This window comes from Phytophthora ramorum (assembly GCF_020800215.1).
Source record: "Phytophthora ramorum isolate Pr-102 chromosome Unknown Phyram_PR-102_s0002, whole genome shotgun sequence".
Classification (NCBI taxonomy): domain Eukaryota; phylum Oomycota; class Peronosporomycetes; order Peronosporales; family Peronosporaceae; genus Phytophthora; species Phytophthora ramorum.
In genome coordinates this window covers 696,763-758,059 of record NW_027150648.1, presented here as the reverse complement: position 1 = coordinate 758,059, position 61,297 = coordinate 696,763, and the positions used below count along the sequence as shown (strand labels likewise).

Here is a 61,297-nt window from a genome sequence, read left to right as displayed (position 1 = left end):
TGTCGACATTAGCTGTCGACACGACCGCGTCCCCGGACGCTTCGAGACCCTCTCGAATCGGATTGAACCAGGTCCTGCTGATTCGTTTCACATCTTCCTCCAACGACTCTCGCAGTCGTTGGCGTTCGCTTCGGGTGACCGGAGACAGCCGCATTCCGCGCTGTCTCTATGGAGGGCCGCATGCACCATGCGGTGCATGTGCTGCGCCGACAGGGCCATCGCTCTCTGTCGCGCTGCTGCTGCTCCCGAAGCGCACGATCGTGCGCTTCGTCCAGTCGATCACCGGATCATGCCGTGCAAGCCACGGCATGCCCACACCATATCGAACTTATCGTCCAGTTCGAGGACGATATCATTTCGATACGCAATCTGATCCAGATCGACATGCGACAAACATTTCGATACGAGATCTGTACTCACGATTATTGTGGGTACAATGGACCAATCTTTTCGACACGGTACCGCGATCTTGGTACATCAGACCAAGTTCAAGCTACGGTGTGCAATCAAGGGATGCGCAAGCGGGATAGGGAGAGAGCAGGATAGGGAGAGATCTTTAGGACCTTTACTTTTGGTTAAGAGATTCTGATTTGCCTTGCAAGACACAAGTGGCGTCCACACATCCCGGGGAAGGAACTACATTGGCCTACCCGAAGAAGGGCTCACCTAGTCAACCAAGGACACGTCGCACACCTGGATAGCTTGGCCAGGGGGCGATCGTACAATCTCATCTCAACTCAAGACCCCGCCAGAGGAGGCGGCAAGCAACGGAAAGGGCTATAACAGCACCCCCAAAGGACACCCCCCACGTGATCGACTTACCCCAAGACCCGATCACCAACAACCGACGACCGCGTGAAGAATACCCGCGTGGCCGTCATCCCCCCATTCCCCGGAAGGAGCAGTCCAGCTCCAACAAGTTCCGCCTTGGTCACACCCTTGACGTCCTTCAAGAGAACACCGGAAGAGCGTAACCCGCCCCGCCGTCGGGTACACAAGGTGACTACAAGGTTTTCTGATCACGCCTGATCAACGGAGTACCCCCTCCGATAGTCGGCAGTCCGGGCGTACCGCTGGTGAGTTTGGATCGCATCATCCATTTTTGCGATCCCACTCCACCACATCGTTGACTTCGAAGTTCTGGACAAGTCTCTTGTCGTAATAATACTTCATACGCTCCTGCGCCTCACTCATACGGGCTTGTGCGACCTTGAGTAGAGTCTCTTGCTGAAGTAAAAACTCTTGCGCTGTTTTCTCCAATTTCTTAAACTCCGGATCTGATGCCACATCGTCTAGCATGTAGGGGACATATCCTAGATCCGCTTCGAACGGCGACATTCGAATCGTGGAGTGTACACGTCGGTTGTAGGCAATTTCTGCCAAATGGAGATATTCATCCCAGTCATTTTGAGCTGGGTTGACGACACCTCGAAGATAATCTCCGATAAATCGATTTGTCCGTTCCGTTTGTCCATCTGTTTGGGGTCGGAAAGCCGATGACAAGTTGTGCTGCGTACCAAGCGCACTCACAATACTCTGCCAAAGTTTGGACGTAAACTTGGTGTCTCGATCGGATATAATGGTTTTGGGTAAACCGTGATCCTTTACATAATTCTTCATGAACACGTTAGCGATATCTGTGGTGTTGTCCGTTGTCTTCGTCGCAACGAACTTCGCTCGCTTTGTCAGCCGGTCAACGATTACCATAATCGCATCGTAACCTTTGGTGCTGACAGGCAGTGACACTACAAATCCATTGAGATGTCTGTCCACTACCCGAAGGTATGTCTAGTGGTTGAAGTAGTCCCGGCGGCTTGGTTTGTCTCGCCTTGTTGCGCTGCGCTGACACATTTCACATGTGTTGACATAGCGCTGGATGTACTTCATCATCTTCGACCAGTAGTATTTCTCGCGTACTGCCAAATAGGTCTTATAAAACCCTGGGTGTCCTGCTGCTACTGCATCGTGATTCTCGCAAATGACTCGATTCTTCAGATCTTCGTCATCAGGGATGTACAATCGTGGAGTCTGGTCTTCCGCAGTTTGATAGAAAATAATCCCATCCTGTAAAGAGTATTTAGGCAATTCATCCCCTTGCTTCAGCTTCTTGATGATCCACTGTAAATCCTTGTTCCACGAATACATCGACTTCGCCGTTTGGGCCACTGTCACATTGTTTGGTACAATCGTTGCCACAATTTCACGATTCTTGGCTGCTTCCAGTAGCTCTTGTAAGCTTACTTGAGCAGCTTTCTGTTCAAACTCTGGATTTCGTGATAATGCATCAGCCACGGTATTCGTTTCTCCGGGAATCCACTTGAACAAAGGCTGGAATTCAGCAAGCTCATTGAACCATCGTGCAACGCGTCGGTTTGTAGTCTTCTGAGTCATAATCATCTCAATACTTTTGTGATCCGTTTCGACCGTAAACGGTCGGTCAAGAAGATACTCGAAGAGCATGCATGATCGCGAGCAACTCCTGTTCTCGAACAGGGTAGTTTAGTTCTGCTGGCTTCATCTTCCGGCCAGTATACGCGATTGGATGCTCTAGCTCTCCCTCCTTTTGAAACAAGACTCCCCCGATGGCAAAATTCGAGGCGTCCATGCGAATACCAAAAGGTTTTGTGAAGTCAGGAAGGCCGATAACTGGTGGTGAGGCTAACCGGCGTTTAAGCTCTTTGAAGCACTTGAGTTGATCGTCCGAGAGTTCAATAGTCTCTCGTGGACGCTTTCCCTTGATGCTGTCATGAAGTGGTCCTGCAAATTGTGCAAAGTCCTTACAGAATCTGGACACATAGACCGTAGTTCCTAAGAAGCTCTCCATTTGCTTCTTGGTCTTGGGAACAGGCCATTCTGCGATGATGCGAACCTTGTCTGGATCCATTCGGACTCCTTTTCGTCCGACGAAATCTCCTAGGCATGGAATCTCGTCCACACAGAACTGACACTTGGATAATTTGATGTAAAGTTGTTGTTCTTCACATCGCTTGAGCACACGATCTAAAGCTTCAAGGTGCTCTGCGACATCTTCACTCGGGGTGAATACGTAGATGTCGTCAAAATAGACCCTCATCACGTCTCTTAAGTCCCTAAAGACTTTCTGTAAAAGACGGTTAAATGTTCCGGGACTACCACTGAGTCCCATTGGAGTAACGAGGTATTCAAATAGACCATCAGGGGTCGAAAAAGCTGTAAACGGTATGTCCGATTCACGTCGCTTAACTTGGTAGTAACCCCACAGTAGGTCCATGCACGAAAACCAATGACTGCCCGCCATGGCATCAAAGGTATCCTCCTTGCGCGGCATTGGTATAGCCGGCAAAATTGTCGCTAGATTTAGCTGACGATAGTCGTGCACAATGCGCCATCCAACAGGCTTCTTGACACAGAACGTCGGCGCGGAAAATGCAGACGTGCTTGGTCGAATAATGCCCGCTTGAACCATCTCTTTGGTCCAATCTTGAATTGTGATGCGCTGATCAGGGCTCTGGCACCATTGTTTCACCGAAATAGGCGTGGTACCAGGCTGGAGAAGGATTTCGTGTTCGATTCCTTCTCGTACAGGAGGCGTCTCGTTTGGAAGTTCCGTGCGAAAAACAGTATCCGCATACTTGCGTAGTATATCATACGCTGGATTATCCTTAAGTGCCTCCCATCCTTGACTCTTAAAGCGTTCTGCCTTCTCCGAGTCATGCGGATTGATGGCAAAGACTGCTTCAATGTCCTTGTCATGACGCAACATTCTTAGAAATTGTTGAGCTGAAATAAGTCGCGTCTTGCCATATTGGCATTTGTGGCCATGCTGCCGATAGTGGTTGAAAATCTCGCGACTTTGGTCGATACGAGATCTGCGTTGTCCAGCGACTCTTCTAGCTGGGCGTTGCTTAGGCAGTCTTAGTTGAGCATCTTGCTCATCCTCCATCTTGATGCGTGGTGTGACCTGCCCTGTACTCCAGTCGATATCCGGATTTTGCTCTCGCAGCCACATCATGCCCAGAATAACATCCTTGTTTTCTGGAACGGGCATGACTTGGAAGGTTCCCGACGTCAATGGGAAACCTGGTAGCTGCAGATTCATCTCCACGGTTCGACGCGGACGGTGTACCACTTGGTCATAACCAAGGTCGACCTGCATCAACTCGCCTTCGGTTACCTCCAGCCCAAGCGTTTTCACCAATTCCTCAGATACGCCATTTAAGCTGCATCCATTATCAATGAAAATGGTGACGGATCTCTCTTGACCCGTTTCTTTGTACGCATGAGCCTCGGCTTCCAAGATAGCATACAGTGCGCCGCTGATGTACCTATTTGCTTCCTTACGTTTTGGAGCGGTACATTGCGGGGAAATGTGGCCAACTTTGCCACAGTTATTGCATGTAGCTGTTTTCGTCCAGTCATCATTCTTGTTCTTCTTCTTCTCGAATCGCTTTGGTTTCTGCGATGTCGGCTTGATTGAACGTTTACCGGATTCGGCCGGTGACTGCGATGACTTGGACGGAATGCGAGGTGGTTTACCCGAGTAATGTGCAAACTCGAAGTTAGAGGCAATCTCCATAGCGTCTTGAAGCGTACTCGGACTTTCTTCTTTGATTTTCTTCGCGGTTTCTTCCCGTAGTCCATTCTGGAAAAAGAAACGCTTCTCTAGTTCATTATCTCTAATTCAGTTTGAGACAACAAGTCTTGGAACTTAGAGACATATTCGTGGATTGTTTCCTTTTGTTTTAAGTGAAACATCCGCTCACGAAGATCATACTCGAAGTCCTTGGGTCGGAAACGTGAACGCAGTTGACACTTGAACAGAGACCATGTTTGGTGAACGCTCATGCGCTCACAATCCGTGATAAAGGCACGGTACCAATTCAACACGGACTTGCCCAAGTTACTGGAGATTAGCGTCACAAAGTCTGACGAATCAGCTTCCATTATGTGGCGCTTGTTGGCATAGTACTGTTCAGTAGCGAAGATCCATAGCTCAATGTCTTCGCCGTACTTCCCTTCATACACAGAAGGGTCCTTCTTCTTGTGTTCGCCTCTTGATGCAACGAGGAATTCAAAACGCTCGTTAGCCTGCTGCATTTGGGCTTGCACCTGGGCTTGATATTGTTGTTGCTGCTGTGTAAGATACACTAGTAACTGCTGCATGGACATCGTATCGGGTCCATGACTTGATTGCGCAGCTGCTGCAGCGGGGGCGGCCGAATTTGCCTCATTATCGGCACTAGCCCCATTCGGTTGTGTTTGCGTGCGTGTTCTGGAACGTGTTGTCGGGCGTGTGGCTTCATTGTCACTCGGAGAGCTCATTCTGCTCTGTTGACGAGGTCTAGGGTTCGGGGACGGACGCTCAGTTGCACGACCTCTTCTTTGGGTCATATCAACCGGACTTCTCAGCGCCGTCACTATATATACTACCGAAACCCTAAACTAAAGCCTTTGAAAATAAAACGGAACTGTCTAAATTCTTATTTACAGTCTACGTTTCTTGTAAAGTTGGACGAAGTGGTCGAATGTTCCTTCCAAAACCGTTTGGGTACGCTCGATAAGCTGTTTCAGCTGTTCCGAAAATTCGTGAACGACGTTCCTCGCACTTGAATTTTTACAATCCGGGATGTCGTTTCGGATGAGTTTGACAACCTTAAGTTGATTTACCGTCGTTAACCACAGGTCCTTTCGAAGCTTATCGAGCTTCTTATGGCGATCGGTTAAGACCTTAGTGGTGTTGACGAACGGTTCTTCGGGCTCGCGAGTTTTTCGTTTACCCATGCAACAATGCACACTGAAACAGTTGCAGCAGCAATGGATGTAGATCAAGTGAAACCAAGTAGGTATACCGAAAGGAAGTTATTCTCCGTGTTTTCTGAGGCGGGACAGGGATTCACAAAGTGAAAGCACTAAACCGCGGACCCACAGAAGGAGTACCAATCGAGTAACCACACTGGTTCACAACCACACCGACTAGCCACTGAACGTAACGTTCGTGCTAAAAGACAACCCTTTCGCAACCTAGTGCTCCCCACGATGTGGCTCGCACTAATAATCACAGGATACTCGCTTCCCACTATGTGGCCACAAGTACCCTAGCCTTGAACTCTTGAACTTTAACCGAAGCTTGACACGGCAAGTGCTACTATGTAACAGTCTTGCGCCGAGGAAGGTCTTGCTTGGCGTGTCCGGCGTGCGGTCCTTGGGTAGGCAGGTGACGAGGTTGGTGGAGGGGTTGTTGCTATTGAAAGCAAATTGAGAAGTGATTGAGATTGAGCTGTTTGCTTTTACGGATGTCCTTGAGACCACTAGTGTCCTACCCTAAAGCCTATCCTTCTCTAATCTCAGCTGCTATCTGTTCTACCAATGATCTTGTCTAAAATATCCACGTAGTTGTAGTTTCATCAAAAATCCAGTTCCCATACTGGATATTATCAAATCTTGATGATTTAGACCAATCAAATTAATGATTATCGGACGTATCAGATTCTTGTTCTTATCCTTGAATATCTTGCGCCATTCAGATATTGGTAGACATGCATACGAAAATTTATTGTTCAACCAGATTGGTTGTAGTTGCGGCAATACCTGCCGCTGACGGCAACTGCGTCACACAGCAGATCTGGTGTGGTTCAACCAAATACTGGACCATGGGTGCCTTGCGGAGCTACCATTAACAATGTTCGGGGAGATGCCTACGCCGCACGTCGAACTGTACATGGACGCCTCCAATGTTGGCCTCGTCATCCTTGATCCGTCGTCGAACATGTTCATCCAGATCAAATTTGATAAACATGAACTGATGTGGATCGATCAAACTGCTGATAGCAATACGGATTTTTCGATCAATGTAAGATAGCATTTGTGCATTGCTCTCGCACTATGGTCATGGGGAGCGAAGTGGAATACGCAAGCCGCCGGCGGGCTGGTGCACGTAAAATGCTGGAGCGATAACATGTCAGCCGTGACGTGGAGCAACAAATTACAAGCTTCGAATGTCCTGAGCCAAGAAATCAACAGGGCCATCGGTCTTGCCGAGGCTTACTTTAATTTACGCGTGTCAGCCGATCACCTACCAGGATCGACAAATATCATGGCTGATGCAGCCTCACGTGCTTGGACCGAGCCGTATCTAACTCGATGGACTAACTTCTCATTAATCTGGACACAGACTTCAGTTCCGCCGGAATGCAGAAAACTCTACACAGGGTTCTCCAGCTTCAGTCCCGTTCATTGGCCACGACATCGGCAGCAAAGTATAGCGGCACCTGGAAGCAATGGTGCGAGTGGTGCGCGTGGGTTGGGTTCTCGCAGTGGCTTCCAGAAAACCCCGACAGCACTCGTACCAACTAGCCTTATTCGCAACATACTGCTGGTACTACGGATGGAATCAGTCCGCTTCCGGAAACGCTGCCGGCACCGTGCTCTCCAAGATCAGCCAGGTTTCGTGGCATCATCGGAGGTCACTCGGTTATAGTGTCGGCCTTCTCCCGGGACACCAGCTCGCCATCACAGGGATGCGACGCTCCGACCCACCCAGCATACCCAAATCACCAGTTACCATCCCAATTCTCCGGTGCATGCACAAAGTTCTCAATTTCGCCAACGCCCAGGACCGACTCGTTTGGGGGGCTTCTGTCCTGGGCTTTTTCTTTCTTCTCCGACGGTCAGAATATCTAGCTTGCGGTACCAAGGTGCAGCCGTACGCCATCCAGCGGTCAGATGTGAATTTCATCGGCCCCGACGGAAATAATGTCAAGAAGCTGCAAGAGGTGGTGGCGGTGATCATCCGTTTTAGGGGAAGCAAAGCTGACCAATTTGGAGAAGGTGCAACTCGCAGGCTCCAGCGATCCGGTTCCCGGTGGTGCTGTCCAGTTCTAGCTGCGTGGTATCTCGTGCAACATCACAAGTCACTCGGAGTTGCGGCAGCCACACTGTTGTGCAGAATCGACGCTACCAGAAATGCTCAAGTGCGCCACGTGATAAACGCGATAAAATACGCGGATGAGCGAACAGGTCAGGATCCAGAGCGGTACGGCTCACATTCGCTGCGAAGTGGAGGCGCAACGGCACTCTTCAACGCTGGGTTTGACAGTTTGGCGGTAAAAATGTTCGGGAGGTGGAAATCGGATGCGGTTGAGCGCTACACTCGAATCGGCGGACGCCTCACGGCTACAATGGCGCAAGAAATGCTTTCGAAGCCTGCAATGCTGCAAAATGTTAGGGTATCCGCCACGCCACTTCCTGGCAGCGGACTTGCTTCAATGCAAGCTTCATAACTTGTGCCCTCAGAAGGCACGCCCCCGACATCGACCAGCAACGACGGCAGAAAAATATGACTGCTTCTCTTGCTATCCTACTATCACGCCCACAAGTAAGCACACAATCAATTGTGAGGTGAAGCGACTTGCCAGTTGGAGAGATTGAGCGATTCGGAAGGGACTGATGGCATGAGATCGCGTTTGGAGGAATCGCGATGGAAAGATTGCGGATGTGTCCAGTTATGGCCAGTTGTGTACAGTGGTGTCCAGTTATGTCCAGTTATGTCCGGTTGTGTTCAGAAGACATCCACCTCCGGATTGAAGTGGATACAGTCGACCTGATGAGTATGGCGTAATCATTTATGCCGACCTGATCAAGATCGATATTGAGCAATCATTTCGATACGCAATCTGATCCAGATCGACATGCGACAAACATTTCGATACGAGATCTGTACTCACGATTATTGTGGGTACAATGGACCAATCTTTTCGACACGGTACCGCGATCTTGGTACATCAGACCAAGTTCAAGCTACGGTGTGCAATCAAGGGATGCGCAAGCGGGATAGGGAAGAGCAGGATAGGGAGAGATCTTTAGGACCTTTACTTTTGGTTAAGAGATTCTGATTTGCCTTGCAAGACACAAGTGGCGTCCACACATCCCGGGGAAGGAACTACATTGGCCTACCCGAAGAAGGGCTCACCTAGTCAACCAAGGACACGTCGCACACCTGGATAGCTTGGCCAGGGGGCGATCGTACAATCTCATCTCAACTCAAGACCCCGCCAGAGGAGGCGGCAAGCAACGGAAAGGGCTATAACAGCACCCCCAAAGGACACCCCCCCGTGATCGACTTACCCCAAGACCCGATCACCAACAACCGACGACCGCGTGAAGAATACCCGCGTGGCCGTCATCCCCCCATTCCCCGGAAGGAGCAGTCCAGCTCCAACAAGTTCCGCCTTGGTCACACCCTTGACGTCCTTCAAGAGAACACCGGAAGAGCGTAACCCGCCCCGCCGTCGGGTACACAAGGTGACTACAAGGTTTTCTGATCACGCCTGATCAACGGAGTACCCCCCCGATAGTCGGCAGTCCGGGCGTACCGCTGGTGAGTTTGGATCGCATCATCCATTTTTGCGATCCCACTCCACCACAATTGCTTCAAGGAGGCTTGGCTATTAAATACAGGCTCTGGTGTCTCTTTAGACTCTTCCTTCAATAAAGTTACTATCCATATTAAATAAAAACATCTCCACTACCGTAACAAAACCCTCAAATAGCTACTTGCACCAGCAATGCATCAAACACTAGCAACTGCCAGTAACGTTACCAGCTCAAACCATTCACCCAGGGTGCATTGATCCCGGGTCTATGAACAAATAGCATTAGGGGCGAGGCTAACTTCCATGGTTTCGATCTCTCCGTCCGTCCCCTCTTCTACCAGACGACCCTGTCGAGTACTGTACCTTGTTCAGGAGCTGCATACCTCTTTCCTTTTCGCTTTTAGTCTAAGTCTGAGGGCTGTAATTCCTCTTGCGCTAGAGGTGGAGCTTTGTTTTGGTACAGGTACGTAGGATAGTATATCGCGCACACACCCTGTGCCGCACGGCTTGCATTTATAGAAGTACTGAGGTCTTTGCAACTTCAAAAGTGGAATAGCCTGTTGTTCAAGTCTCGTCCGTGGCAATCTACTTAGGAGCTAAGAAATGTTGATGCCAAGTTTCAGAAATAGTATCATAATGATATTTTAAACACTAATCTAAGTGCGCTTACTAATTTCTCAAATCTTAGTGCTTAAGGTTGATTTATGGAAATTCCTCTGCTCGATACAGTACTATCCATCCCTGATTACGGGTAGACAACGATTATACGTCAACGCAGCATAATGCAGGCTGCGTTGGCGCACTGATGGTGCATATTCAGCCGACTACATATCCAGCACACTGTCATGGACATCAGTTCGCAATCGTCTACGTCAAGAGTACACCTGAAAACAATGAAGCTTCAAGCCCTCCTCGCTGCTGCGGTCTTGACGCTCGCTTCAGCCCAAGCCGAGGTCACCTACATCGACCACGACCAAGTCCAACCATTTGCTGAGCCAGAACCGACGACCGACTCCGAGAAGGCCGCCGTGAAGTTCAAGCCCCAGCTCTTGGTCTCCTACGGATGCTACCCGTATCCGGCCGTCCAAGCTGATGGGTCAGTCAGCGCCGGTCTCAAGGATCTGGCCCAGCAGATGGAGAGTGCACGGGCTCAAGTCTCGGCTCGCAAGTGTATTCTCGTTCGGACTGGTACGAGGACAAGTGGGCTATCATGTACGCTTGGTATCTCCCTAAAGGCAACTATAAGTACCAGCGTCGCCATTACTGGGAGACCGCGGTTGTCTGGATCGACGACCCTGCTCTCTCCAACTCGACAATTCTTGGTGTGTCAATGAACTATGGTAGGCGGTCCGAGTTCGAAACCCCCGTTCAAGCTAGATTCCTTGACGGTTCAAGTGTGAAGTTGGACTCGTACCGCGGATACGGTTATCCCAAGCCGAGACTGCAATTTACACAGGAAGAGGGTGAGTTCCAAGACCTCATCACGTGGGAGCAGCTCACTGAGGAAGCACGTGACGCTCTAAGCACGGCGGACTTTGACGGGCCGCTTTTTAAAAAGAGAAGAGAAAAATGCCTTTGAAGGACGGCATCTTCGAGTTTCGACTCAAGGACGCCTGGCCGTTTTAAGTGGTTTGCATCACCGTGTGGTGATTCACCAACGGTGCTGCCCATTGTAGGGTGCGTAAGCTTGAAGGCTAAAGACAGAATGAACTTGATACGAATCCCCGTATCTCGTCCGCTGTCCCACGTAATGATGTTCAGTTATCAATTTTTGGGACATCGCGCTACAAAATCTCAAAAGCGGAAATGTCGACAGGAAATCTACATCCAAGCCTCACCCCTAAAATCCACGAGAGCGGTGACCACTTCCAGCTTCTAATAACGCTGTCGAGGACCCGACGCTGAACGCGGCCGTCAAGTGCCTGGTCCTGGGGTCATGTTTTCGAATACAAAACAAATCATCAAAATGAGTTTATTATTATACTAATACTGGGGCTTTTTCGCCCGTCGAGGGAAACTGAAACAACATTTCATACCCATAGCATCCCTGATGGGTGACTCGGTGTTAAGCTGAAGGGCTGTCGAACCCCTGCTAACTGCGCAGCCTCATTTGAAATCTCCAGTTTATTTTGTCTACCGATAGTCGTAGTAAGTATTCAAGGAAGTCCAACACGCCGAGATGCCCGGCACCAACAGTAAAACAGAGCAGAATAGAAGAAAAAATGCTGCATTAGCACTTTACGAAATAAAGAACAGACCACGAGTTTAAACATGTATGATTCCATGATTATCCTCCTGATTTGTTCCCAACTGATTCTGTTCGAGCTAGCTTGGCCTTACCAATATGGAAAATCTGTCACGAGCGTCATGGATGCTAAACCAAAGGGACAGGGGGGAGAAGGTTCTTTGCTTTGGCACGCTCTTTCAACCAGAAATTCGTGAACTGGGTATACAGTACGTAATCCGTGTTTTCCATCAACTTGGCGGATGGTACCTTCTTCACAATGTCGTCGAGGCCAATCAATTTACTCAATCTCGCCGGATCCATTCCATCATGGTACACTTGACGGAAGAGAACACTCTGCTGACTTTTTGCAAACCAGAGTTTCACTTGTTCCCGACTCAACTTCGACAACCCAGTCTCCACACCAAGGTGCGCCTTGCCAAAATTTTGCATTCTCTCCAGCATTTTCTCGGCATCCTGCAGTGTTAATCTTCCTCGTTCTTCATCAAAATCGCCGTTGTCGTTGCTTCCAGCATCATCGACACTCCTTGGAGCTCGCAGGAAACGATTGTTTGTGCTGGTTTCCGTGAGAGAGACGGCAGCGCCGCGGAGCTTGATACGATCGGTGTTTTGGATGGCGAAGGCGGGATCAAAGCTTGCCAGAACTGTGGCAGCAGCAAGCACGACCCAGCTCAGTCGCATGTTTTCTTGTATGCGATCGGGGTTGCTCTGGTGGTGTCGGTGGCAAATTTCGGAATGACCTCTTTCTGAGACCAAGTTGTTCCAGACCTGTGGGTGGGTGGGTAGGAAGCAATTGAGAAAAGACAGTATCATTGCTGATCAGATCGTGTATCTTCAGCATAGAACGAGAAGTATAGCTCTTGGGCTTAGACCAAAATCCCAGAGCGCAAGTGCTGATTGCCTTGGACGCAGGATTACGTTGTCATCGAGGATTATGTGGCACTGGTGACGACGCCACACAAGGGAGAGGTGATATCGACAGCGGGGCTGTTGATATTATTCTCTGCTACAGAACTTTAGCTGTTGGACTAACAACGAAAATCCGTAAATATATTTTTCAGATAAATTATCATTCGATTTCCAAAAGCTCCAGTACACTCCGTCCGTTGTTCTAGAGAATATAATTTTGGATCATTTCGTTTCTTGTTCCAGAAGGCGACTTAGTCCAGGAACTAAAGTTTTCTATTGGCTACCGATATCTCCATTAGTGCTAGAGATCGGCATAGGGACGATGTCTAGGACGGTCAGAGGAAGTCGTTAACACAGCTAAGTGACATCAATGTATTATACCTCACTGAAAATATCTCCATTAGTCAAAAAGACTTACTAAAAGTTGTAAAAGTAGTAGCAAAGCCAGCAAAGCGTCAAATGTCTATTATTCATAAAGAAAAGTGAAAGGTTTGTGACACTGTGGACTAATCGCCGTTCCGGAACAAAAAAAGATGATCCAAATTAAAATTCTTGCTGTTGCAAGAGTTGGCGACCACTAATTATCCTGGACCCAAGTTATTCCTATTTGAATATTGGCGGCCATGTCTCCTTAATTTATGAGCCAGTTCGTTAGTCCAACAACCAAAGTGCGCTGAATCGCTCATCGGTCGAGTTGAATACCGTGAATACTTATTGCTTACACTTTAAAGCCACTACACACGGCGGAAGTCGATTGGTTCATGCTGTGGACGTCACCACGTCCAAAGTGATCGACTTTCCCGTCAAAGACTTCACGAAGCTGTCCTTTACAAGCAATAGCTACCTTCAGATGTAGAGGACGGATGTCAAATACTATGATGAGTTTTTGCTCCGCTGTGGTTCACAAAACAGTCGCTGCGCTCCCAAGGGGAAAGGATTCTCTCATCGGTGAGTGTGAGGCTCGACTCGCTGCATCACTGGTCCGCTTCCGCAAATACCGCTTGGACCTACTTCGGCGGGCTCTCGGCGCGACATTGTCCTTGACGAGCGCAGTCGACGGGCATTTCGCAAAACGCGGAGCCATTCTGCAAAACGAAATTGAAATGGCGCAGAATTTCCTGGGGGCTCTGCTTTTTGCGCTTCGATTACGCGTGTCCATCGATTACGCTCGTCAATCGCGTGAATATTTTCGAAATGATTGATTGACAGATGTGTATGTACATGAAAAGGTATTGGCGTGTTATGCCGCTACTAAATGCAAGAAGCACGTACATGTATGCAGCACACGGCAGCCTCTGCGGCGTTAATCGTATGGTGTGCTTAGTTTATTGTGTAAACGCGGTGGTAGCTCGATTGTGCATGGGTTTGTATATATATCGGTATCGTTGGCATCAACTTGGCAGTGAAGAGAATAGATTCACTCCATTCTTCGTAATTGCAGAACAGTAACTCCTCCTTCTATATGAGCTAGCGGCATTGGCTTTGCCACTCTACTCCGGGTACTCTTCGAACTGTGGCAACTGCCAATCGTCACGTGGATGCCTCCACCCCGACGGCATCAAGATTTTTCTTCACGACTCGAGAATCACGAGCACGGAATAGGTGTTGACCTGCGCATACCAGCGCACTTCTCACTGCTGTCAGTCACAGTCTATCAACCGTGCTTTCGAACATGCACACAACGTTCACGCGATAAGGCAAAGGATCCAGCGTGAATACAGACTCTGATGTTCCAAGCGTACACTTGCTAGGCTAGCAAGTTGTCAGCGACCACCACTCGCGACCCGGTTACGGATGGCAGCCATCATTAATCCCGATCTGGGACTTAAGCTTGAGAGCGACCAATAAAGGGCGGGGCGCGGTGGGCTCCCATGCGGGCGAGCCGAACTGACAAAGTTCATCTTGCTCGCGTCCCACCCGGTCATACGAACGTAATCGCTCAGGTATAGCACCAGGAGCTGACGGAGAATACCCCCCTCCCCAGCCGGTCACGTGCACCCTGCTCAACGTATTTGAGGATAGCATCTAGTGGTTCCCTGATCAAGCCCTGCGTATATTTAATAGTTGTTAATAGTTAATAGCGCGGTGCACGCAGACGACACGGGACTTGCCAAGGCGCACAGTGTTGATTTCCCCAGAACTCCTGCTGTCCATATAGTACTTCCCGAAAGAGTAACCGTTTCAGCGGGCTCCACAATGCCCCTGATGAAAAACCCCAGGAATTCTGACCATGACACCTTCAGAGATTCAATACCTTCGATTTCTCTCCCTGCATAATTATCTATCGTAGCCAGAGGAACCTGAACAAAAACGCAGGCACTTCATGGTGCTCGGTGCTTTGTTGTAGTAAAACCATCCGTGGTTCGGATAGAAATCCCTTTCAAGACATCCTTGGTATACTATTCATCTATACCCTCCTCGCAAGCCTGTCGCCGTAGCCAGTCGCAATTCACGCTCTATGGGTTACCTCACCCGAAGGCTTTGGCCAAAGCTGCAGTACGGTGCTGCACTAGCAAATTCATTTCCAGGTGCCACAGTGACAATAATTACAGCGGTATTTCGTCATACCTGTCGCCCCAATCGAAATCGTGAAAGTATACTCCGCGGAGAACAGGAGAAACGGCAAATTGTAATATCTTGGACACCACATGTTGGTCAAACTCATAGCCGTAGAGTGTAGATCTCGATGGGCCTACTTGGTTTGGTGTCCGTGAGGGCGATAATGCACTGAGGAATGCAGCTTTGGCTGATGTGGGCAGCGGGATGCAACTGTCAATCGCATATGATGATATGCTCTGAGTTGAGAAAGCAACTCGTGATACTGGAGAGGTGCAATGACGTCTAGGTACTCTAGACTCTGGTTCACTTCCAGCATGTGCAATAGCTGTGCTAGAGCCGTTCTGATGAGTGTTTCGTCCTGTACCCCGCTGGAATTACGAACACTATCCAGTCGAACTCGCAACCTTCGCAAGCACGTCGTCAGTGGGCTGCTAGGATCGGATAACTCCGCAGTTAAAGCACCGAAATCTCTCCAGTTGTCGCTTAACTCAGGAAGTGGCTGGCCCAATGCACGATACCCACCAAAGCGAAGTCGGACATCAACCTCTGGTGATCTCAGAGATAACTCATCCAGGTTGGGACAACATTGCACAATGAAATTGAGCCCAAGATCCGCACAGGTTAAATCCAGGACTAGCACTTTCAATCTGGTTCCGATTGTTGCAATGCAACTTGGCAGGCCGTCAAATGTCGGGGTATTGGAATTGCTGAAGCCGATCGTAAGCGTCATTAATCCGTGTTGGAGCTCTTCGGATGCATATTCCTCTTCAAATACCAGATCATCGCGTTGAACAAGACATTTCCCATGACCAGGCACGATTGTGGAGACCCATACACTCTGGTTATCATCGCTGAACGTACGCACTGGAAATGTTAGTGAACCAACACTCATTGCGTTTTCACTCACAAAAGAGCTATCTGGGTACTCCGGTCGCGCATGCACAATTGAACCTTTCTTCAGCATCGCATCTCTCGCGTTGATGTAGCAACGTGGGGAATCAAATAGTTCCTCCTCCGGGTGCTCAGCTTGCAGTACAGCCGAGAAGGCCGCCATATCCGCAACACTCATGCTACCAATCGCGTTCAAAGCGACCGATTCTAACGCTGAATGTCTACGCGCCTGCTTCGAAAACAGCGCATAAGCCAGCCACTTCCATCTTTTTGCGCTGCTATTCGCATCTTTTGGATCTAGCCATAGACTCATAGAGAGCCTCTTAGTTGTCTGGGTAACCACAAGAGCTGAACACAAAGCCTCAAACTCCGCAGTTGTCATTGAAGGGTCACAATACACCACCACGGTACCAATCTGAAGCTGGTTTGATTGGCCTATCTTGGAATGATATCTTGTTGCGGCGAGATCGCGATTGCGGCGTGTGCTGTCGAAGACGTGTGACACCATTTGACCAAATACGTTCTTCGACAAGAGAATATCTTCTCTCAACGTCGAATGGATTCTCAGGTAAAGTGAAAGCCTGGAAAACCACACATTTGCGGCTAGCAGTGTTGCTACTGCATCCGCCGTGTCAGCTCGGATGGAGAGTTGTTAAATTCTGCAATAATTGGCTCTAGTACGAAACTGCAACGTAGCGAGCCTGGCCTTACAGCCATCACTCCACGTTCCTGCTCGTACGCCTCCCACTTCGCTTTAATGACTCGTTCAGCTCTTGCTGCACTCAATAGATCCTCCACAGGTTGTTCGCCAATTGCCGAAAACATCTGCTTAGCTCTAAAATCACCCGAACTGGAATTTTCACTTCCACTCCTGGCGCACCATCTTTTAATCTGTTGTCCAACGCAGCAATTTTCTCCAAAGCTGCCAAATACTCCGAACTTTGCTCTTCTCGCCGGTAAACTCCAACCAACTGAGCTAGATCGGAGTCATAAGCGCCTTCTTTCTCTGCTAGGTCCATCACCAACAGAAATCTAGCCGCAACGTCTTCTTCAAATTTCTCCCCTCCCCGATTTCCAAGGTTCACCCCGCAATATTTCGAAAGGACATATTTCCATCCACTTTGATCCACATGAGCCACTGCAGACAATAATGCCAATGCTTCCCGCGCTTTGCGGAATTTGGTCTGAAAAATGTCTTCGTCGGCACAAAACTGTCTCTTGGGGAGCGTAGCTTGCAGTATCCGCTTCTGGGTGCCGTGGGGGTCATCTTCATACTCCAGATTCCCGTAGGTAAGGCGCTTGATTGTGTCACACCAAGGAGCCAAGAAGTCCCAGCGCCCGCCCATTGCCGAACAAATGACGATTGTTGCTATGCGTTCGGACGTAAATGAAGCGTCTCGGTACAACGTATAGATGACCTGAATATTGCATTTCGAGCCGTGCAATTCAGCTTTCAGGTCGTCTTCTCCCAAGAAGTGGAGAGCAGAAAGCAGAATACAGCAATGGATCGTTTGGTGTGGTTCCGATTGGTGGGCGAAGGTGGGAATCCGATCACGACCGCTGATGCGGTCCAGCCGGAAGGTGTCATGGTGGTTCAATTCCGAGATGCTGTAAAGGCAAAGCTAAGCAACCACCTTGAAAAGATTGATGCAGTCGACCTCAAGGTGTACGCGGACTGGGAGGCATACAATCGGAAGCAGGGTCCTCTACAAGCGGACGCCAATATTGCAGAGACTGGGAAATCTATGGCGGCTGAACTCGTCGTTGAAGTGCCAGTGCCAAAAGAAGTCGACGACGAGCGGATTGCGTGGACTGCACCCGAAGCAAGACCACAACTTGGCGTTCGAGCTGATGACCAATTGATTAGGTTGTCGGAGGCTATGATCGAGGGCTCTGGGGTTGGGGACTCTGGACAATCGTTAATGCTCTTTTGTCGACAGCAGTTCGAGACGCAATGGAGTGAAATGAATCGCTGCTCGGTTGAAAACGAGGCTATAGAGTGGATTGTTGGGCCCCCGGGCACGGGAAAGTCGTGCACAGCGCTGGCCTTCGCGTATGCACTTGATTCATTGGTCTGGGATGTGTTGTGGATTAGCTTTGCTCGAGTGAGAGACGCGTTCATGTGTGTTTGGCTCCGTGGAAACGAAAAGTGACGTGCGTTGTTTACTTAGCCGAGCTCCAACTGTTGAAGAAAATCTTGCGCTCCACACCTACCCGTAAAAGCACCATCCTGTTTTTGGATGGATACGCTGCCTCAGGCGTTCACATCGAGGAAGCCCGTCTTATGTGCAAGCAGTGGCATGACAAGGACAAAAAGATTCATCGACTGGTGTACGTTTGCTCGATGTCAAGTGTCAACAAGAAGTTCCATCGTGCTTTATATTCGGTTATTTCGCATGGCAAGACGGATGTGGACATGGAAGAAATGAAAGAAACCGAAACAGTTGGTGTGGACATGAAACCCAGCGTTCCTACCATAGCGCAGCCTGGACAAACCGAGCGAATGACCACTGAAATGTCATACAAGCTGGAGTCATGGAGACTTGAGGATTATCAGAAGGCGATGACGTATGATGCATTTTTCGAAAGCGTGAAGGATATATTTGAACCGATCCGGGGGTCAGATAATCCAGAAAAGGAAAAGCATAAAGCGAAGATTGTGGAGCAAAAGTACTGCGTTGCTGGGGGAGCGCAAGGCTGATGTTTGCAGTTCCGACAGATACGGCTATCGCTTCTCTAGATGATGCCCTCAACGAAGTATCGAATATTGACTTGATGTCTCAAAACTCGGTTGGGGCTTCAGCGGTTAGTGCTATCAACAGGTTGCAGGCTGGATATCATCGAGGAGGCAACGACTACGAGGTTCGCTTCGTAAGTGATTACGTCTCGAGACGGTGCGCAGTTCTGAAAGGTCCAGTGCTATTACAGAAAGTGGCGCAATTGTGTGGAGTGAATCCGTCTATGGATGGGTATTTGTTCGACGCTTGGATTTTTGCAATGATCCAGTCGTCGGGTCTTCAGTGGAGCTATTTCGAGTACCACGTGATTCGTCAAGAAAAGTGGGGGCGTTCGGACATCATCTTCTTTGACCCCACTAAGGCCTCGATCGCAGTTTCTCTCGATAACGCGACGTGGCTGGCCCCGACCAAGTGGAATCAAGGTGGATATGATGCCGTGTTCGTTGATAAGGCGAAAACGATCGTGCGGTTCATCCAAGTAACTCGTGCTGAGCGTCACGGATACCCACGATTACTTCATTGAGCTGCTGGACAAGCTGGTAACGCATGACGATGTGACGAGAGTTCATTTTAAAATGGTTGAGCTGTACTTCGTTGTTCCCATGGAGAGATTACGGTCCTTTCGGGCCCCAATAAGTTCGGAAGATTTCCAGCGATACGTTGTGAAGCATGTGTCGCTTGCGCCTTCGATAGCGTTGAGCACTCGAAGCCATGCAAGTTACGAATTGTTTAAAAAATGCAAAACGATGGTGAAGGTAGCTGGCGTTGACTATGAGATGTCAAAGCGTGCTCGGATCGAGGGATCGAAACTTGGCTAGCTGGATATGATAATGACAACGAGCCTGCACCCTTACGTCAACGGACACAGACGATGTCGCTGTGATGTTTTTCCTTAACTCTATTCGCAGGCCAACACTAAACATTATTTCTAATCGATTATTATATTCAGTTAAATTTATCTTAGATACCTGACACACATCTACACTATCTGAGTACTTCTGACAAAGTCGTGCTGAGCCCGAAGAAACTCTGAAAATGCCGAGGGTAGCTACACCTACTGTCGTACGTAGGACTGTGCTAGTAAGGGAAGTACAATATCGGCGTCAGCACAGCGAGTATCTCCGATGACATCTACAAGAAATCGGGACTTGCCAAGCCGAGGAATAAGGAGATGGAGAGTGTAAACGGAATGTCTGCTCGCGAAGGACCAAGCAATGTACATCAAGTGGTTGACAGAGAAATTGATGCTGTGGAGGTTTACTAACTTTTGAAGCGTGGCATGTTGAAGGGTCGAAGGTCGCTAAAAGTCCAGTATTCCGTCGTTATGAGGTTTACTTATACAAGTGGAACGAACTGCATTACTGCGCGCTCATGAACAAGACGGTAAGTATGCCAGCTCTCCAGCAGGATAGGGGTGAGCTCATATCGACACACGCTCTTCTTGCAGCTGGTATCGAGAGAAGAGTTGGAATTTTGCTTCGCAAACTATTGTGCGCTGAGTAGGTCATGACAACGTAAGTATCACCGTAAGTCTCTTGAGTGGGGTTTCTGAGGAATCTTTTCCTAAATAGTTTCTCCCCCCGCCATCGTCATAGGATTGTCTAGGTTCGTCTCGATAATCTTCATCAGAATCTTCGGCTTCGTCGATTTCGTCGTCGGACTTTGGAACCGCGTGGGCAACCGCACCTCAAGTCGACGCCCCAGGGCTCCCAGTCGCGGTCTATACGCCTGTGCTTTATTTTCTGAGTGAGAGCTTGGCATCAGGGGAGTAGGAAGCCCCAACGTCGCTCCATTAGAGCAAGAGCCGCTTCCTCCATCTTGGTTGCTTTGAAGATCTCAAATGGCTGCGCCGTTTTGAGTTGTGACATACACCATTCGAGAGAGTACCGCTCCAAGACAAATCAATACGCTCGGTTCATTTTCGTATCAAACTCGCTCGTAAAACAACAGCATTTACTGCTGGTCAAATAATTTATGTAAGAGATCACTGCTTTCACTTTTACTTACCGATCCGGTGATGACAAATTACAGCTGCATTCTCATTGGCTAAACCAATTCAAGCTACTTTTTGGGAGTCATTCCTCGATTTGCAAACCAAGACGCACATCGGATTGTCCAGCAGAGAAGAAGTCGGTCATGAGTGGGCCTATCTGTCCCATTGAAGAGCGCTGGGGCTTCCTTCTCCCTTGGTGCGCTGTCCTCAAAGGAAGAATCAAATTCGACAGCCTGGAGTGCGATACAAACTACTGGGGCGACGTGAAGAACTACCTGCAGGTGAATCTACCTTATCGCCATGAAGAAACACAAGAAGACGAAGAAAACCTGACGCAAAATCCACAATTGTCTGAAGAAGAAACATTTCAATTGAAATTTCGGAAGGCTAGAGAGGCACTTGCGCTGCTGTCCGTCGTGGCTCATGTCGACTATACGGCGTGGAGATGTCTATTGGAGACATATTGTGGAATGGACATGCAGTACGAGGGCTCGGAGAAATTTGACGAGAAAGTGGAGCCGAAATTTGTTCTGTTCATGGATTTGGAAGGCCGGAAGAGCAAGGAAAGTGACGAGCTGGATTTGGTGAAATTTTGTGGAGTTGATCAACGGAAATTTCCCAGTCAGGAGTATGTGAGAGCACTGGAGAAAATTGCAGTTGGAACTGATTATTTGATGTCACGGAAAGATGTCAAAGTTCCAGTGAGAGTGAACACTGCATCTTGTATGAAGATTTCCGTTTCGTCGCTCATGGCTGTGTTTATGGACATCCAAAAGGCAGAGCAGACGGTTAAGGAGCAATGGGAAATCTACAAGGCAAGTCATGAGAAAGAAGATGTGGCTTTGGGGAAACTGCGCTGCACCTTTGTGTTGGAACCGATGATTGCAGATGTTACTGGATGTAGAATTAGTGCTGAATTAGCTGAGGCGATGGAGAGGCTCGTGACTGGAAATGTCTGGGCATCACAAGTGGCAGTTGGGTTAACGATGGTGCCTGATCTTGAGAATGAAGCTGGACTGGCGAAGAAAGTGATGCGACAGCTGATGGCCAGTCTCTTTGACAATACTCGCCGACCTCCTGAACTTGCGCTTACGAGCTATCATTCCGGATTCCAAGTTTGTAGCACGAGGACCGCTCCGGATCGCCTGCAGTTCGAGAAGGTGCACGTGCAGTGTGCCTTTTCATTGGGAGATATGGATGTGGATGCTTTATTCTCCGCGATTGCTTCGAGTCAGACGGCGAAGAAGTTCTCGCTGAATATTGACGCAAAGGTTTGCGTAGGAGCAAGAATGTTCGTGGGAGGCGAAGCTGAATGCAGACAATTGTGGAAGTGGATTGCTTACGCGTTTTACTCAAAACGTGCTCATTCCTCGATCGAATCTCTTGAATTGACGCAGCTGCCTCAAATTACAACCGCGGACGTAGACGCTTTCACGTCCGTGATGACTTCGGATCACCCCGAAGAAGAATTGTTCGGTTGTCGTCGTGGTCGTGTTGGAAGCAGAGTGGCAACACTGAAGGCTGATTCTTCCTTTTGTTGGAAGTTCGATGAGCATGGGCGCGTTTGCAGAGGATCATCTATGATGAAGTTTGAGTCATCGATAAATTCTGTGCGAACTTTTAGCGATGACAGAAAGGGAAAATGGGTAAACGTGTTGATCCCTGGTTTTGGTCGGGCCTACGTCCGGCGTGCGGACTTGCTGTTTACAGAGAACAGTGAGCAAAAAGCTACCCCGGGAAGGATCACGTCACTTACGATGCGCTTTGGCTTGATACTTCCGTTTTTTGGGGATGCTGTTGCGTATCTTCTGAACTCCATTGGACCATCGTTAAGATTCTTAACGCTTGATGGGCCCTCGGAGAATCTTAAAGAAGTCGATGTGACCAATAACTGCCCGAATCTAGAAGAGTTTTCCATCCGCAAAGGTTTCGTTAACGTGCGATTCAACTTTTTTGACTACCATGCGCGAAATGACCCGCTTCCAGCCCTAAATTTTGACGGGTATGACATCGAGACACTTGCAACTTTGCTTAGTGACGCCAGTAGCTCATTTACCAAGTGCATGCGCCAGTTGCGAGTTCGCCGATTGAACCCTGTGGACTTCGGGAGAGTATTGTACGACCCCTCCATTAACGGTGTGATGGAGGCGCTGCTGCAAATGCTCCAGAAGAATACAAGCCTTGAGTACCTTCAGATCATGCTGTCCACTTCGCACCACAAATACCTGAAAGAGTTCAGGAAGTACCATTTGAAGCCAATTGATCGCTTGCTCAAACTCCCAATTGAGAGCAAGGTTGCGCTCCTGAGCGTGATGTCATCTAAGTATCCTGCTTCGACCAAGAAAGACCTGAAATTATCAAGTGGTAGACTCGCTTTTTCTCAGCTGAATCAAAACATCCTGGCCAAGATATTCGCCTTCTGCCACTCGCCTATGTTACGCAAAGTGAACGGCTTCCTGATTCTGGATGGTGTGCCTCAAGGGTGAGCCTAAGACGAGCCTCAGTAATCAAGGGTGAGATTTGACGTACATGTAGCAACTGTGATACAACAACGACAGAGGCGAGAGAAGGGCATGGACAAGCTTCTTTTAGTAGGAGCAGAACCGGTATGTGTCAGCGCAGCAATGATTTCATTTGAATTTGACTTCGTGGTACTGAGTGATGGTGCGTTTAACATTAATGTTGTGTGTAGTCGTCATGCTGAACGATGTTGTATTGGGCTCGATTGGGGGCCGTTCTCTTTTTGCCTCCACAATGTGATGCTGAGACTTCAGGGGTGCAAATGATGGTAATGTTTCTGCAGTCCATTAGGTTGTTCAGCCTCGTCATATATTCCAGTATTTGAACGGGTGTGAAGGACGCAGGGTACATGTATCGATACATCGAAGCCAGGCAATGCATTCGCGCAGGCATGTTCTGCGACGAGCTCTTTGTTTGCTAATAAACCAACAATTGCTACTTGGCAATGCGTGAACTTGCTGGCTGTGCCCCTGAATAATCCTTATTCCAGTCTCCATAAGAACACAATGTACATCATAGCTTTGCTAAAATCTTGGCTGTATGTGCGTCGCATTCGCTTACTCCGGGTTTAAGAGGCTATACTGACACTTGCTTTTTGATCAGTGTTGGACAAGTCGTGACAGGAATCGTACCAGCGCAAATGAGTCGCCGAAGTGTTGCTCTATATGTTTTGTGAGTTTGAACGTGCACGATAGAGGGACGGAGCTGCAACCGCAGAGCGAGACGGGGGATGCGAAGTGCCCAATCTTGTGCAAAGCAGGTCCGTATCAAGTGTCTTTTAGGCCACTGGAGGTTCTTGGTGCTTTTGTCTGCGTTTCTGCTGAGTTGATGCATCAAGCAGAACTTAGAGGCGCACACTGATCTTGTCGGTTTGCAGTTGCGCCTTGACGTCTTGAATCGCCACCTCCTTACGGTGGAAGATACCAGCTGCGAGCGCAGCGTCGCAGTTTGTCTTCTCAAACACCTCCGTAAAGTGTTCAGGCTTACCAGCGCCGCTGGAGGCAATAACGGGAATGCGCACCGACTTCTTCACAAGCGAGATCAAGTCCAGGTCGTATCCGGCCTTCTGGCCATCCATGTCTACACAGTTCAGCAGTAGCTCACCGGCGCCAAGAGCCTCAACAGCCTGCGCCAGCTGCACCACATCGATGTCGCGCGTCTCGCGCCCTCCACGCACAGTCATCTGGTACCAGCAGTACTCCTCGCCATTGGGCCCGGGCTGGGACAGCTTGACGACGTTGTGCCCCTTGGCGTTCTCATCGTAGAACGACGCCACATACACCCGCTTGGGGTCCATGGACACGACAACGGCCTGGTTGCCGTACACAGCAGAGATCGTTTCGATAGAGCTGGTACCATCACCCTTGCCCCCGTTGGCGTAGTACTTCTCAGTCGTGTACACAGCATCGCTTCCAATAGAGACCTTGTCGGCACCTGAGCGGAAGTACATCGCAGCCACGTCCAGAGCCGAGTGGGTCTTCTGCTGGTCGTCCACGTACTCGCGAATCCCCCCTCCAATCGTCAGTGGTACGAAAACGCACTCAGAGCTGGCTTCAAGCACTTGAACCATCGGCATGTCTCCCATCGGCTGTTCACGAAAGCTCGTGATATTGAGGAACGCCACCTCATCCGCGCCCTCCTCAAAGTAGCGCTTGCACAGGTCCACAGGTTTGCCCATATTGCGCACGTTGCCCTCGCCGTCCGCGCTCTCCCGCACATCGTACTGGTCTCCCTTGGTCACTACCAGATCTCCCTGGTCGTTCGCACGCACATCCAGACACCTGCCTCAACCACCAAAAATCCATAAACATCCTAAAACATCCCAAAACATCCTTCAAAAATCATCAACGTACGCAATGATCCGCTTCGACAGCGTCGTCCTGGGGGCCGTAGCAGCCTCCACAATAGCCTCATCCTGATCGGCCAGACTCTTCTCCAAGAACCCCTTCAAAATGGCAATTCCCACCGCTCCACTCTTTTCAGGGTGGAATTGGGTCGCCATAACATTGCCCTTCTGCACGGCACTGACAAACTCGAGGTCTCCGTAGTTGGTCGTGAGCACCCAGTCCGCGTTCTTGTCCGTCTTGACGGCTCGGAACGAGTGCACAAAATACAATTTTGCCTCCTCCGTAGTGACCGGAAGAGACGCAAAAAGCGCCGACTTTTTCCAGGGAGTGATGCCGTTCCAGCCGATGTGGGGCACCACTACGTCCTCTGACGGGAAGCGCGTCACGTGGCCCTTGATCACGCCCAGGCCCTTGAGCTCCGGGCACTCATCGCTACCCTCGAACAGCGTCTGCATGCCCAGGCAGATGCCTAGGAAGCGCCGGTCCGCCGCGATGTAGGCCTTGAGCGCGGCCACGTAGCCACTGGCCGTGAGGAATTCCATGGCGGCGCGGAAGTTGCCCACGCCCGGGAAGATGAGCACCTCGGCGGCAAGAATGTCCTCGGCGCTGGTGACATCCTTGACCGAGTGGCCCGCCGCGCGATGGCGTTCTTGAGGCTGCGCACATTGCCGGCGCCGTAGTCCAGAACCGTCACTTCCACCATGTTAAAAAGGGTTTTGGAGACTGTGAGTGGACGGAGCCAGTGGAGTGTACCCATGTGATGACGCATGGAAAAATCTCGTGGGTTTGCGCAACGGTACAATCTAGTGTGGTGCACGTATGAATGTGGTGTGGCGCACGTACAGAGCGACGTCACCACTTGAGGCTGACTCAGACGGAACAGAGTGATGGTCAGCTGCAACGTTGGCCTGTATTTGGTGGCTATCGAGTTTATAGCAGCAGGAATTACGAGGTGAAGCTACTGTTGAGTGCTGCGACCAGAACGGCACGGTTCGTACCCTTCTTCCTTGCGCTTCGGGGCGTCTTTGGCGTAGTCGGCCATCCCCTGGTGCGACGGGACTTGAAACGATAAGAAGAGGAAGGCGAGAAGATGCAGCACAATAGCGATCAGAGCGAGCGCTGCCACGTCGTAGTAGCGCTTGGTGTAGTCCATGCCCAGCGTCTTCAAGTACACTTCACCGTAAACGGGGATAGCGGGGTACCCGGGGGCGTCGAACGACAGGACGATGCCCTTGAGCTCGTTCACCATGAGGATCTCGAACGCGTAGCCGAAAATGGAGAGGTACTTGAGCCAGCCCACGGATCCTGGCATGGTCTCGGTGTTGAGCAAGAAGCCGCCGAAGAGAAGCATGACCAAGAGCACCACGGTGGCTCCAAGGTTCGCCGCACCCACACGTCTTGCCAGCACTCCGACTAGTAGGCAAATGGAGCCCGCCGCCACGTTAAACAGCACCAGCGTGAGCCAGAACAGCAGGAAGTGCTCCACTGAGGACTGCAGCCCCATAAACCAGTAGAAGATGCTTGCAAAGAGGGAGGCTGGAAGCACTCGAAGCAGCAACATGTCCAGCGTAGCCTTGGCAAGGAAGTAGCTGAACGCGCCGTAGTACATGGCGCCGGTCTCACGAAGGAAAATTTGGCGTTCGGCGATGAACAGGTCCATGGAGCTCATGCTGGCGAAGCCGAAGAACGTCAAGATGAAGTAAAACGCGCCCATGCGGTTCTGGAACCCAGCGAGGTCGTTGGTGACGCCGTTGAAAATCAGTCCGCCAAATAGACCCAGAGCCAAGCTCAGCACGACGTGCAGTACCAACAACGACTGGTGACGGAAGATGTTCTGAGCTGTGCGAGCGAAGAGGACGCGGATTTCAATGATGAGCGATTGGATTGAAGCCAGGTTGCTCCTCGATCGCGGTGCATTCTCCATGACGACCGGAAACGGTTCTGCCTCATACGCAGGGCTGCCAGAAATGCGCGGGAAATTGTTAAGCTGAGGGGTGTTTTCCACTGCGTTCGAGGCTGCAGGTGGAATGGCTGCACCTCCTTCGTGAGATTGAATGGTCGGGATATTGCTCGTGTCACTCGCAATGTCGAGAATGAAGTCGGCAATGTTTTCGTTCTGTGATGCAAAACACAAAACACGAGGTGAGCAACAGTAAAAGCAGAGAGCGTTGCATCAGATATTGCACATACCTCTGGGCACTTGAAGCCAAGACCGTGGAAGTATCCCTTGGAGTCCGCCGGCGCTCCACTGTAAAGCAGGTTTCCCTTACCGAGCAGCATGATCTTGTCCAGAAGCAGGAAAGAGCGAGCACTGGGTTGGTGAACGCTAAACACCACGATGCGCCCATGACTCGCCAGCTCTTTCAGAAGCTGCACAACTGAGTGAGCGGATGAGCTGTCTAGTCCGGACGTGGGCTCGTCTAAAATGAGGATCTGCGGCGACGTCACCAGTTCCATACCAATGCTTACACGACGTCTCTCACCGCCAGATACACCGCGCTCTGAGCTGCTTCCACCACCGATCCAATTCGAGAGTTCGCGACGTGGCCAAGGTTGAGCTCTGCAATAACACGATCCACCATGGCGTTCTTGACACTGCCAGACATCGCAACGGGAAGACGGAGCTGTGCCGAGTACGCAATGCACTCGCGTACAGTGAGCGTCGAATACAGAGTGTCATCCTGTTGCACGTAGGCAGCAACTCGACGGTAGCCCTTCGTCACCTTTTGGCCGTCGAGCAGAAGCTCCCCAGAGAAGTTGGCATTGCCATTCTTCACTGCTGCGAGCGCGTTGAGCAGGGTCGTCTTGCCGGAGCCACTGGGCCCCAACAAACCAAGAACCTGACCACGCGACACAGTTCCCGAAATCTTGTCCAGAATGCACTTTGGCTCCATGGAAGACTTGTTGTCGCCATTCGCGTGACAACTGACATTCCGGAACTCGAGCGTCGTGGCCGAGCGAGAGATAACCTTTAGTAGTTCGGTCTCCAGCTCCTCCTTGTTGCCGCGCCGAATGCCCACCAGACAGCAGCAGCTGACACAGCCACCAAGGAGCAACAACACAAGCAGGACTCCACAGGCGACAACTGCAAGCCACACACCGTCTGTGTCGTCAGCGTCATCTCCAGTGCTAGCACTGATCAAAGTACTGCTGCCGCTGCTTGCAGTGCTTCCAGAGCTGCCAGTGCGCGCGCACCCAGACGCCTTGCACGTAGCAGAGAGCGGGAGAGGTGAGCCTTCGATCACAATGGAGAGCTCCGTGGAATCGGTCACTTGGATCTTGGCAGGTTTCCCGCTCATCATGCCTTCAACGAGAGCCTTGGTCGTGGCCGTGCACCCCGAGCCGCACTTGCAGTCAATGTTGGCGCAGTCTCCGTTAGCTTCGCCAGTAGGGAACGAACACTGAGTCATGTTGCAGTCAATAAAGTGGGCGCCGTTCACCGTGTCCTTCGTCTTGTACGCTGCGGCGGTGCAGGTCGCGTCACCCTGGTCGTCGCGATCACAGCTCACATCCACCGCACCACCCGGGAAAAGCGCTTGCAGACTGCTGGAAAACGTGCAAGTGTACGACTTAGCCGAGGCCCCGGAGCCGTAGTTGAGTCCCGTGACGCACGAGTAGTCCGAGCCGAGCGTAGAGCTGCACACGTCCGCGTCTATTGCGTCGTCGCACATGCGGCAGCCCAAACCGCTAAAGCCATCGCGGCATTCGCATTCACCCTTGGATTCATTGAGTAGCTCATAGTCTGGGTCACAATCTTCATCAGTGACAAGTGAAGAGGAGGTGGAACTCGAAGCAAGTTGCTGCAGTAGCGCCACCGCCAGCAACAATGACTGGACATGCGACGTCCGCATGAATACGCCTTGACTTGTCACGGAGGTGGATCAATTCAGAAATGGAGTGGGCGTTCGCTTTCAGGACGAATGATAATTAAAATGATCATCAGAGAGAGAGAGAGTAGGGCGAAGGAGTGGGGGAATGGCTGGGAGATTGGAAGCTACCGAACAGAGTACGGCGTACTCTGTACGTCTGTCTGGACAACTTAAAAACACTTGCGAGGATTACTGTCCTTAGAGTAACCCTGAGCAAACGTAAACATCAGCACACTGCGCAGTTTATGTTGGTCCGTCGCCAAAGTAAATCCACGCGGGGCGAGGCAGCATGCGGTGAGGCCCCAGCGCCGAGTTAACCACCTAGACGCACTCTCCTCTAAGAAGTCAACTTTTCGCCCTCGCAAAACTTTAGACCGTAGGTACCGTACAAAATGTACGGTATAACATTTCTATCATAGGATGGTGTGAACCCTGCACGCGATCGCTATTCGAGTGCCTCAAGAAGTGTCTCTGCCCCAAACCGGTCTGCGACCGTTCTGGTGTGTACTAGTATTTGTTTTGTGAGCAACGTCAGAGCGCGCGAACGTATGGGCGGCTCAGTTTCAACTTTACGTACATTAGCTAACGTCAACAGAAGCACTTCAGTTTGTAATCCGGGCTGCGCTCGCTGCAACCTGTACATGTACCATATCTCTGCGGCGCAAAGGGCGATGCAGCCCAGATCAGTTTGTTACGTTTTTATCAGTTGCTGTATTTTCCAAACAGGCGATTTCTAACCATTACATGTAGGAAATTACATCCAGTTAGCATGGTCAACGATTTATGACGAGTTTACGTTTTTACTTTTGGACAGTAATCTGTGAACGCAACGAACAAGCAGTACATGTAGTCTGGCCAGGAATGCACTTACAGTTCTGTCTAAAAAACAATAGCATAGTGATGCATCACTCGCGAACCGGTTACCAGTACGCGGCACTGAATAGAGGCCACTGCATGAGCCAAGCCGTTTACGTCCCTTGTCCGAGCTCAGACTAGCTTCCAATAATACAGTAGTGAGAATTCTCGATGCGAACACGATCACAGCCTCTTTAGCCGTGTGGTCTGGCACACAACGTTCGATAGTACCGCGCTGGTGAAATATTCCTTCTCCCGAACTGAGAGACTCCATACAGTGCAGGATCGCATAAAGTGCTGGGACCACCTGTAGTGCTCTTGAATGGATCACAAAGAGAGGAGTACTCCTCCGAGTACTGATGCAGATCAGCATCACGCAAGGGACTTGGCTGCATTGCAACTTGCAAGTAAGCGTCAAACTGAGCAAGTGTTTTGCTCGATTTTTTGAGACGGATCTCATGAAAATTCAACATTCAGCCCTTCGCGATTTACAGATGTCGGTGATCCGATTCTGCGTTAACGTTATCTCTGACCCAGGTGCGGCGGCAACCAGCGGACCAGAAATGATAAGCCATGCACAGTGGACAACTGCACAACGGCTACGTGAGCTGTAAAGCATGCCATGGCATGCGCATGTACAGTGCGTTTATTTGCTGTTCTGGCTACGTAAAAGGCGACTGGCCGAGAGCAGACACCTTCCCGCCAGTATTGAGTACTTCTACAAAGCATCATGCCATCGTTGAAAACGCCTGTCAGGGAATGCATCAAAGTGATGGTGTGCTCGCCATACTGTACATGGAGCGGAGCGCCGACGTACAGATCTGTCGAACGCCGCGTGCACGTCGCCCTCCCCACCAAGGTCGTGTACTTCTAGACATCTATCACGTTGTCTAAGGCAATACCCGTAGTGAGCTCCTGTCTGCAACTCTGCGCGAGCATATCGCGGTAGTTTGACGAGAGGTTTTCATTGAGAGCTGCGCCGCTGAGCAACTAGAAAACGTTCGCGAAGGGAAGCTACTCGGTCGCCACGTCGCGAATTAAAATGGGAAAGTGATTTTAATCACGCTGACAGAGGCGAGAAGAGTGCACGTAGCATTCGTTGTTGTGACTCGACCATTGTTTCGAAGAGTGTCAAGAACTCTAACATTCCTCAGAGTTGACCCGTTCGCTATTTTAGCATGTTGTAGGTAGCTTTCTAACGTGCCTTGCACAGGATAGTTCCCCCATCGCAGAAATCTTGATCCGAATACTACTGACACCAACGAAAGTACCACACATGCTCACGTTTCGTGCCGTCACTACCTGTAGTCCTAACAACTCTGCACATGTTTATCATCACTATCCAACCCCGCGTAATGCGTGATCGAAAGGATCAGAACCAGTTCCTTCGTTCTGGATCTTCACTGCGCAGTGCATAAGTTGCCTCAATGCTGTCAAGCCGAGGTCGTACGCATAGCCGACTTCAAACTGCCATTTCCAAACTTCTCTTCTCGTGCTCAGCACGTTTCGTCGTTGACGCCAATCGAGCGAAATGAAGTCCAGTTGGATCTTCACTCTTTGCGTTTTCACATGCTTCCTGGGGCCGCTTGCCGCGGCATACAACATCGGGATCGGCAAGAGCGACATCACGGGCCCCGCCGCTAAAGTCGTCATGATGGGCTTTGCTGACTCGAGCGAGACCTCTGCTGGGATTTTAAATCGCCAGTACGCTCGCGCCTTTTTGATCGAAGACCCCGACAGCGACAGCAGAGTTATGTTCGTTCACTGCGATCTCATGTCTGTCATGCAACTAGTTCACCAAGAAGTTCTCGCCGAGGTCGCCAAGAAGTATGACGGGGTGTACACCGAGCAAAATGTCATCCTCCATGCATCGCATACACACGCTGGGCCCGGAGGCACCGCTGGGTATTTCCTCTACGACGTCTCCATCATGGGCTTTATCAGCGATAACTTCGACAAGATCGTCAGCGGCATCATGGAGGCAATTGATGCAGCGCACAACTCCGTGGAGAGCGGTACCATCGGCTGGAACAAGGGTGAAGTCGTCAAGGGGGGCAACAACCGCTCACCAAAAGCGTATCTCGCCAACCCTGAGGCCGAACGAGCACTTTACGACGGCAACATCGACACGACAATGCGTGCTCTACACTTTTTCAACAGTGACGGCAAACTCCGCGGAGTGCTCGCCTTCTACCCTGTTCACCCCACGAGTTTGACCGGGGGAAACCACCTTGTCAGCGGAGACAACAAGGGGTACGCTGAGTTTCTACTGGAAGACGAGCTGGACAATGTGACCGTGGGGATCGGTATTGCGAATGCCGGTGACGTTAGCCCAAACCGAATTGACAACGGCGACGGAACGTTCAGAGGCGAGGGAAACACCACTATCGAATCTGCTGAGATCATGGGCAAGCGGCAGTACGACACGCTCTCGGCGTTGATCAAGGGAGACTCCGAGCTCATCGAAGGATCTGTCAAGGCCAATCTCTCGTACGTTGATTTTTCTAACGTCACGCTGGTCGATGCCAATGTTACTATCGACAACCCGTACGCTGATAGAACGTGTCCTGCTGTGGTGGGACAGAACTTTGGCGCTGGCACGGAGGACGGCCGAGGGTACAGCATGTTTACGGAGGGTAACCTCAAAACCAACAAGTTCTTCAAGGCAGTGGGCTCTATGATCAAAAAGACGCCGCAGTGGGTCCAGGACTGCCAGGACGCCAACAAGGTTGCCCTGTTGGCCGTTGGCCTCATGGAGCCTAAGCCCTGGGTGCCAAACATTCTGCCCGTACAGATCGTCAAGATTGGCCAGTTCGGCATCGCTGTGACTAACTTCGAAACCACGACCATGGCCGGACGACGGATTCGAGACACCGTCAAGGAAGCGCTGGTCGGTGCCGGTGTCACGGAGGTTGAGTTGGCTTCTGTCAGTAATGGCTATGCGGGGTACATGACCACTAAGGAGGAGTACCTCACGCAGCACTACGAAGGCGCATCGACACTCTTTGGCCCCAATCAGTTGGCCGCAGTGCAGCAGGAGCTATCTCGAGTTGCGGCTTCAGTTGTGGATGCAACTATACCGCTCGAAGTGGGTCCTCAGCCCCTACAGATCGACCGTGACTCTCTCATGACACTCAACTCTGGTGTCGTCGTGGACTCGGCACCTCTGCTACACAACTTCACCTACGTGCGTACACAGCCTTCCAGTTCCTACTCGATTGGAGGTGTGGCGTCCGCAGTGTTTGCCGGGGCACACCCGAGGAATTCAGTGGCTCTAGTATCGTCATTCTGTGACGTCGAGAAACTTGGATCAAACGGGACGTACACCATTGTCATGACCGACGCTCACTGGGACTTGCGCTACCTCTGGAAACGCTACCTCGTCGCTCAAAGTAAGAACACGTGCGAGTGGAACATTCGCTCTGGTGGTCGCACGAGCGTGCCAGGCACATACCGCTTTGTTCACCGCGGTAACTCGAAAAACGTGCTGGGCAAACTTAAAGCGTACGAAAGTACATCTAACGCGTTCACCGTGACGGCGTAGGGGCAAACAACAGTATAGATTGGCAGTAGTATTGTGAACGCTTCAATATATTTTCCCGCTATAAAATCTCAACCCCCTGGTACCGACTAAACCAATAAGCCTCCAGCAGCTCGTAGAATTGATTTCCCTGGATGAAGCATTGTGAAGTATGATGGAGAATTTGCGCCATAATTCGACTTCTGGAGAAGCGCGGGTCCAGTGCGTTGGCAAATAATACCTAACGTGATGGGTTAATATCTTTAGAAGAGCGTCCATATCATCTTTCCTCAAAGTACCCCGACACCAATTGACAATCAGTCCGAGATTTATACGTAGTCGACGCACACATTTTGAGAGTGCGCGCTGTGGGGCGTTCGAGAGCCCCAATAGCATCTTTTCCAATCAAATTGAATGACCAGACGTTTCTCATGGTTAGACTGGAACTCCCTGAAGTTGAGTCGGGCTTAGAGGAGAGCAAACTTCCAACTTGAAGCTCAACGTAATCTAGCGCCTAAAAGGTCAACATTGGTCCAACTGTTGTTATCAATTGCGATAGGCCGGTGTAGTCTCTGGGCTAAACTTCAACTTGAGCGATGTCAAACCTGAAGACGTGGTCACTTTTGCACTCTTCTGAAACACAAGTGACTCGCGGGAACTTGACATTCGACCCAACCCGGGAATCATAACTACTCACTTTCTCCGAAAGCGCGAACAAAAGGCATAGATGTCTCAATCACCAACTGCCTTGAATTTGTGATTGGCTCAGCATGCTCGTTAACCCCTCTTCACCGCAAGTAATACAACTCGAAATTCGCGTCAATGCCTTTTTGTACTCGTCGCTTTGTGCGTCATGCTCGTAAAATCGGCAGAACTGGACGACATCCGACTTAAACTCTCCGCCTTCTTCACGTTTCCTCCATCCGATTATCAACTCAAAGTAGCCGGAATATCTGCTTCAAAGGTCTCTTCTCCTGGCCTACCCAACTCCATTAAACAAATCAAAGATAGGAGGAATCTCCACACATTTTTGTCCGCTTTTGCCACTGCTGACAAGAGTAAAAGTGCCTCTCGAACTGTGAAAATTCTATTGAAACTTGTGAGCTGGAATTCGTTGTATTCCTCTTCGGCGACGCTGTCGAAGCACCCTGGATTGTACACGTGAATGTATTCGCCACGGTACGCGACTCGGTCCTTCAACGCAGTGCACCACGGAGACAGGAACACCAACCACGGATTTGTAAATAAAGTATCCATTTGCATAATATTTTAAAAATCGGGGGAGGGGGGTTGAAGACTTGAAGAATAATCCTGAAGTTAAAGAGGCTCTTCAATCTGATTGGAAAGCCAATCGTACAGAGCAGCTTTGCGGAAGTACACTTTCCGAATCACTGGTGGAGCTGCAAAGGAAAAGACCAATGACAGCACTTGCTCGTCGAGCTGAGGGAGAAATCGCAGAGGCTGTGCTTTTTTACACTCCCTCCTTTTTGTCGATTCCGTCGATGATACCATGGGTGCCATCACGCTCAGGAACGCACTTTTCTTTTCCACAGAGAGTGGTTGCAGGGTTCTGTGGATTGGCTGGAGATGGTAGCGCTTGAATTTACCCAAATCATCGTGAAACTCGGGCGGCGCGATGACATCAAGATATTCAATGGTTTGATTCGCCTCCAGCATTTGTAGCAGTGTCTTTACTGTATCTTGGACCGCACTTTTGCCAAACCAATTGGACACAGTGTTGAGGCGGACCCGTAGTCTGCTCAAACAATTTGTCAATGAATTTGTTGAATCACACAATCCACTCACAAAGTCAGGAATATTGTCCAACTCGTAATTCAGAACAGGAGGTGGATGACGGGTCTTGTGATAATCTTTGAGATCAAGACGCGATTCCACCCACGGTGAATCGAGAGTCATATCCACCAGATTCGGGCAGTGTTCCCGGAATAAGCTTGTGTCAAGCCCAATTTCGTTAAGTGCCAAATGTTTTAGCTGTCGTCCAACAACTTCCAGCAAACCCGACAGTCCATCCATGAATGGCGCGTTGTCTCTATCAAAATGAAGCTGGAGCGAAGTTAATCCGTAAGAGGAAGTATCAGCTGAACAGGCTCCGATAAAGTTCAAGTCTATACGCTGTACATGGCATCTTCCAAAGCCCGGGACCAGCACATTCACCCATTCACTCTTTCCATCGTCGCTGAATGTACGAACCAAGTGACCATCTAAATCAAAACGTAGGATACGATCAACCGATGCAGAACGGTCGTTTTCTTCCGCACACCAATGAATTGGACAGCCCCTGTTCAACGCTGCCTCCCTCGACTTGACGATCCCACGAGGACAATCAAACAGTTCTTCTTCTGGATATTCAGAAGCAACCACTACTGCAAATGCCTCAATGTCTGCCCTGCTCATACTGCATATTCCGGTAGATGTTAGCGCCAGCGACTCTAACGACGAGTGTTCACGAGCTCGCTTCGAGAAAAATGCATAAGCAGCCATTTCCACGCTTGCTTGCTGTTAGTCCCATTCTCGGGGTCAATGCTCAGCTCCAACGTAAGCCTCCGAGTTGTTTGGTTCACCACTACAGCCGAGCAAAGTGACGCAAACTCGTCGACGCCACCCAACCGAGACAGCACAGTTGCATCACGCTAATCTGGAGCAAACGAGTGGGTGGCTCAAGCTCTGAGCGCATAAGAAGTTCAGGGCTTTGACGAGTTCGGTTAAAGACACCTGCCATGAGATGCCCGAGTGCTCGCAGCCACGATTCCTCGTCAACGACAGTGTCGGGTCCTTGTAAGCGTCTAAAGTCAATCGAGAGAACCACACGTTTTCTCGCACCAATGTACTGATCGTCTTTGCCATTTCTGGGGAAACAGATACGCCGTCCAAATCTGCAACTAGCGGCTTCAATAGATAAAATGGTCGGAGAGATCGACGCACCACGACATTCTTCTGGTTAAATGGCTCCACGACTCTCGTATCTCCTTTTGAGCTACTTGATAGTCCCTCAACAGTGTCAAAGGTCCGGGATCAGACTCAGACTCATGACCGTGCCGATAGTATACGCGAACTGGGACGACCACGTCAATAGCCGATTTACTCGGATCGAGCTTGTTTAGTCTAGCAATTCGTTCCAACGCGGTCTCAAATTCGTCACTTGGATTTTCGTGATGGTACACACCACAAAATTGCACTAGATCGGAGTCGAAAGTATCTTGGTCCGCATCTCTCACCACTTTGTACAAATCAATGACTACAACAAACTTCGCGCTCAGTTCCTGTTCAAATTTCTCTTCGCCTTCGCACCCGAAATGTACCCCCGCGAACTTCGAAAGCAAAAACTTGAACGCATTTTTGTCAAAATGGGCAACAGCTGCCAAAAGTAAAAGCGCCTCCCTAATTTTGTGAAAATGGGCCAAATAGTCCGATTCCAGCGGGTACTGGAGAATGCTGTCCTCCGTGACTTTGTCCAGTCGCCCTGGCACGTAAACTAGGAGCTGCCGCTGCTGGGCGTCCCAAGCCAGGATATCGCAAGCCAGAACTTCGTACACGAGCCGTTCCTTCAACGCAAAGCACCACGGAGCCAAGAACCCCCATCGCTGCTCCATTTTCGTGATTTTGGGTTGTGACAAATTGTTTATCTTGATGTTTGTATGGCCAGTTTTGGCACTCCCAAACTTATCATTAACCGTTTACAGATACAGACAATCCTCTCGGTCGTGATATCCTGAGTAGTGATACCCTCCACGGAGAGATATGGGGAGGGCTCCCGATGACCGTCACCATACAAGCACGAGTCAAATATACCTCTACCCTCTAGTTACTGGTTTGTGATACAAAACACGTCATTATCACTATTCAAAGGTGCTTAACTATTGCTAAGGTCCATTTGGTGCAGGACGTCCGAAGAAGTCGAGCATCGACTTTTGCTGCTTGTGGCCTTGTCTACACGCAAGCTCCTCTCTAAATACTCGCTGCATCGTTCGAAGCCCGATAACGTCCCTTGAACGGACCCCCATCGCACCGGCGGTAACGAAAAGTTGTGCTATCCATTGAAGACGCTCCTTCAGCTCCTCTGTGGACAGGTTTTCGGGCGTTGGATAGGTTGAAGAAGTGCTTTCTTCTTCTTCGTCCTCGATACCGCCATCACCGACATCTTGACCGCACCCATTCTCGCGCTCTGAAGACTCGACCCGGCAGAAATCTTCGTCCGTTGGTTCATCCGCGAGGATGTTCTCGTCCGGTGGGTTCAGCAGCTCTTCAACCGACATCGGATTCGAGGGGTGGAGACGCGTCAGCATCTCTGCCAGCTCGTTCACGATGTCATCCTCCACGCCCGGCTCGGCGTACTCGCACGTGTAGTAGTCAAGCAAGCCAGTCTTCTTCCAGCAGTTACTGAAGACGCTGGGAAGCAGGGCGTTCCAGCTCTCGATGCTCCACAGTACTGCCTGCTGTACGTCGACGCTGTAGAGCTGTTAAGTTCAAATGTACCAATTTTACGGCACATTTCTGCCTTGTAATAACTCCAGCGAGTGATAATGTGGTGGTTCCCGACGCTATCACAAGGAGAGGATTGTCTGTATGGCAAAATTATCACAGTAAAATATTTACTTCATCTTGTGAAGCAAGTAATACCATACGAGAGTCTTCAATTCGAAGCAGAACTCACTGCTGTCTTACAGGGCACTTCATTGCGCTCGTCATTGAAGTCGTCCTCTTCAGCCTTGCGAAAGTAAACTTCTCGAGACACTGGAGATGCAGCAAGCGCGAAAATCCTGCGTATGACATGTTCATCGAGCTCACGAATCCCAGCCCTTCCTTGAGTCCTTTGAATGGTTCGTTTCTGACTTGGTTCCGATACCTCCATTTGAGGGGACAGCAAACTCAGGAAGGCTGCCTTGCTTACAGCCGGCAATAGTTTAGCTGCGTGACGAACTACTTTGTGGTGGTAGACGTCGAAGTTGTCCACGCAGTCGTAGAAGACAGGGTGCGCAACTACGTCAAAATATTCGAGGTACGAGTTCACCTGCAGCATTTTCAGAAGCGCGTTCACGGAGTCGTCAGCAATTTCATCGCCTTGAAATTCAAGTAGCTCTATCGTGAGTTTTCTGGTTGTCTGGTTCAAAGCAATCGCTAAGCATACTGCTGTAAGCTCAGAAACGTCTTGCTAACCATCGTTACAAACATGAAGGGAATTGATTTGATGCCGTACCGATTCTTGACGAGGAATTTTGGGGTCCAAACAGTATCTCGTATTGGCCTTGCCTGGGTCTCTTTGGGAGCTACCAAAAGTACGCCGGAGAAGCTGCCCAAACGCAGTTGTCCACATGCGTTCATCTGTCTGAACGTTCGGGTCCTTACCAATGTTCAGTGCCATACGAGAAAATCGTACATTTTTCCGCACCAGTTTATCCATCGTTTGTGTCATTTCACGCCCAACAGTCAGCGCTTCAAAGTCTGCTATCATCGGCTCCAGTACAAACACCTACATCTCAGCGTCTTTGGCGCAGGATTTTCATTCCCCGGTGTCTGCGTATATCTCTCCCAGTCCTCATCTCAGCTTTCATAATGTCCTCCAAGACCTTCATAGGACTCTTGGTCAATTCTCGGTTCCGAATCAAAAATATACTCGAACCGGAACTTCGATCTCAACTCCCGGCTTGTCGGGCTGCATCTTGGTGTCCATTGCCGCAATTTTCGTCAACGCGTCCAGAAATTATTTACTCGGATGTTCACGTGCATTTACACTGCAAAGTTGCACCAGGTCCGAGTCGAAATGCTCTCCCCTTTCTCTCGCTTCCATGGCCACGAACAGCACAAACCGCGCCTCGTTGTCCTCTTCTGACGTTGCTTCCCCTTCCTCGCCCATTTCCACTTCACAATAATTGCCCAGCAAATATTTCACGGCCCATACGTCCACATGTTGCACAACCGCCAACAATAACAGAGCTGCTCGCGTTTTCAGAAAGTTTGTCTGAAACTTCGCCACTGATGGGAATTGCAGCATGCCAGCGCGCTTTTTCTCATCTGGAATTTTGTCGTCCCGGGATGGTATAGAAACTTGGAGGTGGCGGCGCTGAACGTCCCACGCCACTTCTTCGCACACGAGAACGAGGTCTTTGATGCGTGCACCAAGGCTTCAGGAAGATCCATCGCTTGACCCACAGCTCCGTCACTGTGTTGCTTTTTGCAGCAATGATTTTGTTCACTGTAATTATTGACCAATGACAGATTTGTATGATGATCTTGATTGGCTAATAATATGTATACGTGCCAAAATTTGAAATGATACGAGGAAGCTGACAACAATCAAATGTTAGTCGAATTTGAGCTCTCTTGAACAACTTCGATTGCCACCATCAACTAGTCCAGGCTCAGATGTCAAATTTGTTGATATGGGTTGCAGAGCGTCCAGGGTCAACAGGTCAACTATGATTTGGTCAATGATCTCAGCCGGAATGGGAGTACATTCGGAATTGCAATGCCCTCTCCGAAGTCTGCATGATACTCCACAATATTGTCATTTTCGTCCCGCTGGAGCAAACTTTGGCTGCCTTGCTTTTCTGAATGCTTCATGGAAATACGGGATCTTAATGCTAATCGCGACTTGAACTGTAGGTGCTCCCTGTAAATACCCTGCTTATTCAACAAGTTCCCGGCGGTTTCTGAAAAGGCCACTTCTACAGGTTTTGGGAATGAGTTTCTTGCTGCTGCACGGAGGCTCAGGCATCCATCCGGTTTGAGTATGGTGCTTTCGATAGGAAGGTCGCGATGGTCTTGCTTGCAGTATGTTCGGCCCCCTGGGTCCAAACAAGAGGTCTTAATTCCCTCCAGCCAAAGCCAATTTGATCGGATAATTATCTGATTATTGTTCGCTGCAGCTCCGAGTATAGCCCCTGTGGGCGATGTAGCGTCCCGTGTCTTCGGTCTTGGGTTCGAAGGTCCAACACCTTCAGTTGTTTCTAGCCACGCTTGGAACACCTTTCGCGAGATGCGTTCTCAGACGACCACTAGACTTTGGGTTGCATTCATCTTGGCCTGCTCAAGCTCCAGGAGCCGTGATCAAGCAACGCCTGCAAGTGGGTGTGCCCAGGTTGATGGCGAACTACCGCTTCAAAGTTGTTGGGCGTACCTTATCCGATGTTGAAGTTGCTTGGAATGCGTGCGCTTGATCATCACTCTGGCGTTCACTTTGCGTACCCTAGTCGCCGACTGTTGACGCCCGTCAACTTCAACGTCATGGTTGGTCATGGTTAAGCAGCCCATTGTTCACAAGCAATCCGAGCACTAGGAATGGTGTCCATGGGACTCGACAACGAGCGAGGCTGCCTGCTTTGGCGTCGCATTTGGTTGCATCAGTATGCGGCATAACGTTGTGTCCAAGTTTTTCGTTGGAGCAGTGTCGAAGTCTGCCAAAGTGGATGACTCACATTGGATACCATCATCTGGGTTTGTTTGTGTCTGTGCGTCAACAGTCTCACTGCGACAACTTGATCATTCCCCAACTGCCAATGGCCGTCGGTCATCTGAGTCGCACCAGATAGAGGGTCATAGCTCACTCTTCGTTTTGCATACCAGTGCACACTCCACAAGCAGCGAGCAAGAAGACAGCAACGCCATCATGCCCAGCAGTGTTTCCACGCCCCTCCCCATTGAGTCTGAGCCGTCGCAGCACCACTTCATTCAAGTCGAGACGCCCAAGGTTCCTCCGACACGTGGCAGCCGCAAGTTTCAATCGCACGAAGCCCCCAAATTCACGCTCCAGTGGCGCAACATCAACCTCAAGGCGACCACCACCAACCCTCAGACTAAGAAGCCCGAAGAGAAGGTCATTCTCACTAATGTCAGCGGATCGGCACACCCCGGTGAACTGCTTGTGATCATGGGACCTTCCGGTGCAGGCAAGAGCTCGCTGCTTGACTGCATCTCCGGACGCAACCGAGCTGTCGAGGGAGAGATCGTTCTCAATGGGCAACCGTGGAACGACAGCACAAAACGCCTGGCGTCCTACGTCATGCAGGATGATCTGTTCTACCAGACCATCACGGTGAAAGAACACCTGGTGTTCCAAGCGAAGCTGCGCATGGGTAAAACGTTCACTGAAGAGCAGTGCTTGAAGCGTGTTGACGAGGTCATGGAAGAATTGGGCTTGATGAAGTGCCGAGATACTCTGATTGGAGGCATCTCACTTAGAGGTATCTCTGGCGGTGAGCGCAAACGGTTGTCCTTCGCAACGGAGATCCTTACGAACCCGTCGATCTTGTTCGTGGACGAGCCGACGTCTGGTTGGACAGCTTCATGGCGGAGACGGTGACCTCTCAGCTGCAGCAGATTGCGCGTGATGGTCGCACAGTGATTGCCACTATCCACCAGCCTTCGTCCGAGTTGTTTGCTCTGTTTGATCAGCTGTATCTGCTTTCGGATGGGTCTACAGTTTTACCATGGGAGGGCCTCCGAATCGGTCGACTACTTTGCCTCGCTCGGATATGCCTGTCCTTCGCTGATGAACCCGACTGACTACTTCATGCGGCAACTGGTGGTGATGGATAAGGCGACCGATGAAGCGGGCGTGACTCGCGTCGAAGGACTGAAGGCGGAGTGGCTCAAGCATCAAACACTGCCTCAAATCGATCGTGAATATTTCCACGGTGGATCGAGAGAAAGTGAGTGCCATTTTGAGGACTCTCGGCTGGAATGGTTCGGCCAGATTGCCATCCTCGTTCAGCGCAACGTCGTCCGCTTCGTCCGCGATAAATTTGCATTCCATGCTGCCATTTTCCAGACGCTCTTCGTGTCACTGGTCGTCGGATTGATCTTCTTGCAACTGGACTTGGACCAAGGCGGGATCCAGAACTTCACCGGCGGTTTCTTCTTCCTGGTCGTCAACCAGACGTTCGCCTCCGCCAACCCAGTCTTCATCTCCGTTCCGATGGAGTTGCCGATCATCATTCGAGAGTACAAGGGCGGGCTGTACCACCTCTTTTCGTGGTACTTCTCCAAGAACGTGAGCGAGTTCCCCATGCAAGTGCTGCTGCCGATCATCTTCTTCGTGCCGGTGTATTTCCTGATGGATATCGGCCACGGCTTCGACGTCTTCGTCTACATGCAGATCATCATGGTGCTCGTCAACAGTTGCGCCGTTGGCTTGGGCTACATGGTGTCGTGCCTCAGCCGCCGAGTCGACATCGCCCCCATCATCGGCGTGGTGATCATCCTGCCGTTCCTGCTCTTTGGTGGTCTTCTGATCAACTCGGACGACTGCCCAGACTACTTTGTCTGGGTGCAGTACGTCTCGCCCATCAAGTACGGCTTCGAAGCGCTGATGAAGATCTTCTGGCGCCAAGTGCCGTCCATTTCGTGTGATGCCGCCATTGAGAACTGCACCGCTCTGACAGGGGACGAAGTGCTCAAGAACTACAGCATGGAGTCGCGCTCTGCACTTGCCGACGGCGCCATCCTCATTGCAATCAACCTGGCCTTCCGCGCGATTGGCTTCCTAGGACTCTGGACGAACCTCCGTAGCCAGAAGTAGCTTCTTCTGCATTAATCGTACAGAGTTATAGTTTCTTCTGCGTTAATCGTACAGAATGAATGCGGCGTAAACGGCCCTAATCACTGATTGATAATGCCCACTTCAACGTGGCCCTCATTGGTCGAAATGCGTGTGCGGCACCGCCGGCAGTTACGACCAGCAAAATTGACGAAAGAGCTGGTAGGCACCGCAACCAGGAGTTCAGTTGGGGTCCCTACTGGACGTCGCGTCGAGTGGCACGTTGCGTCCGTAACGACCGTAGACCGCGACTTTAAACTGGTCTCACAACGCAACTTGCTCCCTGCTCAGCACCTAGACTCAAGCATCAGTTCCCAATGGCGTCCGACTCTCCACCGATCCAAGACGACGCAGTGCACGACCATTTCGTGCAGATCGAGACGCCCAAGCCCGAGGTCGAGACCAAGTTCACGTCGTCCAAAGCACCCAAGTTCACGCTCCAGTGGCGCAACATCAACCTCAAGGCCACCGCTATCAACCCGCACACCAAGAAGCCCGAAGAGAAGGTCATTCTCACTAATGTCAGCGGATCGGCACACCCCGGTGAACTGCTTGTGATCATGGGACCTTCCGGTGCAGGCAAGAGCTCGCTGCTTGACTGCATCTCCGGACGCAACCGAGCTGTCGAGGGAGAGATCGTTCTCAATGGACAGCCATGGAGCAACACCACCAAACGCCTGGCGTCCTACGTCATGCAGGATGATCTGTTCTACCAGACCATCACGGTGAAAGAACACCTGGTGTTCCAAGCGAAGCTGCGCATGGGTAAAACATTCACTGAAGAGCAGTACATGAAGCGCGTTGATGAGGTCATGGAAGAATTGGGCTTGATGAAGTGCCGAGATACTCTGATTGGAGGCATCTCGCTTAGAGGTATCTCTGGCGGTGAGCGCAAACGGTTGTCCTTCGCAACGGAGATCCTTACGAACCCGTCGATCTTGTTCGTGGACGAGCCGACGTCTGGTTTGGACAGCTTCATGGCGGAGACGGTGACCTCTCAGCTGCAGCAGATTGCGCGTGATGGCCGCACAGTGATTGCCACTATCCACCAGCCTTCGTCCGAGTTGTTTGCTCTGTTTGATCAGCTGTATCTGCTTTCAGACGGCTCGCCAGTCTTCCAAGGGAAAGCGCTGGAGTCTGTCGACTACTTTGCGTCTCTTGGATACGCTTGTCCTTCGCTGATGAATCCGACGGACTTCTTCATGCGTCAGTTGGTCGTCATCGACAAGGCTACCGACGCTGCTGGAGTGGAACGTGTTGAGAAGCTCAAGAAAGTATGGGCTCAACGTCAGGTACTACCCCAGATTGAATCGTTCGACGGGGCCACCAGTGAGGAGTATCACGACTCGCGTTTGAACTTTTTGGGCAATCGCTCGTCCTCGCGCATCGAAATGTGGTGAGATTCGTACGCGATGGCCTCGGATTCCGAGCAGCGATATTCCAAACGTTGTTCATCGCTCTCGTTGTCGGTCTCATCTATCTGCAGCTGGAGTTGACTCAGAAGGGCGTCCAGAACTTTACGGGCGGCTTCTTCTTCCTGATCGTCAACCAGACGTTCGGCTCTGCTAACCCAGTCTTCATCTCGGTGCCACTGGAGCTGCCGATCATCATCCGTGAGTACAAGGCTGGGCTGTACCACCTCTTCTCGTGGTACCTATCGAAGAACGTGAGCGAGCTTCCGATGCAGATCCTCTTGCCGATCGTATTCTTCGTGCCGTCCTACTTCCTGATTGGTATTGGGCACGGATTCAAAGTGTTCATCTACCAGCAAATTATCATGATCCTGGTAAACAGTTGCGCAGTGGGTCTGGGCTACATGGTTTCCTGTCTGGTTCGCCGCGTTGACATTGCTCCAATCATCGGCACTATTATCATTCTGCCGTTCCTGCTCTTTGGCGGTCTCCTCATTAACTCGGACGATTGCCCAGACTACTTTGTGTGGATCCAGTACGTTTCTCCAATCAAGTACGGCTTCGAGGCGTTGATGAAGATTTTCTGGGAGCAAGTGCCTCACATCGCTTGCAACGAAGCAATCGAAAACTGCACGGCTCGTACCGGGGCTGACGTGCTGAAGAACTTCAGCCTGACGGCACGGTCACCACTCGGCGACGGTCTCATTCTGCTGGCTATCAACTTTGGCTTCCGCACGGTTGCATTCGTTGGGCTCTGGTGGAACCTCCGCAGCAAGGACTAGATTGCGTCTGCCTGATGAATTACATAGAGCAATTGTATATCAAGAACAACGTTTGAAGTGCTGGAGCGTAGGTATATAACTTCCGCTACGAATGAACAACCTCGACTTTATCGCCTTCTGTCGCTGTCTAGTCCTGCTGTTCTCGCCCAGGAATGGGTAGTCCGTGTACCCCTGCTCAAAAGGGACACCAAGCGGCAAGTATACCGTCTTCATGTTGCGCTCGTTCAGGTCAGCACCCGTTTTCAGGCGCTCAACGAGATCCGGATTGGAAATGAAGTCTTGAGCGAAAGCCACACAGTCAGCGGAGCCTTCCTCGACCACCTTGATCGCTTCCGCGCGGTCGTAACCCGACGCCGTAATGATAACCCCCTGGTACATCCTGTGGAAGATCGGGAGGACTCCCCCTTCCGGTGCGTCGGGAGCAGGCACCTGGATTCCACGAGGTTCAACTAGGTGCAGGTAGGCCAGATCATAGTCGTTGAGCTTCTGGATGATGTAGCCGAACAGCTCACCTGGGGCTGAATCCGTGCAGCCAAAAGCAGTTCCATACGGTGACAGACGGATGCCAACCTTGGTCGAATCGACGCCAGAAAGCACCGCCTCAAGAGCTTCGAACAAGATGCGGGCGCGGTTCTCGACGCTGCCGCCGTACTTGTCCGTGCGCTGGTTGACGGAGTCGCACAGGAATTGCTCCATGAGATAGCCGTTGGCACAGTGGAGCTCGACACCATCAAACCCAGCGTCCAACGCGTATAGAGCTGCCGTCTTGTAGTCCGCCACAATAGGAGCGATCTCTTCAGTCTCAAGAGCGCGAGGCACCGGGTGAGGCAGTCGCCCTTCACTGGTAGGAGCGAGGCTGTGGACGCCTTCCATGCTGACAGCACTGGAGCACACAGGAAGTTCTCCGTGTGGTTGGTTCAGCTGATGGCTCACACGTCCTGTGTGCCACAACTGCACGAAGATCTTGCCGCCCTTGGCGTGGACGGCGTCCGTCACGGCCTTCCAACCTTCCACCTGAGCAGAATTGAAGATGCCGGGGGCTCCGTAGTAACCGCGAGCAGTGGCGCTGATGTTCGTGCCCTCCGTGACGAGCAGACCGCCGTCGGTAGCGCGCTGAGCGTAGAACTGGACGACCACCGGACCGGGGACGCCATCGTCGCCCATACGCAGACGAGTCATAGGTGCCATTACGACACGGTGCTTGAGTTGCACAAAGGGCTTATTTCCGCCGAGGGTAGCAGCCGTGAAGAGTTTCGGTAGAGCGGTGAGAGTCATTGCGGTGTGAAGAGAGCTTGAGGAGCTGGTCGAAGTGACTTGTTCACGGTCAGTTTGATAATGAATCCGCTTACGTGAGACTCTCGGGGCAACGGTCTTTCAACACACCACAGGTAAGGCTGATAACAAGGCTTATAATCAAGCAGCTCTTTAGAATGTTGACCATCATCGACTCAATGCACGAGCGTAAACTTCCAATCCAGAAGTTTGTTGACCACCACCTACGATTACTCTTCATCGTCAACACTAGTCCAACGTAACCTATCGCACACATTACAGACAATCCTCTCGGTCGTGATATCCTGAGTAGTGATACCCTCCACGGAGAGATATGGGGAGGGCTCCCGATGACCGTCACCATACAAGCACGAGTCACATATACCTCTACCCTCTAGTTACTGGTTTGTGATACAAAACACGTCATTATCACTATTCAAAGGTGCTTAACTATTGCTAAGGTCCATTTGGTGCAGGACGTCCGAAGAAGTCGAGCATCGACTTTTGCTGCTTGTGGCCTTGTCTACACGCAAGCTCCTCTCTAAATACTCGCTGCATCGTTCGAAGCCCGATAACGTCCCTTGAACGGACCCCCATCGCACCGGCGGTAACGAAAAGTTGTGCTATCCATTGAAGACGCTCCTTCAGCTCCTCTGTGGACAGGTTTTCGGGCGTTGGATAGGTTGAAGAAGTGCTTTCTTCTTCTTCGTCCTCGATACCGCCATCACCGACATCTTGACCGCACCCATTCTCGCGCTCTGAAGACTCGACCCGGCAGAAATCTTCGTCCGTTGGTTCATCCGCGAGGATGTTCTCGTCCGGTGGGTTCAGCAGCTCTTCAACCGACATCGGATTCGAGGGGTGGAGACGCGTCAGCATCTCTGCCAGCTCGTTCACGATGTCATCCTCCACGCCCGGCTCGGCGTACTCGCACGTGTAGTAGTCAAGCAAGCCAGTCTTCTTCCAGCAGTTACTGAAGACGCTGGGAAGCAGGGCGTTCCAGCTCTCGATGCTCCACAGTACTGCCTGCTGTACGTCGACGCTGTAGAGCTGTTAAGTTCAAATGTACCAATTTTACGGCACATTTCTGCCTTGTAATAACTCCAGCGAGTGATAATGTGGTGGTTCCCGACGCTATCACAAAGGAGAGGATTGTCTGTATCTCGTGATTATCCTTTCACTCACCATGACTCACAAGCGATATGAACTCGGTGCAATGGAGCCCATGTCTTGCAGTGAAACTCGAGGCCACCCATTGCTTACTGGTCCAGTATAGGCATCGCCAACTTCAGACTACATGCAATCTGTTAGCCAGTCTCCTCTGCGGATAACAGCTCGCGAAGCTTGTCATTACTCCGTTGAGAACACACCACCGCCTTTCGACCGTACAGCTAACGATTTTGGGATTTGTCGCCGCCAGAGAGGGGTGATCTTCTAGTGCCGCATTCCCCAATATCACTTGTCCACAGTAACAAGAACATGGCATTTGAACCGGTCAACGACGCGATGGATAGTGCAGTAACGCTAGCGCCTACTATAGCGCATTGTTTCTTCACCAGATCGCGCAGCATCCTGCACCAGTACCAGATCTGTCCAGCGGAAACTACTCGACGCCAAGGAGCTCAACCAATCCAGAATGTGAAGATGCGGACTGCTTCCAACACTCCGACGATGCAGAGATGACGGACTTACGTCGAACGGGTGAAGACAGCGAACAGTCTCCGCTGTCTCTGCTTCATCTACTGAAACTGCGGCTTTTAGACGGCTGTGGACAATACCATCAAAACACAATACCAATTCCTACAAGCAACCACGCTTTCCAATGCCTTGGAAACACGTCATTGTTCTTACAGCGTCGACGTGATGCTGCAAAACGAATCGAGAACGCGAGCCAGTCCTTGATCCATTTACGTTCTCTCAAAGTTGGACGAGTGAATGACACAGTCGTACTCTCATAACTAAAATTAAGATGCTGCTTGGTATATATCTGCAATGTGCCAACGGCGATCACAACTGCCAGCACTAAAACGAAAGATATGCCGATTGATTGAGCTTTGTAGAGCCTAGTAGGTACTAGGCTACGCTTACTTCTTCTGGCGCAGCTGGAACCAGATCGCGACGAATGCAATGACACGGAAGACGATATTAAGGAGAAGCAGCAGAAGAGAGTCCCCAAGCGCAGATCGGGAAGTCATACTGTAACTTTCGAGTACCTCTGCACCCGTACGAGCAGTGCAATTCGCCGTGCTGCACGCGATGGACGGAACTGCGTTCCAGAAGATCTTCATCATGGCCTCGTACCCGTACTTGACGGGCGAAATGTACTGAATCCACACGAAGTAGTCGGGGCAGTCGTCCGAATTGATCAGCAGCCCTCCGAACAGCATGAACGGCATGATCAGAACCATACCGATGAGCGGCGCAATGTCGACACGCGGGCACAGACACGAGACCATGTAGGCCAGACCAATCGCCGTGCTGTTGATTAAGATCATGACGAGCTGCAGGTAGATGAATACCTCGAAGCCGTGGCCGATTCCCATGAGGAAGTAGATCGGGACGAAGAACACGATCGGCAGGATGATCTGCATGGGGAGCTCGCTGATGTTCTTGGACAGGTACCACGACATCAAGTGGTAGAGACCCCCTTTGTACTCTCGGGAAATGAGCGCCAACTCCATGGGAACCGACACAAACACTGGGTTTGCAGTCACGACGATCTGGTTGGTGACGAGGAAGAAGAAGGCACCAGTGTAGTTTTGGATGCCCTTCTGGTCCAAGTCCAACTGCAGGTAGATCAAACCAACGATCACGGCGAGGAAAAGGTTCTGGATGAAAGGAACGCGGACTGCAAAGCCGTCCCGAAGGAACCGCAGGGTGTTACGCTGAGCAAGCACGCTGATCTGACCCAGCAGATGCAGGCGCGTACTCTCAAGTTGAGAGCCGCCTCCTTCCTGCAGTGACACCGATTCAGATCGCGACAGTGTCTGGTGCTTCCTCCACTCTCCTTTGAGAGATTCCACTCGAGCTACACCAGCTTCGTCAGTCGCCTTGTCAATGACAACAAGTTGGCGCATGAAGTAGTCGGAGGGGTTGATCTGCGGCGGGCACGGGTACCCGAGCGACGCAAAGTAGTCCACCGACTCGCTGGCCTTGCCCTGGTAGACTGGGGACCCGTCCGACAGTAGATAAAGCTGGTCAAAGATGGCGAACACCTCAGACGACGGCTGATGGATCGTGGCGAGAACCGTTCGCCCGTCACGAGCGATCTGCTGCAACTGCTTGATCACCGTCTCCGCCATGAAGCTGTCCAGACCGGAAGTTGGCTCGTCAGCGAACAGGATCGACGGGTTGGTGAGGATTTCTGTGGCGAACGACAAACGTTTGCGCTCACCGCCGGAGATCCCACGCAGCGACTCGCCACCGATAAGAGTATCACGGCACTTCATGAGTCCCAGCTCCTCCATGACCTCGTCCACTCGATGCATGTATTGTTGCTCGGTAGACGTCTTGCCCATGCGAAGTCGCGCCTGGAAGATAAGATGCTCCTTGACAGTCAACGTCTCGTAGAAGAGGTCGTCCTGCATGACGTACGAAGCCATGCGCTTTGTCGCCTTGGTCCACGGCTGCCCGTTGAGTAAGATGTCGCCTTCAACAGCGCCGTTGCGTCCGGAAATGCAGTCAAGAAGAGAGCTCTTGCCAGCCCCCGAAGGTCCCATGATCACCAGCAACTCGCCCGGCTGGGCCGATCCACTGACATCGTTCAGGATCACTTTCTCCTCTGTCTTCTTCGTGGCTGGGTTCTTCACTTCGGCTTTGAGGCTCAGATTTCTCCATTGCAGGGTGAACTTGAGCGGCTCCGAAGCAACGTTGCGGGTCTTCGGGGTGTCGTTCACCCGAATGAAGTGGTTTCGTGGTGACGCCATGACTGGGAGCGGACTTGGGGACTTGAAGTGTGCGGTGGACCGGAAATTGGAAACTGAGGTGAGTTAAACCACTCGGACGCTCGAGCTTCTAGCTCCAGTCGCCTCAACTGGTTGAATTGGTAACGGGGTATATCTAATGCGGTGGCTATCATAGCCTGGATGGAGATGATTACCTCACTTGGTGTTGGCTCTAACAGACATGCATCATTCTTTCGTCACAAGTTGCTAACAGGCACTTCGAATGAATAGCAGGTTATCAATCACAACAGCTCGTCGATATGTCGCGGTGTGGTCATCGCACTAGGGGCAGGGCCGCTGACGCCTTTGACAGTATCCGGACTCGCCGATCCACAGGAAACATTTGTGGTAATCAAACCCAGAGCTCGTTTGATTATTATCCAGCGCCTGCATTCTGTATCGGGGCTGGCGAGACTACCACCAACTCTCGCACATATGTAGCGCCACCACTCAAGTCTATCCCTTGCAGTCCGGTGGTACTTCCCGCCTCTCACTTTTCAAAGCACCAAGTTTCTCGAAGACACCTCCACGGCGAAGACTCAGCGATGACCAACGCGCACCCAGCACCACCGGCATATGGTCCAGAACTAAGCTACGGCCCTATCGAGAACCGCGTTGGAGACGTCTTCACGCCGTCGAATCCCTACGTCCACGCAGTCTCACCGAAACACCAAAGCGTCCCAGAAGAGCTCTCTCGGACGCAGAAATGGGTCCGCGCGTGGGTCGTGACGCGCTGGCGACTGTCGCGCACCATCTACGCGGTTCCCGTGCCACTGCTCACGGCGAAGTTCGACATCAAGCGAGGAGACCTGGTGCTGACGCTTCCGCTGCTCCTGATCCTTCTGGCTGCATCAGGGGTGTTCACCAGCGAACACGACGTGAAAATGTCCGGCATGCCACCGACGTTCACCATGATGCTCGTGTTTGGGCTGGCGGTGCGTAACAATTCGCTGCTACTCACGCTGACGGGCATCCCCTTTGAGCGGGCGTTGTTCTACCACAAGTTGTTCGCCTACGCTACGATCGTCCTGACAGCGCTGCACGCCTTCTCGCACCGACTGGCAGACGACGACGGCGAGGAAGAGGACATGGAGTTCAAGGTCCGAACCGGAGCAATCGCGTACGTGGCCATGATCTTCATGTACTTGTTCTCGCTCAACAAGATCCGCCGTCGTTTCTTCGAGCTCTTCGTGCGCGTGCACTGGATCCTCTTCATCGTAGTGATCGTGGCTGCGGTGGCTCACGGCGCCTTCTTCGCTCTCTTCGGCATCTTACCGTGGCTGGTCGACATGCTCTACCGACTCGTTTTCCGTGCACGCAACTACATTCGAGGCCCGTCGAAGAGAGGAGCTCAGACGGGCATCGTCGCCCGCGACCAAGTGTCCGTCCACGCCTTACCAGGAGACATCACGCGCATCCAGTTCCCACGAGTTCGCAAAGACAACGGCCAGGCTTTCGAGTACGAGGCAGGACAATACGCGTTTCTATGCATCCCAACAATTTCGTCGCTCGAGTGGCATCCGTTCACGATCTCGTCGTCGCCAAGTGAAGAAATGGTCACTTTTCACATCAAGGGGCTCGGAGATTGGACCAAGAAGGTCACAAGTGCAGCTCAGGACGCAGCAGAAGAGTCTCCTTTTGACATCCTGCTGGATGGACCGTACGGCAGCGTCTCGGTTGACATCCACAGTCCGTCGGTTTACTCGCACTTCGTCCTGTTCTCTGGAGGCATTGGCATTACTCCCATGCGCTCCATTGTCAACTGGTTGCACAGTGAAAGCCACAACGGGTTCCGCCCTGACATCAAGAATGTCCACTTTGTATGGTCTGTACGTGATCGCAACCTCATTCAGGCTCTGGTTACTGAAACAGAGGCGCACCAGGACGGACCCTACTTCCCAGCTCTGGTTCAGGACCCAACCACGTTAAATACCCCGACGAGCACGTTCTACAGCGAATTTTACCTGACTCGGGGTGAGAGGGACGTCGAGGCTCAACTGGACCATCAGCTCAGCAACTGCCTCCGCTACGGCTCTCGACCGGACACGGCCAAGATTCTGCGAGCTATGGGCGAAAAGGCCCAGGCCAGTGGGAGCTCACGAGTGGCGGTTCTGGTTTGTGGCCCGAAGCCTCTCGTGGATGGCATTGTCACCACGGGCCTCACACTCTCGAAGGACATGAACATCAGCTTCGATGTCCACACGGAGCTTTTTGACTTTTAGACTCCCCATAAGCTCAGAAACACACCTTTCGTTTTGTCGTTTGAGATACCAAAGACGTGAGGCTCGTTGGTTGAGAAACAAGACGCCGATGGCAGACTTGACGGGGTGGTGGATGCTTGTTTGGCCGTGTAGACTTACCCTGTTCTCGCGTTCTTGTCCACACGTATTATAGAGACCCGCATCCTGAAAACAGATTTCAGCTCTACAAAATGCTTACGAACCTCACTGCTGATTACGAACCCATTTTCGCCGAGTCCCCGACCTCTAGTGCGAAAGCAGATCCACACAAGTAATTGCATCAAGTAGCTGGTATCGACCACAGGAAGCAAAAGCAATGACCTCGGTAAGTTGTTTGCATCTATGTCGACCGTCCGAAATTAATGCTGACCCACTGCAACAACTTAACCAGGCCAATACGAGCAATGAAAAGAAGCGCCTTCCAGTGTTTTTCTTTCATGGCTTGACTGCCAGTAGCAAGGACGGCTGCAATATCAAGGCCAAGGTCTTGGCTGAAGGACGTGCCTTTGTCGCGCTGACGTTCGCCGAAGGTGAAGACTCTCTCGGGGGAATAAAAGACCAGATCCCGATGGCAATCGCCGAGATTCGACGTGTGGTGGCCAGTGACGTGAGGTTTGCCGACGGCTACGTCTTCATGGGACATTCGATGGGCGGCTTGATCGCTCGTGCTGTGGTTGAGGAGATGGACGACCACAAGGTCAAGACCCTCGTGACGCTTGCAGCTCCACACTTGGGACTGTTTTACGGTCCACAGGAGGCCGACGTCACCCCGGCTAAGCATTTGCCTGCCGGGATCGGTGAACTCATGCTTTCACCGAGCGTGTTCGACTTCAAGGCGTACTCTGAGAAGGAGTATCGCGGCAAGATGCAACAGGACTTCGCTCGTCTCAGCCTGGACACCGACGTTCAGGCCTCGAACGCTTTCGTGAATTTGGCGTGGATCCCAGTACGTGACACGTGGCTGAGCTCTAACCCAGTCCAGCCTATCTACCTCAACGCCGTACCCAGTTCGAAAGACAACCAGCGTCGTAAAAACAACTTTCTCAAGCTGAAGGAAGTGCACGCGTTTGCTTCACCGAACGACGGGGTCGCAGCTCCGTGGCAAACTGGCGTGTTTGGTCACTACAGTGAAGTGAGCTCGCTTGAAGAGATCGAGGCGAGCTTCGAAGGTTTGGCGATGGTCGACATGAAGCAGACGGTCGAGTACAAGGAGGACTCGTATGGACTTCGCACGCTTGATGAGCGAGGTGCAGTGTTCCGTCACGTGGTGCCGGATGTCCCCCATACTGGCTGGCTGTCTGAAACAGCATTGATGGACAAGGAGGGCATCTGTAAGTTTGACGCCATTTTTGACAACTTCGTGCGTCCTGCGCTTTGGTAATGACTTACTTCGAGACCAGCAGAGGCATCCAAGGACGCTGCCTTAGATCGAGTAAACGACACGTCAATTTCAGCGGATTGTGCTGACTCGATACTTGTAGGGACTGCAAGTCGTACGAGGAACTGTGCAGGGACACGAGTGTATGTCGGTACACATCATCCAAGCCATTTTGAGCATACAATGTTGGCGCTGAGTTACGGCAAACAGGTCCTAGTGGAAAAGCCTATAACCTTGAATGCTGTACACGCCGCTGCAGTCATTGCCTAGCCGCTGCTGTCGTTGTCTTGGCTCTTGAAAATAAGGTTTCCCTCATGTAAGGTACGTGGACCAAACTCTTCCCTGCAATTCGATACGCCCGTCAATTGATAGTTCTACCGTTCGGCTCGCGGCTAACCAGATCGCATCGTTTTCTACCGAGACGGCCCATTCCAAATGGTCCTGAATCACGAAGTGACTGCTGTTCGCGAGGCTTGTCAGGCTCTGCAAGTGGACTTACCTTCGATCTCTTTCGTCATTGTTCAAACGCGCTACAACACGCGCTTGTTCCCTGCCAGCCCGATGGATGTCGATCATAGTGGCAACGAGAAGGCGGGCGCGGTTGTGCACTCGGGTATTTGCCACCCGATTGAGAACGACTTCTACCTTATGCGTCGCGCCGACGGGGTTGCTGCCATCCTCCAGGAAGAAGCGCACACGGAATGGCACCAAGTGCGAGTAGTAGGCCGACGGCACTATTAAGACGGAGCGCTTGCACCGCGCAAATGTGCTGCACAACTTGTACGTCTGCAGTTCGTCGGCTGTACATCCCATTTCGTTCAGCAGCTCGTGGTAGTGCGTCGAGCGACTCGTGCCTTGCAGGTCTCGGGCTTCAGCGATACCGCCCCAGAGACTGACACCGGCATGTACGACGTGCACCAAGCGATGAAGGTGCGGAGCGGCAGATCCCCATCTGAAGATGCTGGGATGGGGATCTGACAGAAGGTCTTGCTTGAGCTCTCGCGCATTTGAATTATGAGTTGTTATATGTCCCGTGCTCTTTTCGATGAGTCCAAGCTTAACAGAGGACCCTCTCAATAAGCGCAGGGAGATACCGAATCGATTTCGGAGGGATGAGATATGAGCAAGGGGGTCTGTACTGGCTTAATTTGCATCAATGATCAGAAATATCGGGATATCCAATCGAAGAGGTGCGCTTATTAAGGGGGACCTCTGTAATACACTCGTGCTGGGCGAGCAATGTCCAACTAACCATTTGTCCCGCAATCGCCATCCTAGCAGTCCCGTAAGCATTGAACACTACAGAGTCGGAGCCACAGGCCCGCTTGTTCTGGTAGTTCACCAGCAAAGCATTATCCAGTGGATCTGGTCACTTCTCGATTCGCTTCGAACTTCGCTGAACCAGCTTCCAGCATGGTTGCCAAGGCCAGTCCCTGTTCGCGGAGTCGCTTGGCGACACTCCTGACCATTGTTGTTCTACTGGCATGTGTCGGTGGTGCCACGGTGGCAACGGACTCAAACACCGGCAAACCAGAAACGTCCGAAGGGCGTCTGCTACGTGGCCTCCAAGGCAATTTCGTGGGGACAACGAGAAACGACGACGAGTCGGAGGAGAGAGCCATCATCGACGCTATGAAGCAGGCCGCTCGAGCTGCAAAGAAAAAGTTCTATCAAACGGCCACAGACAAGTTGTTCAAGAAAGTAAAAATTAAAGAAATGGACGGCACACTCTTTCAAAGCGAGCAGTTTAAACTGTGGGAAACTAGGGTGACCAAGAACTTCAAACAAAACACCGAACGGGCTCAAGCGTCGATGGTTTCCACGTTGACGAGTCGTTTCGGCGATGAAGCTCTCGCGGTGTCGCTTGTTACGGCGAAGCAAAACTCCAAATCGAGACCTATTGCCACTGACCTGGAAAATGCACAGCTACAGAACTGGGAGAGCGCTGGCAAAACTGGAGATGATGTTTTCAAACTCCTGAAACTGAATGACAAAGGAGAAAAGCTGTTTGAAAGCCCCATGGCTGCCACTTGGCTGGCATACTTGACTAAGCTGAATAAGAAGAACCCGGAAGAGGATATGATTTCGTCCCTAAAAAGAGTGTACGACGACGAAGCTCTCGCGAAGGTAATCACAGGGGCGCAAAATAGTGCAAGCACTGTTGTCCTGGCAAACACATTGGAACGGGCACTGATGGGCAAATGGCTGGACGAAGGCAAGACTCTCGACGAAATTTTTACGTTACTCACACTGGAAACCAAAAGCAAAGTCAACACGAACACCCCCGATGCGATCTCGCAACTTGAGAAACGTTTTGGCAGCAGCATAAAGTTGGCCAAGGTGATTGCCTATGCAAAAAAACGTGCGATTACTGAAGCCACGAAAGCGGATGCCACTCGATTGCAGGATCTACAGTTCAAGCAGTGGCTCGCTGCTGGAGTGACCCCCAATAACATAGGGACTAGAGTGATGGGAGATGTGTTTGATATAAGGAGAACACAAGTGTCTATCGACTACGGCACGTTTTACCGGAACAAGCTTGCTGCTGCCACGTAGTCCAACTCCTCCTTGAAAAGCTGTTCGTTGTGTTCAAATCAGACAAGAGTTTTTCAGTTCTCTGTGTTTCACGTGTCAGTGTAAGGCCACCCACCCACCAAAACGTAGTCTGCAGTACCGACACTAGCAATTCTGTTCGTGCTTTTCTCGTCCATGTACAAGTGCTTCTGCATCAGATGCTATACGAATAAATGCTGTCAGCTGTTTCCCCTTGCCGACGGCATGACTTGGGCGCGTATTGGTGTTCCTCGTATCAAACGCACTTGTCAGCATTCTAGCCAATAGCGCTGAGTCCGGCACCAACTCTGCGAGGTGACCGTGTAGCGACGACACTCACTTGGTCGCCAGCATCGAAATACGCTGTGCACACGAGGGACGCGCTGCTGTTCTCCTTGTTAATGAACGGTGGATAGTCCGACTGCAAACACTTGCCGTTCTTGAGAAGATCAACATCGCCCCCAACTTCTTGTGGCGCCAGATACACCTTCAAACTCACGACGTACCATCCAGCCACAAGAAAGCAAATTCCTTTGCGCTCGCTCGAAAGCTTGAAGTTGTTTTCCTGCACGGCATTCCAACAGATCTCTCCCTTGTCATTCAGCTTGTCCACATTGGAGGAAGCAGCATTCAGATGCACCACATCTTTGGCCTTTCCCCCCTTTTCATCCTCAAGACATTGCTTAGCGCTCCTTAGCTCTTCTTCCACATCACGAAGCCTGGCTTCCGAAATGTCTATCCGCTCCAGCGAAATGGGTTTCAGCTGGAACGAGTACTTTGCCGCCCAGGCTGAGCAACAACCTTCACCGACAGCTCAAGTTGCAGTCCGCCATCCTTGACGTTACACGCCTGAAGGCCAGAACAAACTGATAGCTGAGAGATGGCAAGAGCCACTAAGATGGATCCCAAGGACACTGAAAGATGGAGAAGCGTAGCTTTAGAATGAAGCGCGTTCTAGAAGCACGGTGTCGGGTCCGGCCTTAAACATTAATTTATTCTTACTTTTACCTCAAGCTCCGCAAGTCCCTCTCAAGCACGGCCTTCGGACCCGATAGCCCCTCTGCCAGCCAAGGGAGGCGCACCAGGACGGACCCTACTTCCCAGCTCTGGTTCAGGACCCAACCACGTTAAATACCCCGACGAGCACGTTCTACAGCGAATTTTACCTGACTCGGGGTGAGAGGGACGTCGAGGCTCAACTGGACCATCAGCTCAGCAACTGCCTCCGCTACGGCTCTCGACCGGACACGGCCAAGATTCTGCGAGCTATGGGCGAAAAGGCCCAAGCCAGTGGCAGCTCACGAGTGGCGGTTCTGGTTTGTGGCCCGAAGCCTCTCGTGGATGGCATTGTCACCACGGGCCTCACACTCTCGAAGGACATGAACATCAGCTTCGATGTCCACACGGAGCTTTTTGACTTTTAGACTCCCCATAAGCTCAGAAACACACCTTTCGTTTTGTCGTTTGAGATACCAAAGACGTGAGGCTCGTTGGTTGAGAAACAAGACGCCGATGGCAGACTTGACGGGGTGGTGGATGCTTGTTTGGCCGTGTAGACTTACCCTGTTCTCGCGTTCTTGTCCACACGTATTATAGAGACCCGCATCCTGAAAACAGATTTCAGCTCTACAAAAATGCTTACGAACCTCACTGCTGATTACGAACCCATTTTCGCCGAGTCCCCGACCTCTAGTGCGAAAGCAGATCCACACAAGTAATTGCATCAAGTAGCTGGTATCGACCACAGGAAGCAAAAGCAATGACCTCGGTAAGTTGTTTGCATCTATGTCGACCGTCCGAAATTAATGCTGACCCACTGCAACAACTTAACCAGGCCAATACGAGCAATGAAAAGAAGCGCCTTCCAGTGTTTTTCTTTCATGGCTTGACTGCCAGTAGCAAGGACGGCTGCAATATCAAGGCCAAGGTCTTGGCTGAAGGACGTGCCTTTGTCGCGCTGACGTTCGCCGAAGGTGAAGACTCTCTCGGGGGAATAAAAGACCAGATCCCGATGGCAATCGCCGAGATTCGACGTGTGGTGGCCAGTGACGTGAGGTTTGCCGACGGCTACGTCTTCGTGGGACATTCGATGGGCGGCTTGATCGCTCGTGCTGTGGTTGAGGAGATGGACGACCACAAGGTCAAGACCCTCGTGACGCTTGCAGCTCCACACTTGGGACTGTTTTACGGTCCACAGGAGGCCGACGTCACCCCGGCTAAGCATTTGCCTGCCGGGATCGGTGAACTCATGCTTTCACCGAGCGTGTTCGACTTCAAGGCGTACTCTGAGAAGGAGTATCGCGGCAAGATGCAACAGGACTTCGCTCGTCTCAGCCTGGACACCGACGTTCAGGCCTCGAACGCTTTCGTGAATTTGGCGTGGATCCCAGTACGTGACACGTGGCTGAGCTCTAACCCAGTCCAGCCTATCTACCTCAACGCCGTACCCAGTTCGAAAGACAACCAGCGTCGTAAAAACAACTTTCTCAAGCTGAAGGAAGTGCACGCTTTTGCTTCACCGAACGACGGGGTCGCAGCTCCGTGGCAAACTGGTGTGTTTGGTCACTACAGTGAAGTGGGCTCGCTTGAGGAGATCGAGGCGAGCTTCGAAGGCTTGGCGATGGTCGACATGAAGCAGACGGTCGAGTACAAGGAGGACTCGTATGGACTTCGCACGCTTGATGAGCGAGGTGCAGTGTTCCGTCACGTGGTGCCGGATGTCCCCCATACTGGCTGGCTGTCTGAAACAGCATTGATGGACAAGGAGGGCATCTGTAAGTTTGACGCCATTTTTGACAACTTCGTGCGTCCTGCGCTTTGGTAATGACTTACTTCGAGACCAGCAGAGGCATCCAAGGACGCTGCCTTAGATTGAGTAAACGACACGTCAATTTCAGCGGATTGTGCTGACTCGATACTTGTAGGGACTGCAAGTCGTACGAGGAACTGTGCAGGGACACGAGTGTATGTCGGTACACGAGTGTATGTCGGTATACATCATCCAAGCCATTTTGAGCATACAATGTTGGCGCTGAGTTACGGCAAACAGGTTCTAGTGGAAAAGCCTATAACCTTGAATGCTGTACATGCCGCTGCAGCCATTGTCTAGCCGCTGGAGCTCGATGCCGAAGACGTATTATACCATAACAATAAGCCGCAATGTAGCCGTTCAATTTAGTGCATATATGTCAATTTAGTGCATATATGTCAATTTAGTGCATATACTCGGTTAGTGCCCAGGACCAGTCCGTTTAGTGCCACTCCCTTTTTTCTCCAGCTAGTGCCCAGGACCAGTAGGTGGCAGCTGAGCGCTTCCCCACCGATGCCTCCTTCCACCCACGACGGAGCGGAGCCCTCCTCCACCCCATCGACTCCCAAGGCCCCAGCCCCAAATGCCTCCCCAGACCAAGTTCCGTCCGTCGTGGAGGCACCTCGAATGGCTACCACCACATTCCCCAATTGGGATGCCTTCTCGGCCTATTTGGACGAGTACGAGCGCCAGACCTTCCAGTTGTACATCTGCAAGTCTTCCACGTCGGTGGCCACCCGAAACCGGCGCCTTGCGGCCTCAAAGGACACCCATTCCGAGTCAACTGCCAACATGTCCAACTCCAGACACGCCATCCCGACAGAAATCGGCTTCTATGCCAAGACGATGATCTGCACTCACGGGGGCAAACCCCGCAGTCGCAGTCGAGGACTCCGGCCCAGACAGCAATTTCGCCCGATGCAGTGTCCCGCCAGGATGAACGTCCTGGCTCAGAAGAGACTTCAGCGTGACTGCTCCCAGGTGAGTGAGTGGCAAGTGGTGGTGACGCAGCATACGCCCATCCACAACCATCCGCTGGACGCAGAAACCTTCAAAACGTACCCGAGAAATCGACGGGTGCAAGACCCCGTGGTGCTGGAGGCGGTGAATGCTCTTCGGAAGGCGGGGGTGAAGCAGCGGGAGATCCGCAAATATATCACCGAGAAGGAACCGGCCAAGCGCGTGACCAGGAGCGACGTCAACAATTTACTGACCAAACTCAAGACCGACGACAGTTTTGCGACTGCACCACAGCAAGCGGCGTCCACCAGGATTGAAGATCAAAGCGGATCTACCAGTGCTGCTACAGCATCCAACGAACAGGCACAATTGGCTACCGATGTTACGAGAAGTCAGGAATTAGGAACTGAAGGTGTCCGTCTGCCTTCGCAGTCTATTGCTGCAGGTTTTACCCTTCGTGGACGTAGTGGAGTCAATCGAGAAGTTGTGGGTGCTGAACAATGGACTCGTCATGGAGGCAATCAAGCAAATTCACTCCACAGTTTGCGCAACACCAGCGAGGTGTCCAGCGGCAGCTTTAAACTGCGAGTACGTCGCCTGGAGGAGCAGAACTTGGCACTTTACACGCAGAATACCAAGTTGCACGAACAAAATCAACTGTACATCGCCGAGTTGAATAAAGCGCACAAGAAGGCAAGAGAGGTAGAGGCCAAGGTGTTGACTCTGCAAAAGTCGCAGACGAGTCTGGCTGAGGGGGTGAGTGCTTTGTCACAGGAGGTGGCCGGGTTGAAAAAGAAGACGAAAGGTGGAAGTCGCTGGCTCAGCAGCAATCGCCTCCCGTCGTACAAAGTGACTCTGAATCTCAAGGCTCGGATGTGACCGGGAGTCATGACGTGGATGGTCGCAGTGGCAGACGAAAAATATCAACGCGTCAAGCGCCGAAAAGAGCTATGAGTAGCAGCGATGCTGCTGGCACATTCACATCCGAGCCTGCGCGACCTCCGAAACGTGCTGCAAGGGATTCAAGCGCCGTACGTTAATGCCAGTGCCGAAGCTGCCGCAAACGCAGCTTGAGAGATGTATTATGTGTGATTCAAG

At 51.3% G+C, this 61,297-nt stretch overlaps 15 protein-coding genes across 15 annotated transcripts; 9 read left to right on the top strand and 6 right to left on the bottom strand.

The window, feature by feature from the left end:
* Positions 1 to 11,724: 11,724 nt before the first annotated feature.
* KRP23_1726 (uncharacterized protein) lies at positions 11,725 to 12,408 on the bottom strand (the record flags this gene model as incomplete). Its single annotated transcript, XM_067896038.1, has 1 exon — positions 11,725 to 12,408. The coding sequence occupies one exon, from the start codon at positions 12,406 to 12,408 to the stop codon at positions 11,725 to 11,727; it is 684 nt and encodes a 227-aa protein (XP_067749059.1).
* Positions 12,409 to 17,456: 5,048 nt separating this feature from the next.
* On the top strand, positions 17,457 to 18,107 carry KRP23_1725 (uncharacterized protein; the record flags this gene model as incomplete). Its single annotated transcript, XM_067886383.1, has 1 exon — positions 17,457 to 18,107. The coding sequence occupies one exon, from the start codon at positions 17,457 to 17,459 to the stop codon at positions 18,105 to 18,107; it is 651 nt and encodes a 216-aa protein (XP_067749058.1).
* Positions 18,108 to 20,828: 2,721 nt separating this feature from the next.
* On the top strand, positions 20,829 to 23,171 carry KRP23_1724 (uncharacterized protein; the record flags this gene model as incomplete). The annotated part of the gene is made up of 1 exon (XM_067886382.1): positions 20,829 to 23,171. The coding sequence occupies one exon, from the start codon at positions 20,829 to 20,831 to the stop codon at positions 23,169 to 23,171; it is 2,343 nt and encodes a 780-aa protein (XP_067749057.1).
* Positions 23,172 to 24,049: 878 nt separating this feature from the next.
* On the bottom strand, positions 24,050 to 27,332 carry KRP23_1723 (Imidazole glycerol phosphate synthase hisHF, chloroplastic; the record flags this gene model as incomplete). The annotated part of the gene is made up of 4 exons (XM_067886381.1): positions 24,050 to 24,986; positions 25,059 to 25,745; positions 26,051 to 27,168; positions 27,243 to 27,332. 4 exons carry the CDS (start codon positions 27,330 to 27,332, stop codon positions 24,050 to 24,052), a joined length of 2,832 nt encoding a protein of 943 aa, XP_067749056.1.
* Positions 27,333 to 27,517: 185 nt separating this feature from the next.
* On the bottom strand, positions 27,518 to 28,723 carry KRP23_1722 (ABC transporter G family member 24; the record flags this gene model as incomplete). The annotated part of the gene is made up of 1 exon (XM_067886380.1): positions 27,518 to 28,723. The coding sequence occupies one exon, from the start codon at positions 28,721 to 28,723 to the stop codon at positions 27,518 to 27,520; it is 1,206 nt and encodes a 401-aa protein (XP_067749055.1).
* Positions 28,724 to 31,307: 2,584 nt separating this feature from the next.
* On the top strand, positions 31,308 to 33,320 carry KRP23_1721 (Neutral ceramidase B; the record flags this gene model as incomplete). Its single annotated transcript, XM_067886379.1, has 1 exon — positions 31,308 to 33,320. One exon carries the CDS (start codon positions 31,308 to 31,310, stop codon positions 33,318 to 33,320), a length of 2,013 nt encoding a protein of 670 aa, XP_067749054.1.
* An 8,521-nt stretch (positions 33,321 to 41,841) lies between these two features.
* Positions 41,842 to 42,831, top strand: KRP23_1719 (Protein white; the record flags this gene model as incomplete). Its single annotated transcript, XM_067886376.1, has 1 exon — positions 41,842 to 42,831. The coding sequence occupies one exon, from the start codon at positions 41,842 to 41,844 to the stop codon at positions 42,829 to 42,831; it is 990 nt and encodes a 329-aa protein (XP_067749052.1).
* KRP23_1720 (uncharacterized protein) lies at positions 42,021 to 42,341 on the bottom strand (the record flags this gene model as incomplete). The annotated part of the gene is made up of 1 exon (XM_067886378.1): positions 42,021 to 42,341. The coding sequence occupies one exon, from the start codon at positions 42,339 to 42,341 to the stop codon at positions 42,021 to 42,023; it is 321 nt and encodes a 106-aa protein (XP_067749053.1).
* Positions 42,832 to 43,166: 335 nt separating the features above from the next.
* KRP23_1718 (Protein white) lies at positions 43,167 to 45,043 on the top strand (the record flags this gene model as incomplete). The annotated part of the gene is made up of 2 exons (XM_067886375.1): positions 43,167 to 43,370; positions 44,336 to 45,043. The coding sequence occupies 2 exons, from the start codon at positions 43,167 to 43,169 to the stop codon at positions 45,041 to 45,043; spliced, it is 912 nt and encodes a 303-aa protein (XP_067749051.1).
* A 39-nt stretch (positions 45,044 to 45,082) lies between these two features.
* On the bottom strand, positions 45,083 to 46,318 carry KRP23_1717 (putative 12-oxophytodienoate reductase 4; the record flags this gene model as incomplete). The annotated part of the gene is made up of 1 exon (XM_067886374.1): positions 45,083 to 46,318. The coding sequence occupies one exon, from the start codon at positions 46,316 to 46,318 to the stop codon at positions 45,083 to 45,085; it is 1,236 nt and encodes a 411-aa protein (XP_067749050.1).
* Positions 46,319 to 48,399: 2,081 nt separating this feature from the next.
* On the bottom strand, positions 48,400 to 49,392 carry KRP23_1715 (Protein white; the record flags this gene model as incomplete). The annotated part of the gene is made up of 1 exon (XM_067886372.1): positions 48,400 to 49,392. The coding sequence occupies one exon, from the start codon at positions 49,390 to 49,392 to the stop codon at positions 48,400 to 48,402; it is 993 nt and encodes a 330-aa protein (XP_067749048.1).
* Positions 48,896 to 49,278, top strand: KRP23_1716 (uncharacterized protein; the record flags this gene model as incomplete). Its single annotated transcript, XM_067886373.1, has 2 exons — positions 48,896 to 48,951; positions 49,026 to 49,278. The coding sequence occupies 2 exons, from the start codon at positions 48,896 to 48,898 to the stop codon at positions 49,276 to 49,278; spliced, it is 309 nt and encodes a 102-aa protein (XP_067749049.1).
* Positions 49,393 to 50,804: 1,412 nt separating the features above from the next.
* Positions 50,805 to 52,188, top strand: KRP23_1714 (Superoxide-generating NADPH oxidase heavy chain subunit A; the record flags this gene model as incomplete). Its single annotated transcript, XM_067886371.1, has 2 exons — positions 50,805 to 52,088; positions 52,162 to 52,188. 2 exons carry the CDS (start codon positions 50,805 to 50,807, stop codon positions 52,186 to 52,188), a joined length of 1,311 nt encoding a protein of 436 aa, XP_067749047.1.
* Positions 52,189 to 55,290: 3,102 nt separating this feature from the next.
* On the top strand, positions 55,291 to 56,433 carry KRP23_1713 (RxLR effector protein PSR2; the record flags this gene model as incomplete). Its single annotated transcript, XM_067896037.1, has 1 exon — positions 55,291 to 56,433. The coding sequence occupies one exon, from the start codon at positions 55,291 to 55,293 to the stop codon at positions 56,431 to 56,433; it is 1,143 nt and encodes a 380-aa protein (XP_067749046.1).
* Positions 56,434 to 59,752: 3,319 nt separating this feature from the next.
* KRP23_1712 (uncharacterized protein) lies at positions 59,753 to 61,078 on the top strand (the record flags this gene model as incomplete). The annotated part of the gene is made up of 1 exon (XM_067886370.1): positions 59,753 to 61,078. One exon carries the CDS (start codon positions 59,753 to 59,755, stop codon positions 61,076 to 61,078), a length of 1,326 nt encoding a protein of 441 aa, XP_067749045.1.
* Positions 61,079 to 61,297: the final 219 nt, after the last annotated feature.